We start from the raw sequence: 71,345 nt of genomic DNA, 5'->3' as shown, positions 1-71,345 counted from the left end.
ACAAGTGCCAAGGTAAGTTTTTTGTTCCACCGGCATCTTTGCTACCGGAAACCTTTTTTCCTTGTGATATTGACAATTTCTGTTCAACAGTGATCCCGGAAGCTTCCATCGATGCTCTCAAGGAGCAGCTCGCCGCGGCCCAACGTACTATTTTTTCCTTTCTCCTTTGAACTTGGTTTCTTTTCATTTTTACTAGTGTAACCTTGTTAACACTCTTTTTCCTAAGCATGGGAGAAGGACCAGCTCAACCGGCAAGACCAGGGAGGAGCTGAACGCCCTCAAGACCAGCTACCAGGAGCTCAAGTCTCAGCTGATTCAGCTGGGGCTTGACCACGCCAAGGCCCTCAAAGCCGCTGAAGTGACCGCAGCGGCCAAGTTGGACGAGGCTCTGGAGAATGCTTGCAATGCCACTGTGGTGTTGCGGGCAGAGCTGGAGGAGATGGCCAAGGCCCGGAAGGGTGCCGAGGAGAAGGCTGCGCGGCTGGAGGAGGAGCATAAGGAATGCGATCAGTTGATCCTGCAGACCGACACACTCGCCCACCGTAAGTTCTTTTCTTTTACACTTTGACTACTGCATACGAGCCTTTTTTCCTTCGACCCCATTCTCTTTCCGTTATCTTTCCATCCGGTCTCTTTTCTTCCGGATTCTTTTCTCTCCGGTCTCTTTTTCTTCCGGATTCTTTTCTCTCCGGTCTCTTTTTCTTCCGGACTCTTGTCCTTAACCTTTTTCTTTCTTTGCATAGGCCTCTTTCCGGACTCGCAGAGGTACGCTGTCAAGAAGGTCGATGCGCAACGCAAGGACAAAGGCCAAGCGGATCTTACCGTGCCATGGACGCCCAAGGACCATCTGGTCGCGCGCTTAACGCGCGGGTGTCCCATATGCGCTGCATAGACCGCAATCTTTCGGACATCCCTGATGTAGCTACCCAGCTATACAGGACTTTATGGCCTGGCGAGGAGGTGCCGGACACCTTCTCCCTCATCAGCGATCGCCTCAAGGGTGCCGGCAAGAGGATCCGCGAATGGCAGTGCTCTGCTGCCCGCGCTGGAGCGGACTCCGCCCTCCGCGTCGCCTGCTCTTGGTACCCGGAGCTCGATTTGGACGCCCTTACCGGCGTGCGTGAAGACGCAGAAACGGATCTGGACCCGATCCTCTCCGCCAAGCGGCAGGATCGCGCGTACCGCATCGCGGAGTATGCCGACATGCGCACCTTCATCCCTCCCCCTCCTGGCGTCAAGGACTATCTCGACGAGGAGGAGGATGAAGCCGAAGAAGAGCTCCTGGACGATGCTGATGCCGGCGCTGCTCCTCCGGAAGCCCCTGCTGCGTGATTACTCTCTTTGAAGTGTTTGCCTGCTATATGTGTTGGTCCTGCTTATCTTTGAAACAATGTTCGTTAAATTCTGCCCCGGTATGCCGGGGCTTATGATGTAAAACTTAAGTTTGCCTGTGGTTGTGGTACAACATTTCCTGCCGGTAAGTTATACCGGTAGCTAAGTATTTATGAGTTTGCCTTAGCATATTTTGCTTTTGGTTTTGATTTTATCCTGCACTGCAAAGATTTCCAAATTGTTCCCGCATCCAATTTGATGCATACTTGGTTCTTTTGCCTTGGCTCTGCCTGCCTTCTCTGGGCGTTCTTTGGCGTATGAGCACAAGGTTCTTTCACCAAACAAGCATCTTCTTGAACTTAGAAATAACTTTGAAATTTTGCAAAAAACCGGTTTAACCGGGGTTAGTTAAATTTTCCGGATTGTTCTTTCCTGCTCTCCCTTTTCGCAGTTCATGTGCTTATCCCCTACCGGTTTATCTTGCTTGCCATGAAGCCGGTTTGCAGACAGCAGCAGAGTCGAAGACTGCGGTAGGATTTAGCACACTACTAAACCGGAAAGAAAAAACATTCAATAAGCAACCGGTAGACTGAAAAAATAGACAAGTTACATGCAACTTAGGTTGGGGTAGTCCCCGAGATTCATTCAAGGTTCCGGCATCTTTTATTCATAGCATATAAGGTACAAAAAGGAACTTCTTACACCACCACTTCAAGAGTAGAAAGGACGCAACAGAGCTACGTTCCATGGACGCTTGCTCTCCTCTCCGGACCTGTCCGCCTTTCCTTTCTTCCACTCCTGTGCATCGATCAAGTAGTATGCATCATTGTGAAGCACCTTGCTTACAATGAAGGGACCTTCCCATGGTGGCAAGAGCTTATGCCGGCCTTCAGTGCGCTGCACCAGGCGAAGTACAAGATCTCCTTCCCGGAAAACTCTTGGGTTAACCTTCCGGTTATGATAGCGTCTTAGGTTTTGCTGGTAAATGGCTGTTCTTGCCAAAGCCAGCTCTCTTGCTTCCTCCAGCAAGTCGACATCATTTTCTCTGGCCTCTTTGACCTCTTGCTCAGTATAGAGCTGTACCCTTGGTGAATCATGAATGATATCGGTTGGTATCACCGCTTCTGCTCCATAAACCATGAAGAAAGGAGTGTATCCGGTAGACCGGTTTGGAGTTGTTCTTATACTCCACAGTACTGACGGTAGCTCATCGAGCCAACACCCTGGTGACTTTTCCACCGCATCAATGAGTCTAGGCTTGATACCGGAAAGCACCAAGGCATTCATTCTTTCCACTTGGCCATTGCCTTGTGGGTGTGCCACTGAGCACAAATCCAACCGGATGTTTTTTTCTTCACAGAACCTTTTGAACTCACCTTGAGCAAAGTTGGTTCCATTATCAGTGATGATGCTGTGCGGGTATCCATACCGCAAAATGACATCTTTCAAGAATTTCACAGCTGTATGCCCGTCACACTTTGCGATAGGTTTTACCTCTAGCCATTTGGTGAACTTATCCACCATGACCAAGATGTGAGTCATGCTGCTTCTTGCAGTTTTGAATGGTCCAACCATGTCAAGGCACCAAACGGCGAATGGCCATGTTAGCGGTATTGTCTTTAAACCGGATGTCAAGTATGGTTTTGCTTGGCGTACCTCTGGCAGCCGTTGCATTTTCTTACCAAATCCTCAGCGTCCTCCAAAGCAGTGGGCCAATAGAACCCATGCCGGAATACTTTTGCTACTAGCGCCCTTGACGAAGCATGATGCCCACATTCTCCTTGGTGAATTTCCTCAAGCATTTCTTTCCCTTCCTCCGGTTCCACACATCTTTGAAGGACACCGGTAACACTTCTCTTGTACACCTCACCATTGATGAACGTGTAAGCTTTGGACCTTCTTTGTATCCTCCTTGATTCATTTTCGTCAGCCGGCAAGATGCCGCTGATCAGGAATTCCTTAATAAGTTTAACCCATGATGGTATCTCTCGAACCAAAAACACCGGTGCATCTATCTCCATGCTATCCACCAGCATCATTTCTTCCGGTATGGGTACAGCAGTCCCCGAGCCTACCGGAGCAGTCCCCGAGCTTGCCGGAGCAGTCCCCGGGTTCCCTTCATCGATATCCATGGGTACTACGTGTGACTCCGGTACAAAAATTGATTCTGATTCCGGGCTCGGTTTGATTGATGGCACTCTTAGGTGAGCCAAAGCTATTCCGGGAGGAATTTCTTGCCTAGATGAGCCCAGCTTGGACAAAGCATCCGCGGCTTCATTTTCTGCGCGTGGCACATGGTGGAACTCACACCCTTCGAAGAATCCGGCAATCTTTTGCACGTGAAACCGGTACAAGGCCATGTTGGCATCTTTTGCATCCCAATCTCCGGAACACTGCTGTACCACAAGGTCTGAATCTCCATAGCAAATGATCCGGTGTGCACCGATTTCTTTTGCGACCTTAAGCCCATGGATCAAAGCCTCATATTCAGCGACATTGTTTGATGCCCTGAAATGCACTTGCAAAACATACCGGAGGTGATCTCCTTTTGGTGAAGTAAGCACCACACCGGCACCTAGACCCTCCTTGAGCTTGGATCCATCAAAGTGCATCTTCCAGTACTCTATCCTTTGATCTGGCGGTTTGTATTGCATCTCCGCCCAATCAACAAGGAAATCAGCCAAAGCCTGTGATTTTATGGCATCTCTTCTTTCATACACCGGCACGTACGGTGATATCTGGATTGCCCATTTTGCAATCCGGCCGCTGGCGTCTTTGTTGCACATGATGTCGGAGATTGGTGCTTCGCTTACCACTTTCATGGGGTGCTCCTCAAAGTAGTGCTTGAGCTTGGTGGCAGCCATGTACACGCCATAAGTCATTTTCTGGAAGTGAGGGTAGTTTTGTTTTGAGAGGGAGAGCACCTCGCTCAGGTAGTATACCGGCCTCTGGACGGTTTTTTCTTCCTCTTCTCTTTCAACTACAACCACTACACTCACAACCCGGTTTGTTGCTGCTATGTATAACAGCATAGGCTCCCTTTCTAGAGGTGAAGCCAGTATAGGTGCTGTGGCTAGCATTGTTTTTAGCTCTTTAAACGCTGCGTCTGCCTGAGGGGTCCAGACGAACGTGTCGGATTTTTTCATGAGAGCATAGAGTGGCAGAGCTTTTTCTCCCAACCTGCTTACAAACCGGCTTAGCGATGCCAAGCTTCCGGTAAACTTCTGCACATCTTTTAACTCTCGAGGGATAGCCATTCTTTCTATTGCCCGGATCTTTACCGGATTAACCTCTATGCCCCGGCTTGATACCAGGAAACCGAGCAACTTGCCGGCAGGGACACCAAAGGTGCATTTCGCCGGATTGAGTTTCATCCGGAACCGTCTTAGGTTATCGAATGTTTGCCGGATGTCATCGATTAAGGTGTTCTTTACCTTAGTTTTTATCACAATGTCATCCACATAGACTTGCACATTCTTTCCGATTTGATCAAACAAGCATTTTTGCATACAGCGCTGGTACGTTGCACCAGCGTTGCGCAAACCAAAAGGCATTGTGACATAGCAATAAGCCCCGTGCGGGGTAATGAACGCAGTTTTTATTTGATCTTCCTTTTTCAAGGGAATCTGGTGGAAACCGGAATAGGCATCCAGGAAGGACAACAACTCACACCCTGCAGTTGAATCAATCACTTGATCGATTCGTGGCAAAGGAAAAGGATCTCTTGGGCAAGCCTTGTTCAGGTTGGTGTAGTCGATGCACATGCGCCACACCTTCGGAGCTTTTGCCTCCAGGTTTTCATCTTTCTTCTTTTCAACCATTACCGGATTGGCCAGCCACTCTGTGTGCGTGACCTCCACAATGAATCCGGCAACAAGCAGCTTGGTTACCTCTTCTCCTATGATCTTTCTTCTGTTTTCAGCGAACCGGCGCAGTGGTTGCCGCACCGGCTTGGCATCTTTCCGGACGTTTCGAGAGTGCTCAGCCAGCTCCCTCGGAACACCTACCAAATCATTAGTTGACCAGGCAAAGATATTCCGATTCTCACGGAGGAAGCTGACGAGCGCGCTTTCCTATGCTTGGTCAAGGCCGGCACCGATGCGAACGGTGCGCTCTGGGTAAGCCGGATCCAGCACGATGTCCTTTGTTTCATTTGTTGGCTTGAATGCCGGCGAACCCATGTTTTCACTCATTGCCGCTAAGCTCATTTGTGAGGACTGAGCCAGCGCAACAGCTGTTTGCATTCTTTTCTTTTCCTCCGCGATCACCAGCGATTCCGCTAGGTTCGATCCGACAGATGCAGTTTCCAGTGAGATCTTATAGTTTCCCACCACAGTCAGTGGTCCACGAGGTGCCGGCATCTTCATCTTGAGGTAAGCCGTATGAGTTGTGGCCATGAAAGCAGCCAACGCCGGTCTCCCCAGCAGTGCATGGTAGGGACTGTCTAGATCCACCACCTCAAACTCCAGATTTTCCACCCGGCAATTGTCACGTCCTCCAAATGCCACGTCCACCCGAACTTTTCCTATCGGGGCACAGGACAAGCCAGGAACGATCCCGTGGAACGTTGTGCGTGTTGGCTGAAGCATGTTTTCTGTTATGCCCAGCGTATGCATGGTGTGCTTGTACATGATGTTGATGCTACTGCCATTGTCTATCAGCACCTTGCTGAACTTCACTCGAGTTTGCGGCCCTTTCATGATTGGGTCCACAACAAGAGCATATCCACCCGGATTCGGCATGATCTTAGGGTGATCCTTGGATGACCAGGTAATTTCCTGATTGGACCACATCATGTACTTGGGAACTGCCGGCATCACAAAGATTGACCTCCATGGAGCGCCGGTGTACACTTTGCCGGTCTGTTGGCTCAGTGACAAAGACAACACAGCACAGATGCGGATCTTCGTAAACATTCCGGCCTAAAGGTGCCGGTGGAGGTGGCTGGTTATCATTTTGCTCCACCCGGTTAACTTGCTGGTACTGCTGCCGGTTTGGCTGTACTGGTAAGGCGTTTGCCCCGGTAAGTGGCGGTGGTGGCGGTAGCTGTTGCTGCTGCTGCGGCATGTCTTGTGGTGGCCGCGCATCTTTCACTGTTCCTTTCTGCATCAAGTACTTGGTCCAGGTACAATCCTTCGTCAGATGGTTTGACGGGTGTGCCGGATTCGGTGTGTGCCACCGGCAAGGTTGGTCCATGGCAGCTTCCATGGTGTATTTTGTGGGTTCTTGCCAGTTTCTTTTCTGGACCCAGGGTTTCTTTTCCACCCATCGCTTCTTAGGACCCGCCCATGGCTGCGATCCGGTTTTTTGCCTCGGCTGTCGCTGGCCTCAAAGTTTTCTGCACAGCAGAACTTGCTGCGGACCTGACCTTCGATCCTGAAAATCTTCCCTTCTATTGTTATTCCCGTTGTCCCGGTGTTGTTCGTGGCGCAGCTGTTCCGGCCCGGTTGATCACGGCTGCGTTGGGTCTCCCAACGCATAGCTGTCAGCCACACGTATCATCTCTCGCTAACGTTGTCGGCATGTTGCGCTGCAACTTTTGCCACAACGGTGAACCTCTTCGCATCCATCGCTAAACCAAGCAATGGCTTGTGCCTCGATTACCCCTTCACAGGAGTTCCTTGTGGTGTTCCACCGGGCCAGATAATCCCGGTCTGTTTCATTCGGGCGCTGTACGCACAGAGCAAGTTGCTGCGGCCTGTTTGGCCTCTGATAAGTGCTGCTGAAATTGCTCACAAAGGCCTCCTCAAAATCCAGCCAGCCATTTATGCTTCCTGCCGGCAAGTTGTTTAGCCAAATTCTTGCCGGTCCAACCAAAAACGATGGTATGATCCTCACGGCCCAACGCCGGTTTCCTCCTCCTGCTACGGTTCCTCCACCGCCTGCAACGTATACCGCGGTCACGTAATCCGCGAGCCAATCTTCCGGCTTTGTGGTGCCATCGTACGTCTTTGTGTCACGGGGCAACATAAAGTTGCGAACTGGTGGTTTTTCTTTCATGATCCTTGGGCCAAAGCACTTTGGACCTGGAGGACCTTCCTCCTCGATCATTTCTGATAAGTACACTCTATCCAGACGGTGCCTCGCATCCCGTTCCGGTAAGTATCTCTCTCCCAGGCGTTCTCCCAATGGGTTCCGGTATGCTGCCGGTCTTGTAGAATCGGCTTCATCGTAACATTCCGGTACCGCGGCCCTCGCCCTGCCGCACCTTGGGGGATCTATCTCCTCCTCATCGTACGCTGCCCTTGCAGCTCGATAGTTTTGCCCGGTCTCATATCTACCGGCATGATTGTTTCCGGCATAGCCTCTGGCGTAGCCTCGCTCTGCCCCTTGGCTTTTTCTACCGGCATCATGTTGCCCGGCTTGTTGCTTTCCGGCAAGAACCGGATCGTACACAGTCATCTGCTGCGCATTCACATCTTTTTCTCTCCTTCTATCCGGATGGGGGGACGAAGCCTGCCCATGGGACTTGCTACCGGCATTCTTTGTTGAACGCGCGGATTTTGAGGCCGCGGCCTTGTTCAGCTTAGCCAGCTGCTCAGCATTTTGCTGCTCTATGGTTTCCAGCAGCTCTCTAACACGCTCTTGCTGCTTTACCAAAGCCTCTCCGGAAAGCGACTCGCATAGCTCTACTGCAGCCTTAGCAGCTTTTATAGTTTTATCCGGGCTGCTATACTTAGGCTTTTCCACGATGCTAACAGATGCAGAGGCGCTCTTGCCGGTAAGAATCTCTTTGCGCAAATCTTGATCTAGGTTGCGAGCCTTTAGCCGGTTTTCCAGCATCCTGGCAGCATGCGCGCTAACAGAAGCAAAGCCATGGGCAGCGTTATACTCACGTACGGTTAGGTTCAGCTCGCGCTGCGCCCTGACGATGTCCTTGCCGCTTTCCAGCATCTTCTGGCGCTGCGCCTCCAGCTCCGCCTGAGCCGCTGCCGGATCGATGTTCTGCGCGATGGGGGTGGCGAGGACGTTCATCGCCGCCTGGAGCGGTGTTTCCGGCGGCGCGGATGATGCTCCCGCTGCGCCTGTGCCGCGCTCCAGCGGTGGCTTAGCCGCACGGGTCGAAACCGCGCGACCGACACCTTCAGCCGCAACCTCCTTTCCTGCACCAGCCACACCGGTCATCATTACCTCGACGCTGCCGGCGGCGCGGCCAGCACAGAGCCATCTTGGCGGATCCGGTGCCACCAGCACCGGCGAGAGGCGTTGGCGCACGGGGACGGTGCCGAAGTAGATGCGGTGGCTGCCGAACTCGATGATGCGGCCGTTCTTGGGGAAGATGCCGCCGTTGGCGAAGCAGCCCGCGTTGTCGTTGATGAAGTCCATGGCGTAGATGCGCTGCACCAACGCGGACACCGTACGCTCGCCGGAGATCTCGAGGACGCCCGCCCGAATGTGAACTCCATCATGCGCCACTTCATGCCCCACGGTGGGCGCCAACTGTCGTCGTGGTGAACAGACAGATGCCATAGGATGGCTTAGATTGGGGCCGAATGGACGCAAGAGGATTCGGGGGAGGGTTTGCGATCAGGTGGGAAGAGATTCCGGATGGTTTCCTCAAGAACTTGGCCAAGGCCAGAGGTTGAAGAAGAAAGACACAAGGAAAAACTCCCTCTAGATCACCATGTTCATAGATTCACACAGGTTACAGGCTCTGCCTTCATACATACGCGCGTCTCGTAACGTGCCCGCAAGGAGGGCTGCCCCCTCTCCTTATATAGGGGAGAGGGTGGCTTACAGTGCAAGAAACCCTAATGGCATCTTTGACTGGACAAACTACTTTACAGAGTTACTGTACAAAGCTACTTTAATCATAGATGACACCGGGGCCTTCTTTTATCATAGAAGCTGACGTACTCCGGCTTCTTTCTCCGTCACCTCTCTCTTTGGCGCCAGGGCTCTGAATAAAGTTACTTTGCTTGGCTCATCCTTGTCTTCTTGCCCTGAAGAGAATCTTTGACCAGTCCTGCCGACGGGCTCTCCTTTCCGGTATCTTCTGTACCGGGTTCCGGCATACCCCTTTGGGGATACCGGCTTAGCTTTGCTTTCCCGGATTCCTACTAGGCTTCCGGTAAGAACATTAAACCGGTATCTTGATGGCTCAAACCACCCGGTTTGGCATGCCTTTGGCATACCGGGGGTTATCCCCCCAACAAACAGTGGGTTCCCCACTATGTATTTTATTTATTTTATATAAGAAAAAAAGAGTCCAAAAGGTCTAGAGTACATCTAAAAAAAAGGTGCTAGAGTAAAGCACCTTAGAACCAAAACTACAGAAAAAAGAAACTATCTGAACAAAAAAACCAGCAAAAAGCCTTAAGTGAAAAGTTTCACCCAATCTGCAAGCCCTGCATAGGATTTCCTTTTTGCCTTGAATACCAAGAGAGCCAACTCCTCCTTGAAAAATTTATTGCATCTGTATAAATTGGGAGTGATATCTTTGAAAAGGAAATCATTTCGAGTTCTCCAGATGGACCAACAGCCAAGGATAATAATGTCCAATGAGAATGACTTCTCAATAATAGCAGAGAGTGAGTCAATAATATCTGTATGATAAGAGGGTTGCCCTGAATTCAGAGGAATAGACCATCCTGGACAAATATATTGCCAGCACATGAGGGCAAAAGGATTCCAGCTGCAAAGACCCACACATAGCACAAGAATAGTCAGTCAGAAAAAAATTCTTTCTTTGTAACAGTTGCCTTGTATTTAGCCTATCTTGCAGTAGTAGCTAGAAGAAAACTTTGTGCTTAGAATGACAACACGTTTTCCAGAGCTTCTTGATCGCAGAACAAACCAAATGCCGACCAACAAAGTGTTTGTATGCCTTAGAGACTTTGAAATTTGTATTGCTCCCAAAAACCTTCCAAGAATCTGTTGGAGATATGCCCAAGAGGCAATAATAAAAGTGGTTATTATATATCTTTGTGTTTATGATAAATGTTTATATACCATGCTATAATTGTATTAACCGAAACATTGATACATGTGTGTTATGTAAACAACAATGAGTCCCTAGTAAGCCTCTTAACTAGCTTGTTGATTAATAGATGATTATAGTTTCATAATCATGAACATTGGATGTTATTAATAACAAGGTTATATCATTATATGAATGATGTAATGGACACACCCAATTAAGCGTAGCATAAGATCATGTCATTAAGTTATTTGCTATAAGCTTTCGATACATAGTTACCTAGTCCTTTCGACCATGAGATCATATAAATCACTTATACCGGAAAGGTACTTTGATTACATCAAACGCCACTGCGTAAATGGGTGGTTATAAAGGTGGGATTAAGTATCCGGAAAGTATGAGTTGAGGCATATGGATCAACAGTGGGATTTGTCCATCCCGATGACGGATAGATATACTCTGGGCCCTCTCGGTGGAATGTCGTCTATATTAGCTTGCAAGCATATGAATGGTTCATAAGAGACCACATACCACGGTACGAGTAAAGAGTACTTGTCAGGAGACGAGGTTGAACAAGGTATAGAGATACCGATGATCAAACCTCAGACAAGTAAAATATCGCGTGACAAAGGGAATCGGTATCGTATGTGAATGGTTCATTCGATCACTAAGTCATCGTTGAATATGTGGGAGCCATTATGGATCTCCAGATCCCGCTATTGGTTATTGGTCGGAGAGAGGTCTCAACCATGTCCACATAGTTCGCGAACCGTAGGGTGACACACTTAAGGTTTGATGTCGTATTAGTAGAACTTGAATATGGAATGGAGTTCGAAGTTTTGTTCGGAGTCTCGGATGGGATCCCAGACATCACGAGGAGTTCCAGAATGGTCTGGAGAATAAGATTCATATATAGGAAGTCATTTTATAAGTTTGAAAATGATCCGGTGCATTTATGGAAGGCTCTAGAAAAGTCCGGAAGAAATCACTTTGGAAGGCAGAGTCCCGAAGGGACTCCACCTCCCATCGCCGGCCAACCCTAGAGGGGTGGAGTCCCAGGTGGACTCCACCAAGGGTGGCCGGCCACCCCCCTCATGGAAGGGTGGGAGTCCCACTTGAGGTGGGAATCCCACCTTGGGTAGGTTTCCCTACACATGGAAGGTTTTGGGTTGGGGTCTTATTCGAAGACTTGTAGTCCAACACTTGGGGGTTCCACCTATATAATGAGGGGCAAGGGGAGGGGGCCGGCCACCACAAGCCCATAGCTTGGCCGCACCCCTAAGTGGCCGGCCACCCCCTCTCCCCAAACCCTAGCCGCCCCACTCCTCCACCTCTCCCGCAACATTTAGCGAAGCTCCGCCGGAGATCTCCATCGCCACCGCCACCACGCCGTCGTGCTGCCGGATTCAAGGAGGAGCTACTACTTCCGCTGCCCGCTGGAACGGGGAGAAGGACGTCGTCTTCATCAACACCGAACGTGTGACCGAGTACGGAGGTGCTGCCCAATTGTGGCACCGTCAAGATCTTCTACGCGCTTTTGAAAGCGGCAAGTGATCGTCTACCGCAGCAACAAGAGCCTCCTCTTGTAGGCTTTGGAAATCTTCAAGGGTTAGTCTCGTTCATCTCCTCGTTTCTCCCATCTTCTAGATTGCATCTTGGCTTGGATTGCGTTCTCGCGGTAGGAAATTTTTTGTTTTCTATGCTACGAACCCCATCAGTGGTATCAGAGCCGTGTCTATTCATAGATGGTTGCACGAGTAGAACACAATTTTTTTGTGGGTGTTGATGCTTTGTTGTCTTTAGTTTGAGTACTTTGCATCTTTGTGGCATAGTGGGATGAAGCGGCTCGGGCTAACTTTACATGACCGCGTTCATGAGATTTGCTCCACGCTCGACATGCAACTTGTATTGCATAAGTGGCTTTGCGGGTGTCTGTCTCTCCTACTATAGTGAAGATTCAATTTACTCTTCTATTGACAACACTAGTATCACCGTTGTGGTTCATGTTTGTAGGTAGATTAGATCTCACTCGAAAACCCTAAACCACGTAAAATATGCAAACCAAATTAGAGACGTCTAACTTGTTTTTGCAGGGTTTGGTGATGTGATATGACCATAATGTGATGATGAATATGTATGAGATGATCATTATTGTATTGTGGCAACCGGCAGGAGCCTTATGGTTGTCTTTAAATTTCATGTTGAGTAGTATTTCAAAGTAGTTGTAATAGTTGCTACATGAGGTGAACAACCATGAAGACGGCGCCATGGACCTTGACGCTACGTCGACGATGATGGAGATCATGCCCGTTGATGATGGAGATCATGTCCGTGCTTTGGAGATGAAGATCGAAGGCGCAAAGACTAAAGGGCCATATCATATCACATATGAATTGCATGTGATGTTAATCCTTTATGCATCTTATTTTTCTTAGAACGCGACGGTAGCATTATAAGATGATCCCTCACATTAATATCAAGATAATAAAGTGTTCTCCCCTTGTATGCACCGTTGCAACAGTTCGTCGTTTCGAAGCATCTCGTGATGATCGGATGTGATAGATTCTACGTTCATAAACAACGGGTGTAAGCCATGTTGCACACGCAGAATACTTGGGTTTGCTTGACGAGCCTAGCATGTACAGACATGGCTTCGGGACAACGGAAACCGAAAGGTTGAACACGAGTCATATGGATGATATGATCAACATGTTGATGTTCACTGATGTCTACGGGAGCTTCTATTCTTGTAGACAGTGTTGGGCCTCCAAGAGCAGAGGTTTATAGAACAGCAGCAAGTTTCCCTTAAGTGGATCACCCAAGGTTTATCGATCTCAGGGAGGAAGAGGTCAAAGATATCCCTCTCAAGCAACCCTGCAACCACAAAGCAAGAAGTCTCTTGTGTCCCCAACACACCTAATACAATAGGTGCACTAGTTCGGCGAAGAGATAGTGAGATACAAGTAATATGGATGAGTGTGAGTGGTAATAGCAATCTGAATGAAATATGGCAGCGAGCAAACATTCAACAAAACAGTAGACAAACGGAGATTCGATGCTTGGAAGCAAGGCCCAGGGATCCTGCTTTCACTAGTGGACACTCTCAACAATGATCACATAATAGGACTACTCTACACCCTCTTGTTGGATGATGAACATCATTGTGTAGGATTACACGAACCCTCAATGCCGGAGTTAACAAGCTCCACAATATTCAATGTTCATATTTAAATAACCTTAGAGTGCAAGATAGATCAACACAACCAAACCAAGTACTAACATAGCATGCACACCGTAACCTTCACACTATGAAAGGAGGAATAGATCGCATCAATACCATCATAGTAATAGTTAACTTCATAATCTACAAGAGATCACAATCATAGCATAAACCAAGTACTTCATGATGCACACACTGCCAACATTACATCATGGAGGAGGAGTAAACTACTTTAATAACATCACTAGAGTAGCACATAGATAATATTCAACTTGATCACAAAGAGAGAGAGATGAACCACATAGCTACAGCGGAGCCCTCAACCCCGGGGGTGAATTACTCCCTCCTCATCATGGAGGCAGCGATGGCGGTGAAGATGGCGGTGGAGACGGCGGTGGAGATGGCTCCGGGGGCAATTCCCCGTCCCGGCAGGGTGCCGGAACAGCGACTTCTGTCCCCCGAATTGGACTTTCGCGATGGCGGCGGCTCTGGATGGTTTTCTCTGTTTCTGTCGAACTGGTCGATGTTTTTAGGTCAGGGACGAATATATAGGCGGAGAGGCGGCGCAAGGAGGCGGCTGGGGCCCCCACACCATAGGCTGGCGTGGCCAGGGGGCCACCCGCGCCGCCTTATGGTGTGGGCCCCCTGCTGCCCGCCTCCGACTCTCCTTCGGTGTTCCGGAAGCTTCCGGGAATTCTAAGACTTTCGGTGTTGATTTCGTCCGATTCCGAAAATATTTCCTTACTAGGATTTCTGAAACCAAAAACAGCAGAAAACAGCAACTGGCCTTTCGGCATCTCGTCAATAGGTTAGTTCCGGAAAACGCATAAAAATGATATAAAGTGTGAACAAAACATGTTGGTATTGTCATAAAACAAGCATGGAACATCAGAAATTATAGATACGTTGGAGACGTATCAGCATCCCTGCTTAGTTCCTACTCGTCCTCGAGTAGGTAAACGATAAAAGATAATTTCTGAGGTGACATGCTACCAACATAATCTTAATCATACCATTGTAAAGCTTATGAGATGAATGCAGCGATTCGAAACAATGTAAATGCAATGAGTAAACAATTGAATCATATATCAAAGACTTTTCACGAATAGTACTTTCAAGACAAGCATCAATAAGTCTTGCATAAGAGTTACTCATAAAGCAATAAATTCTTAGTAAAAGGTATTGAAGCAACACAATGGAAGATTAAGTTTCAGCGGTTGCTTTCAACTTGTAACATGTATATCTTATGGATAGTTGTCAATGCAAAGCAATATAACAAGTGCAATAAGCAAGTATGTAAGAATCAATGCACAGTTAACACAAGTGTTTGCTTCTAAGATAGAGAGAAATGGGTAAACTGACTCAACATAAAAGTAAAAGAAAAGGCCCTTCGCAGAGGGAAGCATTGATTGCTATATTTGTGCTAGAGCTTTGGTTTTGAAAGCAAGAAACAATTTTGTCAACGGTAGTAATAAAGCATATGTATCATGTAAATTATATCCTACAAGTTGCAAGTCTCATGCATAGTATACTAATAGTGCCCGCACCTTGTCCTAATTAGCTTGGACTACCGGATCATCGCAATGCACATGTTTTAACCAAGTGTCACAAAGGGGTACCTCTATGCCGCCTGTACAAAGGTCTAAGGAGAAAGCTCGCATTGGATTTCTCGCTATTGATTATTCTCAACTTAGACATCCATACCGGGACAACATAGACAACAGATAATGGACTCCTCTTTTATGCATAAGCATGTAGCAACAATTAATTTTCTCATATGAGATTGAGGATATATGTCCAAAACTGAAACTTTCACCATGGATCATGGCTTTAGTTAGCGGCCCAATGTTCTTCTCTAACAATATGCACGCTCTAACCATAAGGTGGTAGATCGCTCTTACTTCAGACAAGACGAACATGCATAGCAACTCACATGATATTCAACAAAGGGTAGTTGATGGCGTCCCCAGGAACATGGTTATCGCACAACAAGCAACTTATAAGAAATAAAATGCATAAGTACATATTCAATACCACAATAGTTTTTAAGCTATTTGTCCCATGAGCTATATATTGCAAAGGTAGAGGATGGAAATTTAAAGGTAGCACTTCAAGCAATTTACTTTGGAATGGTGGAGAAATACCATGTAGTAGGTAGGTATGGTGGACTCGAATGGCATAGTGGTTGGCTCAAGGGTTTCGGATGCATGAGAAGTAATCCTTCTCGATACAAGGCTTAGGCTAGCAAGGTTGTTTGAAGCAAACACAAGCATAAACTAGTACATCGAAACTTACATAAAAGACATATTACAAGCATTATAAGACTATACATCGTCTTCCTTGTTGTTCAAACACCTCACTAGAAAATATCTAGACTCTAGAGAAACCACTCATGCTATCCAAATTTTAACAAGCTCTATGTATTTCTTCACTAATAGATGCAAAGTATATGATGCAAGAGCTTAAACAAGAGCACAACAATTGCCAAGTATCAAGTTATTCAAGACATCATACCAATTACTACATGTAGCATTTTCCGTTTTCAACCATATAACAATTAACGAAGCAGTTTCAACCTTCGCCATGAACATTAAAAGCTAAGAACACATGTGTTCATATGAACCAGCGGAGCGTGTCTCTCTCCCACACAAGCATTTATTCAAACAAAAACAAAAACAAAAACAAACAGACGCTCCAAGTAAAGTACATAAGATGTGACCGAATAAAAATATAGTTTCAAGGGAGGAACCTGATAAATTTGTCGATGAAGAAGGGGATGCCTTGGGCATCCCCAAGCTTAGATGCTTGAGTCTTCTTGAAGTATGCAGGGATGAACCACCGGGGCATCCCCAAGCTTAGAGCTTTCACTCTTCTTGATCATAGTATATCATCCTCCTCTCTTGACCCTTGAAAACTTCCTCCACACCAAACTCGAAACAAACTCATTAGAGGGTTAGTGCATAATCAAAAACTCACATGTTCAGAGATGACACAATCATTCTTAACACTTCTGGACATTGCTCAAAGCTACTGGAAGGTAATGGAACAAAGAAATCCACCCAACACAGCGAAAGAAGCAATGCGAAATAAAAGGCAGAATCTGTCAAAACAGAACAGTCCGTAAAGACGAATTTTAAAATGGCACCAGACTTGCTCAGATGAAAATGCTCAAATTGAATGAAAGTTGCGTACATATCTGAGGATCACTCACGTAAATTGGCATAATTTTCTGAGTTACCTACAGAGAATTAGGCCCAGATTCGTGACAGCAAAGAAATCTGTAACTGCGCAGTAATCCAAGTCTAGTATGAACTTTTCTATCAACGACTTTACTTGGCACAACAAAACACAAAACTAAGATAAGGAGAGGTTGCTACAGTAGTAAACAACTTCCAAGACACAAAATAAAAACAAAGTACTGTAGCAAAATAAACACATGGGTTATCTCCCAAGAAGTTCTTTCTTTATAGCCATTAAGATGGGCTCAGCAGTTTTAATGATGCACTCGCAAGAAATAGTATTTGAAGCAAAAGAGAGCATCAAGAGGCAAATTCAAAACACATTTAAGTCTAACATGCTTCCTATACATAGGAATCTTGTAAATAAACAAGTTCATGAAGAGCAAAGTAACGAGCATAGGAAGATAAAACAAGTGTAGCTTCAAAAATTTCAGCACATAGAGAGGTATTTTAGTAACATGAAAATTTCTATAACCATATTTTCCTCTCTCATAATAACTTTCAGTAGCATCATGAGCAAACTCAACAATATAACTATCACATAAAGCATTCTTATCATGAGTCTCATGCATAAAATTATTACTACCCACATAAGCATAATCAATTTTATTAGTAATAGCGGGAGCAAATTCAACAAAGTAGCTATCATTATTATTCTCATCATCAAATATAGGAGGCATATTGTAATCATAATCAAATTTATCCTCCATAACAGGCGGTAACAAAATACTACTATCATTATAATCATCATAAATAGGAGGCAAAGTATCATCAAAGTAAATTTCCTCCTCAATGCTTGGGGGACTAAAAAGATCATGCTCATCAAAACCAGCTTCCCCAAGCTTAGAATTTTCCATAGCATTGGCAACAATAGTGTTCAAAGTATTCATATTAATAACATTCCCATTAGCATGCATATAAAGTTCCATGGGTTTTTTAATTCTCTCTTCAAACACATCATGTCCTAATTCAAGATAAAGTTCATAAAGATCACTCATATTTTTGTTGTTTTCCATTATGCCTAACTAGTGTAAACAAGAAACAAAAAGTTGCAATTGCAGGATCTAAAGGAAATAGCTTCGAGTACTTACGGCGTCGGAAAATAGCTTAGTAGCCGAGATCCGGAGTGTGAGTACCTTTTACCTTTCCTCCCCGGCAACGGCGCCAGAAAATAGCTTGATGTCTACGGGAGCTTCTATTCTTGTAGACAGTGTTGGGCCTCCAAGAGCAGAGGTTTGTAGAACAGCAGCAAGTTTCCCTTAAGTGGATCACCCAAGGTTTATCGATCTCAGGGAGGAAGAGGTCAAAGATATCCCTCTCAAGCAACCCTGCAACCACAAAGCAAGAAGTCTCTTGTGTCCCCAACACACCTAATACAATAGGTGCACTAGTTCGGCGAAGAGATAGTGAGATACAAGTAATATGGATGAGTGTGAGTGGTAATAGCAATCTGAATGAAATATGGCAGCGAGCAAACATTCAACAAAACAGTAGACAAACGGAGATTCGATGCTTGGAAGCAAGGCCCAGGGATCCTGCTTTCACTAGTGGACACTCTCAACAATGATCACATAATAGGACTACTCTACACCCTCTTGTTGGATGATGAACATCATTGTGTAGGATTACACGAACCCTCAATGCCGGAGTTAACAAGCTCCACAATATTCAATGTTCATATTTAAATAACCTTAGAGTGCAAGATAGATCAACACAACCAAACCAAGTACTAACATAGCATGCACACCGTAACCTTCACACTATGAAAGGAGGAATAGATCGCATCAATACCATCATAGTAATAGTTAACTTCATAATCTACAAGAGATCACAATCATAGCATAAACCAAGTACTTCATGATGCACACACTGCCAACATTACATCATGGAGGAGGAGTAAACTACTTTAATAACATCACTAGAGTAGCACATAGATAATATTCAACTTGATCACAAAGAGAGAGAGATGAACCACATAGCTACAGCGGAGCCCTCAGCCCCGGGGGTGAATTACTCCCTCCTCATCATGGAGGCAGCGATGGCGGTGAAGATGGCGGTGGAGACGGCGGTGGAGATGGCTCCGGGGGCAATTCCCCGTCCCGGCAGGGTGCCGGAACAGCGACTTCTGTCCCCCGAATTGGACTTTCGCGATGGCGGCGGCTCTGGATGGTTTTCTCTGTTTCCGTCGAACTGGTCGATGTTTTTAGGTCAGGGACGAATATATAGGCGGAGAGGCGGCGCAAGGAGGCGGTTGGGGCCCCCACACCATAGGCTGGCGCGGCCAGGGGGCCACCCGCGCTGCCTTATGGTGTGGGCCCCCTGCTGCCCGCCTCCGACTCTCCTTCGGTGTTCCGGAAGCTTCCGGGAATTATAAGACTTTCGGTGTTGATTTCGTCCGATTCCGAAAATATTTCCTTACTAGGATTTCTGAAACCAAAAACAGCAGAAAACAAAGAATCGCCTTTCGGCATCTCGTCAATAGGTTAGTTCCGGAAAACGCATAAAAATGATATAAAGTGTGAACAAAACATGTTGGTATTGTCATAAAACAAGCATGGAACATCAGAAATTATAGATACGTTGGAGACGTATCATTCACCAATGAAGCTACATCATCTCACGTGATGATCGGTTTTGGTGTAGCGAATGTGGATCGTGTACCACTTAACAACTATGAGGGATGTTGTATTAAGTGGGAGTTCATTAGTAATTAGATTAAAACATGAACTAATTATCATAAACATAGTCTGAGTAGTATTTTGAATTAATTTGTAGTATTGGCATCCGTTTTCTACCAAGCGCTAGTCTTGTTATTGAGATAGAAATACTGTTAAAATCTGAAAATAAACTTTACGGACTGGTACCGTATTGTTAAAGGATCAAGAAATGATTAAGTCCTATTGCAAACTTTTAGTAAACCTCACATTGTTGATTCAAAGAGCTATGGTTTCAATTAGTACCTAAAGTTATCTTGTCTCCGTGAAACTTGAAGTTCAAATCTGTTTGAAAAGTAAGGAGCTGGAAATTTTGTTTTCAGAAATAATCAAGGTATGAGATATATGTGATATCTAAGACCTTATTGCAAGATGATAGAATATAATTTGGTGAGACTACATAAACTCATAAGTTTTATGGGAATGTAGGAAGGTTGAAGACGCAAGGCGTCCCAATCCTCCAACTATTGGGGCAGTAATGATATTCGCATATCCATGAAGTGATCGTCCTTAGTATGCACCGTTGCTAAGACTCGTCGTTTCGAAGCATCTCGTGATGATCGGATGTGATAGATTCTACGTGTGCATACAACAGGTGCAAGCCAGATTTGCACATGCGAATACTAAGGTTAAACTTTACGAGCCTAGCATGTATAGACATGGTCTCGGAAAGTCGTCATGATATGATGGATAAAATTATTAGTGAAATTGTTCATTATATTAAAAAGTTACTAATAGTGAAATCTGAAACACTTGTCATATGATGATCAACTTCAAAGTAAGAACCTCAAGGTTATTGGTATTTTACCAACAAACCTAGAAGTCATTGAAGGTGAAGTGTTTTCTGAATAATGAGGAAAGCTAAAAGAGAAACTAAAAAAGAAATTTTGGCAGAAAGAAAAGAAAAGACTAGAAAGTCTAGATCAGGTGTATATACATGATACACATGTTATGGTTGTATTCCTAGTTTGGTCACACAATGAAATTCTTGGGTATTAGTACCATATTGGTTGGTATGAAGTGCCATACAAAACAACGCAATACAAGAAAGAGAGTGGATTTGGTGTTCAGATGGGTACGTGCACACCCTCTCCCTACCGTTGGATTTGTTCCAAGATTGCGACTTCATAGACGGTAATGAAACGGCGTCTAATCTGCATCCACCCACGCGCCCACGCGGAGAGAAAGCGATGGAGGGCCCCACCTTAGCGTTTAGCTGCCCTCTTCTGCCCGAGGGTCTCCTCTGTTCAGAAAAAGCTCCAGGGTCTCGATCTCCTCGCTGCAGCCGGCGGGGTCGTTGATGGCCACCTCCTCACGGATGGCCTCCAACCGGCGAGTTCGTGCTGCAGCTCGCGCACCCGAGTTCACTTAGCCCACCGCCGTCGACCAGAGCTCGAACAGACGCTGGGACTTTCCAAATCGAGTCAACGGCGGACAACAGCGCTGCCGTTGTGCAGGCGCCTGAGGTCGAGCGGGCGAAGGGGCTGGCTCCACCGACGGTTCCGGAGCTAATCCTCTCCGGCCCGAGCCGCGAGATGGAGCGCTGGTGGCTCCCAATGGGTGTCGATGCCGAATGAATCGCGTGCTGTAGGCCGTGGAGCAGGCGGAGGGGAGAGATCGAACCAGCACGTGGTGCGGCGGGGCGCGGCGCGCGGCGGCCGGCCGGGAGCGGAGCTGGGTGGCGTCTGCGAGGATAGCGTGGGCGGTGGAGTGAGGCGCTGCAAGGTCCTGGCGGCGGCTCGCAGGTGCAGGGGCCGGTGCGGCGGCTCGCAGGTGCGAGTGCTTGGGCGGCGGGCTCTGCTTAATCGATTTGAGCTTGGTGCGCCCTGGGCCCAGGTCGCCGCCGCCGCTACGCACCTCAGGTGGCAGGCCCCCCAACGCCGCCACCGCACGGCCTCACCCCCCGATATCTGGTCGCCGCAGCTGCTTGTGTCCCTGTCATCCCATCCCCAACAACGATGCAACCTTCTTATGTTCTTCTCGGCGCCCTCCTGAGAGCGGCAACCAGAGGCGCTTGGCTCGATCCTGACTCCTCCGTACCCGCCCTTGCCACTCATGCGCCAGGACATCCTCCCAGCACAGCTACCCACATCTCCAAGCGCCCACAACTCGGACTGCAACTCTCCCCATCGTGGTCACGCCCAAAGCGATGAGGGATGCCGCATCTCCCGAACAACCCCCGACCCGCAGCTCCGCTGACTCGATTTGATGCCGTCGTGGACATCTGAGAGGGCCATGGTACAAGGGGACGCCGGAAGTTGCTGGCGGCCTCGTGCGGCTGCCGGCGGCGGAGTAGCGAGGAAGATGGGAGGCTCGAGGCGGCGCAGGGTTGGGCCTCGCGGGCGCACATGCGGCAGGGGCCGCAACATGGGCGGGCGTGGCCGGCCAGAGCTGCAATGGTCGAGCTTGTGAGAGCGGCGTCCATGGCATGAGGCATCGGGTACAGGATAAGGATCAAACAAACGATCGTGGGATGTAACTTTCCTTTTTTTAATACTACAACTATCAACCTCACGGAGCAGACTAACGTCGTTAGACACGTGTCGCTTTGCGGGTGCGTGCTCACGTACCCATGTGATTACCGAGCTTCTTTTGATACAAGAAAACAATGGCCTAAATGACTAACAAGGAATATGATAGGAATGCACGTCTGGAACAAAAATAAAGTGTTATTATGTTCGTCGTTGGCATTCTATCTAGCCCTTAGAATTTATAATAAAGAACTTAATAATTGTTATTTTGCTCTGGTCAAATAAAAACAATGAGTTGTTCAAATTATGACATTACTCCATGTACGATGGATAAGTTATTATAAATCTTAATGGTGAAACACACACACATAATACTGACGCTAAAAATGCCATAAGGCAAATGATTCGAATTACAATTATTTGTGGAACCGCCATTTAGGTCATGTTAGAAAGGAGCGCATGAAGAAACTCCATGCAAATGGATTTTTGGATTCATTTGATTTTTGAATCATTTGGCGCTTGCAAATCTTTTCTAAAGAGAATGACTAAAATACCGTTCATAGGCCAAGAGTTGAACGGATAACTAACTTAGTGGAAACATACATGATGATGTATGAGGTTCACTGGGCATAGTTGTGTGCGGGAGATTCTTCTACTTCATGAAAACTTCCAACAATGAATTGAGTATATATGTGGATATATTCGATAAGGAAGAAGTTTGAAACATTTGAATGGATTCAAATAAATTTCAGCATGAAGTGGAAATCATCGTAATAGAAAAGTCAAATATCTATGATTGTATCATGGGGGAAATATTTGAATTACGAGTTTTAGCGAACATCTAAGAGAGTTATGAAATTGTTCTACAACTCACGTTTCTTGGAGTATCATAGTGATGATGAAGTATCCGAGAGACGTATCCAAACCTTGTTGGATTAATAATGAGATAAAATGAAGCCATTATATTTTTGTGGATTATGCTTTAGAGACTACCACTTTTACACTGAATAGAGCATTGATACGCGTACAACACGCGTCCGTTGGGAACCCCAAGAGGAAGGTGTGATGCGTACAGCGGTAAGTTTTCCCTCAGTATGAAACCAAGGTTTATCGAACCAGTAGGAGCCAAGAAGCACATTGAAGGTTGATGGCGGCGGGATGTAGTGCGGCGCAACACCAGAGATTCCGGCGCCAACGTGGAACCTGCACAACTCAACCAAAGTACTTTGCCCCAACGAAACAGCGAGGTTGTCAATCTCACCGGCTTGCTGTAACAAAGGATTAGATGTATAGTGTGGATGATGATTGTTTGCAGAAAAACAGTAGAACAATATTGCAGTAGATTGTATTTCAGTATAGAGAATTGGACCGGGGTCCACAGTTCACTAGAGGTGTCTCTCCCATAAGATAAACAGCATGTTGGGTGAACAAATTACAGTTGGGCAATTGACAAATAAAGAGGGCATGACCATGCACATACATATTATGATGAGTATAGTGAGATTTAATTGGGCATTACGACAAAGTACATAGACCGCTATCTAGCATGCATCTATGCGTAAAAAGTCCACCTTCAGGTTATCATCCGAACCCCCTCCAGTATTAAGTTGCTAACAACAGACAATTGCATTAAGTATTGCGCGTAATGTAATCAGTGACTACATCCTTGAACATAGCACCAATGTTTTATCCCTAGTGGCAACAACACATCCATAATCTTAGAGATTTCTGTCACTTCCCCAGATTCACGGAGACATGAACCCACTATCGAGCATAAATACTCCCTCTTGGAGTTACAAGCATCTACTTGGCCAGAGCATCTACTAGTAACGGAGAGCATGCAAGATCATAAACAACACATAGACATAACTTTGATAATCAACATAACAAGTATTCTCTATTCATCGGATCCCAACAAACGCAACATATAGAATTACAGATAGATGATCTTGATCATGTTAGGCTGCTCACAAGATCCGACAATTAAACACAATGGGGAGAAGACAACCATCTAGCTACTGCTATGGACCCATAGTCCAGGGGTAGACTACTCACACATCACTCCGGAGGCGACCATGGCGGCGTAGAGTCCTCCGGGAGATGATTCCCCTCTCCGGCAGGGTGCCGGAGGCGATCTCCTGAATCCCCCGAGATGGGATTGGCGGCGGCGGCGTCTCAGTAAGGTTTTCCGTATCGTGGCTCTCGGTACTGGGGGTTTCGCGACGGAGGCTTTAAGTAGGCGGAAGGGCAGGTCAGGGGGCCACACGAGGGCCCCACACCACAGGTCTCCTCTTCGGTCTTCTGGAAGCTTCGTGGCAAAATAGGACCCTGGGCGTTGATTTCGTCCAATTTCGAGAATATTTCATTACTAGGATTTCTGAAACCAAAAACAGCAGAAACAAAGAATCGGCACTTCGGCATCTTGTTAATAGGTTAGTTCCAGAAAATGCACGAATATGACATAAAGTGTGCATAAAACATGTAGATATCATCAATAATGTGGCATGGAACACAAGAAATTATCGATACGTCGGAGACGTATCAAGCATCATCATGATCCGTTGAAATGACACCATACGAGTTATGGCATGGGTATGAACCCTAATAGTCCTTTCTTAAATTTTGGTATGCATAGCATAAGGTAAATAAGTTTACAACCAAAATCGGATGAATGTCTTTGTTGGTTATCCCAAAGAATTAATTGGGAACTCTTTCCACTATGAAGTAAAAGACAAAAGTGTTTGTTAATGTTACTTGCTTATTTCCAAGAAATTGTTTTCTAGCGAAGTATTTGAGTGGGAGGACAATAGAACTTGATAAGGTTTATGAACCTGAGCATAATGATCAGAGTAGCGCAGCATCGGAATTGGTTCCTGAAGCGGCCACGATGATCATAGCTCTCATGACTACAAAGTGTTTTAGTCATGGAGATCGAAGTACATATTGAACCTTGTAGGTATGGTTTACTTTGTGATCAAATAAATGATTTGTGAACAAAGGATTGATTTTGAACAATGATAAATCAACTACAAACAAAGAAGTTATGATGGGCCCTGACTCCGTTAAAATGGCTATACGCCATAAAATCCAAGATAGAAAAATACTTTTTGAAAGTAAATGGATCTATAAAATTGATGGACTTGGATGAAATATCATTGAAGAAGCTCGACTTGTCGAAAAATAGTTTACGACAAAGTTCAAAGAGTTGACTACGATAAGATTAGATCTTCTGTAGCAATGCTTAAAATCTATATGGATTATTCTAGTAATCGCTACATATTTCTTTTATGAGATATGCTAGTAGGATGGCAAAATACATTACTTAACAGAAGTGTGTATTAAAGGTGTATACAAGATACAAACCAAGAGTTTTGCTAGTCCGTGGAATACTAGATAAGTATACGAACTTCAATTGGATGAAGTGAGTATCGCGGAGTTGGAATCTTCACCGGATGAAATACTCAAAGAATTTTTGATTTCATCAGAAACGATGAAGATGCTTGCATTTGCAAGAAATTAAGTGGGAGCGCTGAGAAATATTTATAATACTTTATGTAGATACATATAGTTGGTTATAAATGATGTAATTATATACTTGATTATAAAAGGTTTCATTGAGAATTAACTTCAATGAAAGGATATGAACTGAAACATATTTAGTGTCAAGATCTATGAAGATAGATTGAGACACATAATAAGTTTAAGTCAAAGTACATAGAATGGATATTGAAGTAGTTCAATATAGAAATATTAAGAAAATGTTCTTGTCATGTGAAGGTTTAACAAGACTTGAGTGTATCTGACACTCAATGAGTAAAAACACATGAGTGATTATAGATCACGAATAATATGTACACAATCAGATGTCCTGTGTTCTAAAAAGTTAGGAGCATATACCAGAATGATACATGCGATGATCAATGGACAAACAGTAAGAATATCCCTGTGTGCTTTAGAAGAACCAAGGATATATATATATAGTTTTATATGGGGTAATGACAAACAAATCGCTGTAAGGTGTTGTACCGATATTTGTTTGGTCACATATAAAATTAATTTCAAATCTCAATTAGGCTAAGTGTTGATTAAAAGGTAGCACAATGCTAGATTTAGAAGAGTTCTAAAATATTGTGACGGATTCTACAAAAGAAGGCATAGTATGTCATTGTTTTGACAATGATTGAGGATGTTAAGTCAAGAAGTTCTTTGTGAACTTGGTGTAGTTCCGATAGTGTCAGAACTTTGAAGCTATATTGTGTATGACAATATTAGTGACATATTTCAGACCGCAGAATTAAGGTTCAACCAGAAGACCAAACATATTTAATGCCGACTCATTTGGAAAATGAGTGATGCGTGAAGACGCTAATGAATTGCAAAATACATACGTTTCTGAGTGTGTCAGAATCGTTGACTAAAACCTCTCCCGTGAGCAAAACATGATAAAGCACCAGAAGGCCAAGGTGTTATATCTTTACAAATGTAATCTAGATTATTGACTCTAGTGCAAGTGGGAGACTGTTGGAGATATGCCCAAGAGGCAATAATAAAAGTGGTTATTATATATCTTTGTGTTTATGATAAATGTTTATATACCATGCTATAGTTGTATTAACCGAAACATTGATACATGTGTGTTATGTAAACAACAATGAGTCCCTAGTAAGCCTCTTAACTAGCTTGTTGATTAATAGATGATTATAGTTTCATAATCATGAACATTGGATGTTATTAATAACAAGGTTATATCATTATATGAATGATGTAATGGACACACCCAATTAAGCGTAGCATAAGATCACGTCATTAAGTTATTTGCTATAAGCTTTCGATACATAGTTACCTAGTCCTTTCGACCATGAGATCATATAAATCACTTATACCGGAAAGGTACTTTGATTACATCAAACGCCACTGCGTAAATGGGTGGTTATAAAGGTGGGATTAAGTATCCGGAAAGTATGAGTTGAGGCATATGGATCAACAGTGGGATTTGTCCATCCCGATGACGGATAGATATACTCTGGACCCTCTCGGTGGAATGTCGTCTATATTAGCTTGCAAGCATATGAATGGTTCATAAGAGACCACATACCACGGTACGAGTAAAGAGTACTTGTCAGGAGACGAGGTTGAACAAGGTATAGAGATACCGATGATCAAACCTCGGACAAGTAAAATATCGCGTGACGAAGGGAATCGGTATCGTATGTGAATGGTTCATTCGATCACTAAGTCATCGTTGAATATGTGGGAGCCATTATGGATCTCCAGATCACGCTATTGGTTATTGGTCGGAGAGAGGTCTCAACCATGTCCACATAGTTCGCGAACCGTAGGGTGACACACTTAAGGTTTGATGTCGTATTAGTAGAACTTGAATATGGAATGGAGTTCGAAGTTTTGTTCAGAGTCTCGGATGGGATCCCAGACATCACGAGGAGTTCCGGAATGGTCCGGAGAATAAGATTCATATATAGGAAGTCATTTTATAAGTTTGAAAATGATCCGGTGCATTTATGGAAGGTTCTAGAAAAGTCCGGAAGAAATCACTTTGGAAGGCGGAGTCCCGAAGGGACTCCACCTCCCATGGCCGGCCAACCCTAGAGGGGTGGAGTCCCAGGTGGACTCCACCAAGGGTGGCCGGCCACCCCCCTCATGGAAGGGTGGGAGTCCCACTTGAGGTGGGAATCCCAACTTGGGTAGGTTCCCTACACATGGAAGGTTTTGGGTTGGGGTCTTATTCGAGGACTTGTAGTCCAACACTTGGGGGTTCCACCTATATAATGAGGGGCAAGGGGAGGGGGCCGGCCACCACAAGCCCATAGCTTGGCCGCACCCCTAAGTGGCCGGCCACCCCCTCTCCCCAAACCCTAGCCGCCGCACTCCTCCACCTCTCCCGCAACGCTTAGCGAAGCTCCACCGGAGATCTCCATCGCCACCGCCACCACGCCGTCGTGCTGCCGGATTCAAGGATGAGCTACTACTTCCGCTGCCCGCTGGAACGGGGAGAAGGACGTCGTCTTCATCAACACCGAACGTGTGACCGAGTACGGAGGTGCTGCCCGATTGTGGCACCGTCAAGATCTTCTACGCGCTTTTTAAAGCGGCAAGTGATCGTCTACCGCAGCAACAAGAGCCTCCTCTTGTAGGTTTTGGAAATCTTCAAGGGTTAGTCTCGTTCATCCCCTCGTTGCTCCCATCTTATAGATTGCATCTTGGCTTGGATTGCGTTCTCGCGGTAGGAAATTTTTTGTTTTCTATGCTACGAACCCCATCAGAATCAGAACTGTCAGGAAGATTGATCAACAAATCTTGAAGAGCTTGAAACTGAGCAAAAGCTTCATTGGACAAAGGTAGACAGAACAGAGCTGACAGTTGTTCTAAAGATTTTGCTTGATGAATGGAAACCACCTCATTAACTGTAAAGGAATACAGATGTGGAAGCTGCATATTTAGAGGCACATTAATCCAAGAATCTGTCCATAGCAGAACAGAAGATCCTGTTCCAACTGAACACTTAGCCAAACTTTTAAAATCCGATAAACTCTTCAAGCAATCTCTCCACCAAAAGGAAATATCTCTGGACCTAGATGGAGGCAAAGCATTGGCATAGTAGACTTCCCATAATAGCTTCACCCAAGGTAGATTGGCTTTATTATAAAATTTGTGCAGATGTTTCATAAGCAAACAATTATTCTGAGTGGATAAATTCACCACTCCTGGTCCTCCTTGGTCCTTAGGTTTACACACCATCTCCCATGCAGCCAAAGGCTGGCCATGTTCTTCTAAATCTTTCCTTCTCCAAAGACAATATCTTCTATACTTATCAAATTCCTTAATTACACATTGATATAATCTGAGGGTACTCATATAGAATGTTGGCAGAGAGGACAATCTCCATAGTTGAGGTACATTGAACAGACATAAAGTCTTCTCTGGGCACTCTGAAGGAGTCTTGTCAGCACTTTCTTCCGTTGCCTTTACCTTGAGCAGCCCTTTGTCTCTTTATCAGGCTCTCCACTCACATAGCTCCTTGTGCACCCGTTCCCCCTCCTCACCTATCTTCATAGCACATTCTTGATTCGCATCCCTCCACTCATCAAGCCAATATCCTTGCTCCTCTCGATTTTTGAGCTTTCTCTCGCGCCTCCTCTGCATGCTCCTCGACCAAGAAGTCAGCCCATGGACGACAATGCTTTTCCTCAATCTCACATGGAGCTCACTTCGGCTGGTCCGTGTCAATCCAATGGTACCACATATAGAGGGGTGGAGGCGACTGCAACACAAATAAGAAAGTTAGTACAAAAACAATAGTGACATAAACTATGTCTATTCATCTTGCTTAGAACATACCGGAGGCCTTGGGTACGACGAACTTGCGGTGCATCATGATCATAGTTGGCACACATGAACAACTTCATGCCGAACTTTCTGAAAAATCCTCCACCTCCTTCACCTCCGCATGATCACCGCACCAACACCGCTCTCTTACCCATGGGAGCAAGCATGCAAGCTTGCATCCTTTATCTTCATCGGCCTATGGTCTTGGTCCGAGCAAGGTGCACTCATGGTGGCAAATGGTTGGCGGGAGGAAGAATAGGGAGAGCGACACTAGTCCATCAAAACAAATTGGTGGGTCGATTTATAAAGAGGCGACAAGATGATGCGGTGGCAAATGGTGGCGGGAAAGGGTTGGCGGGAGAAAGGGGCAGGAAAAATAGGCGGGAATAAAAGGAGGTCAGCCAGGAGAGGGTAAACATATCAGTCGGGATATCAGTCGGGTTGGGCCAGCCCAACCAGCCCCACTCAGTGTTAGCGAGCCGATGAGGCCTGTCGTAGGGAGGAGCCCACGAAATCTAAGCTGATCGGGTTCTTCCAGCCCGAAAGTTGCTAGTCGGGTTAGGCCAGCCCGATGTATAACATATTTTAAAATATTCAAAAACGCGTAATATTTATGGAATTAAAGAAAACAAAATATTCTTAGAAAATTAGCCATTTACGTGCAAAAAACTGCACAAACCAGCACACAATCACTGTTAAGTACACGACCGTGTACTAAGACCGGGAGGTGCTCATAGGGGTAGGGTGTGCGTGTGTGCGTTCATAGGGGTGAGTGTATACGCGTGTATATGAGCGCCTGCGTTTGTAATGTGTTTCTCAAAAAAAAAAAGACCGGGAGTGCGATTGGGCTAACGCTGTTCATGTCCACCGGTGATCAGACGGGAGCAGAGGATGGAAATTACAATGAAGAAAGAAAGGGAGTAGACACGGTCCTTCCAATGGCCTTTGTGCTCTTTGTGGCGCGCCGGAAGACGCAAGTCACATTTTCTTCGCCTGCTCTCTGGCGACGTTTTCTTGGTCGGCCTTGCGCCAGTTGCTAGGGTGCAACTGGTGCCCGGCCAATTTTGCGCAGTTTCATGCTATCCTCTCTGGTTTTTCGGGTTACCCTAGGAGGTTGTTGTGGGTGTTTTTCTTATCTCAGTCTTGGGCTTTGTGGAATGTGCGCAACAAACTTGCGATTGAAAAGAAACTTATTTCTAACCCAGCTGACATTCTTTACAAAATCATCATCTTCTTGCAGCTGTGGAGCCTAAAGGCCAAGGCAAGAGAAAAGGAGGGGCTAAGCTGGATGGCACGCGAGCTAAGGGAGCTGTACGTGCAGCTCAAGCCGCCGGCGGTCTGAAGAAGTAGGGCGTGGCTCGGGACGGGTCCGGGCGTGCGAGAACCTTTCCATGTTATCATGCTATCATGCTATCTTATCTGTGTCAAGTCTACTGCTAGTGTTTCGCTGTTATTTCCTGAACTTGATGGCGGCCAAGCTGTAAAGCCCAGCAGTGTGTAATCATAACCTTGTTACCGTGTGGCTTTACTAAGTTAAAGTCGGGCAGTGTTGCCTGGTATCTAAAAAAAAGTAGACACGGATCAAAAACCAATCTTTGCGCAAACCGCTGTGCAATTACAGCCTGAAAACACAAAAAATCTGCGACAAACATCTACGACATGGCCAACTCCGCCGTTGCCCATGCCAAGGATGAAGCCCTGAGCGCGGTCGCCGTTGACATGTCGACGCCTTCCTCCAGGATGGCCGCGATCATGTTCATTGAGGGCCTCCGTGACGGCTCGGCGTCGATGCAAAGGTTCACCGCGTTGCAGATGATTCCCAGGTTGTCATCGTTCACGTTCTTCAGCTTCGGGTCCACGAGCTTGCTGAACTCCTCGGGCTGGTCCAAGTGCTTCCTCGCCTGAAAACACACATCGTCGATCATTCTCGGTGGTTGTCTGATAAAATTTCCATACTGGCGCGAAATAAGAGTATGGAGCTCATATGATTTATTGATTTAGTTCTCTGATGAACTTTCCATGCTACCAGCCTACCACTAGTACTGTATTTCAGACAAAAGAACACTTACCCAATCCACTAGGTCATCTGTGTCTTTGGAGAGTGAGGCTCTGCCGCTTATCAGCTCCAGCAGGATCACCCCGAAGGCGAATGTGTTGGCCTGGACGTCCATGAAACGCATTTGCCGGGCATCCACGACGCTGTTGAGAGGCCCGCCATTAACAATGACACCGGAGCTGAGAAACGGTTTGGCGACGAGAGCCCTCCACCTCTCAAAGTCAATTATCTGAAAAACCAAAACCCAGTTCAGCTGTTACACCATCAGAGAGATTTTGCCGTCAACTGCACTAGGACGTCATGTCACAAGCAGTTATGTTTACTGTGTAACAGACGAGACATACCGACCTTTGGTGAGAATTCTTCAGTTAGGTAGACTGAACTGGATGTGAGCGCGGCGACAGCGAACGGAGGCTGTAACTCGGTGTGCAAGTGCCTGAGAACGCGAGCGATGCTGAGCGCTATCTTCACCCTTCTTGGCCAAGAGAGCTGGCATCCTTCCCCATCTGAAGTTAAAAGATCACAAGCAAAGTTAATAAGTTTCACTGTTTCAGTCAAATGGCATCATACAGAGTAATCGCCAAGCTTACCATGAAGATGCTCGTAGAGAGTCCCATTTGCTGGGTACTCAAAGACAAGCATTCTCGAGAACGGATCAGACTCCTTGCAGTAACCCACCATCTTCGCCACGTTTTCGTGATCCAGTCTGGCCATTTCTACCACCTAAATGATCGAAAAGTACTGAGACATTTGATAAAAAAAAAAGACTTGTAAAATCCTAACATCTATCTCAATTCTCAAGATGGAGAGTAAAAACTTGCCTCCCTCTGGAAGTATAGCTCGACGTAGTTCGTCCAGTAGTGCACCGGAACAGACAGTGACACGACAGCGATCTCCCGGCCATCCTTCATAGTTCCTTTGTACACCACCGTCTCATGGGACGATCCAATTATGTTGCTGAAGTCTTCACAAGCTTCCGCGAGCTCTTGCCGGCTCATTTTCGGCACGTTTCCCAGCAGGTCATCATCTACACAAGCAAGAAAATCTGTAACTAGAACAGCGTAAACGCCACATATGTCAGTAGCTCGTATGGGAAGGCCAAGACTGACCGATTGAGATCACTGTGCTCTCCTTCCAGCTTATAGCTCTTGTCCATGGAATGCTGTCCCCAGAGGATCTATCTTTACATCTTCTGAGACCAGCGATGGCACAGAGTGTTAGTATGCTAAGCAGTGAGACTCCTGTGACGACCTCCACGATGAGAAGCCAAAGTGGTTGTGTCATGTTTTTCTCCCCACTCCCACCCGTAATGTGGTCTGTATCTGTACCGTTGATGTTTTCACCTGAAATTACGATGTGATGTACTTGCTTAATGTCCATAAAGTAAATTAACGAAGGAGGTAGAAGTAACTATAAGCATCCTAGTTTGTATGTAGTGCTGAAATGCAGAGAATCAGTTTGGGCTGTATCCTGCAGTGCTGATTTACAAATATCTGATAGAAAAACATGGACAAGGGGAAGAATGTGAGAGACAAAGTCCAAGAAGGAAGCAAACAAAGTTTCACATTTATGTTCTTTATTTTAGCAAAGCATAGCTGATTCCACTACACACTAGGTCCCATGATGTCATTCACAGCATAGGTAATAATTTGCTAATGCCACCAAATTTGAACAGGCAATATTTAACTTCCTAAAGTCACACCAACTATCTCCTCGAGCCAAGAAGAAGTATCACTTTTTATCTTTAGAGGATAAAGAAATGGGTGGGACTATTTTTCAATCTTCAGACTAGCCAATGGAGCAGTTCCTTTAATAAACATATTGAATTAGTAGTTGCTAAGATCGCTGCAGGAATATATTATGATGTAAATGCACAAGAATTTATGCAGTATTTATTTTGCCCCCAGCAACCGCTAGATCTATCTTGCAATAGGTAATGTCAATATGGTCTTGTAAAATTACTGAAAGACAGTAGCAAACAGCAAGAAAACCTAACAATATCATGGTGCTGAAAACAGAACTAAACTTCGTTAATGATTGAATATGTTAGGAATGAAACATCTATCATACATTGCTCGACCGGACGGTTCATTATGTCATTGTCCTGGAAGCAATTTCCCACCCTGCTTGATCTGTTCAAATACTGCAAAAAATGTAAGTTCAGATAGACTTACTAAAATCCAAGCCACAAAAGAAAGGTGTACGTACCCTTTCATTTGCTTCAAGCATGTAGGGATATCACCAACCAAAAAGTTATATGAGAGGTCTAAATCAGTTAGCTGGGCTAACTGACAGAAACCAATTTGATCTTCTCTGCTGGTGGTCACCCTGAAAGAACAATCACAATTGCTTATCCATTTGCTATATATATGTCATTAATGTCCAAAAAGAAGTACTCCTATATCTGTCTCTTGTCTCATTCAGCTTCTTTCCGGGCGATAAACCACATGTACATATTTCCTCAGTACGGCTCTAGGAACTGAATCAGTGATGGTTGATGCTGACCTCTTAAATGAATATCTCTATTACATCCATAGAAGCGACGTTCTTCAATGCATGCCTAAAGCAAATGTTTGTTTTTGAAGACTCTGAAAATAATTTACTTACATGACCGAATCATTGCTTCCAGGAATAGTCCCCGTGAGACTATTATTGCTCAGCCGTAGCTCCACGAGGTTTGTCAATTTGCCAAGCTCAGGGGGGATATCTCCATTCAACCGATTCGCGTGAAGGTCTCTAGGGCATAAGCCAACAGATGGGTTATGAACTTCGAAATTAAATGTTGACAGAAACAAAAGTTGGTCATAGCTTTTTGAGCAGTACATTGTTGAGATCTTCCGCATATCCCCGATCTCGCTCGGAATGGGCCCCATAAGCTGATTTGTACTGAGGTTCAGCACCGTAAGGTTCTGTAGCTTGCCGATTGCTCTTGGTATTGAGCCCATTAGTGTATTGTGATCCAGTATACTGCACAAATAAAAAAGCTCGCCAAGGCTATTATTCTCAGTTGCTTGCAGGTGGAGTATATGTTTGTAAGTATGAGGGTTGTAAGCACGTACAGTTTCTGCAAAGAACTGAGGGATCCAATCTCTGCTGCCAGGAACCCTCTGAGTGATGAATTTGATAACTCTCTGGACAGTGACACCCAAGAAGTAAAACATTAAACCATGAGAGAACGGCCAAACAAGCTTATAAATAAAATAACTAAAATGAAATAAATAATAACTGCAATGAGAGAACAACAGCAAGTCTATCAACATATAAATAAACGGAACTAACTTATTGCTCAGTCAAGTCTAAAACTGACAAATATGTATCTTGATTTCTGCATCTACGAGTTGCAAGTGAAGTTGCAATTGAGATTTTTTAGTTGCAACTAGAAATTTTAAATCGTGAGTGAGTTGTAACAAAAAAAAATTAAACAGAAAAATTCACACCATAAAAATATATCTTTTTTCGATAAAAATATATCTGTATAATACAAAATTGTGTATATGACATCCCAGTTGACCGAGAATTAGCCACGTCCGTAGACAAAATTCATATGAATCGCAATGCTGAACTTTTAGTTAGGGAGCGAGTATGTGTAAGTAAGGCCAACAAGTGGCTTATTTGGATTTGGACAAGTAACACTTTGTTTTTTAATTTTTTTTTTTGAAAAACTCTATTGCGTTGATTGTTTGCTGTTTTGTAAGGACCACAGATCCACCAGGTGAGTTTTTCGTGGGTGCCTCTGGGTCAACTGAAGATAAGAGAAAAACAGAGTAGAGGTAGGTAAAAAAGATCATGGTAGCTTTCAGCTGGACGTCTCATTGTGCTGTCAGAGACTTTGTCCACTTTTCTCTTGACAGAACATGCATCATTCTGCCCTGCTGTTGGCCCTGGGTGCCTTCTACCCCGGCTTCGGGCCACTGTTTATCTGTATTACTACTAGTAGAGGAGCCCTCTAGTAGAGAGGGTGCATGGAGAATTGTTGATGGTATGAATTTTTGATAAGCTCTGTAAGAGGTAACAGACGGCCGAACACTTCCATCCCGGCATGCAAAGGATTGCACACAGAAAATGCGCAGACATATGCTAGAGAAACGAACGGTGTGTTGAAACGAAGAGGGGAGAAGAAGAACGGATGAGACCGAATCGAAGAGGAGAGTTTCTTACAGAGTAACGACGCGGCCGTCGAGCGGCGAGCACGAGACGCCGGACCACTGGCATGGAACCGTGTCGCTGGAGTTCCAGTCCGACAGCATGGCGAGAGGGTCTTCGTAGATGTCTCTCTTGAAGGCAAGCAGCGCAGCAACTGCACGCCCAGGCACGATGGTAATCAGCAACAAGCAATCAACTCCTCAAGAATAAAACTACAGAGAAAAGAAACGGGCAGCACGCACCGTCGTCTGAGGCGGCGGCGGGTTCAGAAGCCGCGGCGAGGAGCACGCAGCCGAGCCCCACGACCAGGAGCAGACTCACCATCTCGTCGTCGGACCTTACCGGGGTGGCGGCGTATCGTAGTTGTCCTAAAGGCTAAAGCAGAGGAAGCTCGTTCACATGGTATAATCTCTGAGCTCCGCGTGCGTTCACTCGAGTTTGTGGTCGCGAGGTAGAAGAAGGAGCCGCGGAAGTTGCACTTAACGGCCACGGCAAGCAGTGATGATGTATCCATATCGCACTGCGCTCAAGGCCAACGAGACAACCAAACCACCGCCGATATTTAATTAACTCGCTCGTTGTACTACGCGAGAACTCGTAGTGTACATGTGACCGTGCAGAGCACAAACCAAGTTCAGTTTGTAACGCGCGGTGAAAGTTCGAAAAGTCGAAAGTACCAAATCAATCGAGACACGTGCACCAAATCAATCAGGTTCCAAACTGTCATCGTTACGCGACGCTGATGCATAAGTTAAGCTTACCAGAGCTCTGACGACCTGAATCTTTATCCATGTAAATTATATGATGCTGCTTAGAAACGATTCAAGCTTAGGTTGGCAGGCAGGGCAACGCTCCTGAGCAGACGCGCACCAAAAGCGACGTATTAGAAGACCACTATAAATTAACAAAGCTTTCCAGGGTCAGGACACTAAGATATAGTTTTGCTCGGTGTCATGGCCGGACTGCTTCTTTATGCCGTGGTTTGGGTTGTTTCCTTGCAACCAATTAGCTCCTTGAATCTTTGCCCCGTCATTGATTTTACTGAAGAGAATGACGCAATAATAATCTTCTAAGAGTTGGTGCAACCACTGTTCCGAAAGTTGCACAAATGCTAGAGTATTCAGAGGGGATTACACGTCACTATTTTTGCATAATTTTGACAAGTCAAGTCGTCAAGAACATGGCGCCATCAGGCCACAAGGCCCGTCACAAACCAAAACCAAAATGTTAGCTTTGAGAAGGAAAAGTACAATATAAATTGAGTTAGGACACATGCTTAGTTGATTTTTCGCAGAAAAAAAAGCGCAATCCTTCGGCTCTATCAATCTGGCACATCAATTCAGCTGAATCCTAAAGTTTGATGCAAATATGCACATGATATAAGACTAGAGGAACGGAGATTGTTTAGCTTAAAGATTGCCTGAAAGTGAGCCCGTGATGCTTCCAAGCAAATCAACGAGGTACAAAATGATGATTCATGTGGGTGCAGAAGATGGAATGGGGTAGAACAGGCTTCAGTCGCAAGCTTCTCTCTTACTCTGACATAGCCATTATTTCCATTTCACCTTTCTACATCATCCTTTCAAACAAAGTTGCACTTTCTGTCGTTTAATTGAGTCGTGCCGTGGTCTTCATTACCTCCAAAATAAATCTGTCCACAAAGTCAGGGATGAATGTTCGATGCATTCGCCCGGTAGGAAATACAATACTGAAGACAATATGACATTGGTACTAAATGTATGTCTCCGGGTCCAGTCTTCTAATTTCTATACATAATATGTCGTTGTTGGTCTCCACCTTCAGTCTCCTTACCGCTTTTCCATACGGCCCCCATTTGGGCCAGATTCTACTATCAACTGATGGCGGAATATACAGTCACCGAAGGCATCCATGTGAAGAACAGAAAAGAAAAAATAGAAAATTTATAGTGCCGCCTACTGCTAAGGGGTTTCTTTGTTATGTGTGTTCAACTATTCATTCAGGTGTTCACAACGTCAGAGATGAATGCTCGATAAATTAGCTCTGTTAGGAACTATAATCGTGAAGACTATGATATTGGTACTTGGTATGCCTCCAGGTTCAGTCTTCTAAACATAATGTGGTGTTGGTTGGTCTCCAGCTTCAGTCTTATTGAATTAAGTATGTGATGACCCTTTTCCATTCAGATAAGTATGCTTGGATTAACTTTTTTGATTGACTAATGTTAGAGAAAGAAGCATCCGTCAGATACGATTAGAATGGAAAAGTCTGCAAAAACTGTATCATCTCCTGAAATGGTAACACAACACTATGTGAAAGAAATCTAGAGCATGCTTCTACAGGTAAAAGAAACTGAATTCCTCTGTTACAGGGATTTTTGAAGTGCTGCCAAATTGATTTTTTTTTTTTCGAACAGAAGGCATAGAATCAATATATTTGTTGAGTCTAGAGGTGTACAATTGCATATAGCACCGTCCGTGGTAAAAGTGGAATAACTAAAAGCCCGTACAAAATAAAGAAGTAAATGTTTGATACAGTAGCACCTATATGGGAGATAGTATTCCATTTTATTCATATTTATTCATGTTTGATTTGGACCATTTATTTCATTTCAAACAATTCATTATTTGTTTACTTATTTAATTTAAACATTTATTGTAATTTAAGATTATTATTGTGTCGTGCCAGGTTGAAGCATTAATAATTTTGATTTATATTGCTGTTATATTGAGATTCTATTATTAAAATAATAAATATAGGCCAAATCTACAAAACTGATTTGTGATACCGCGCGGGTTAGGGGCGATCCCTTAAACTCATATCGTATTCTTTTTACGGTACGAGTTTAGGGAGTCTGTTAGGATGGAGCTCGCTACAACATCTAAAACCTATGATCGATGCAATGTATACCTGTCATTGGTATAGAAGGGCATCTCACTTCCAAGTCATGCATGGACAAAAATAGCAAAAGAAGAATCAGCCGAAGACTATAACTGGAGAAGCAGCTGAGGAAGAAGGAATCCCATTCATGATCTGCCTCAGCGCCTTGTCCTTCTCCTCGTCGGTCCATTCTGACTGTTGCTGCTGGGCCACCATCTCCCAGTCCCAGTGCCCCTTGTCCCGAGCATGCCCCTTCTTGTACATGGCGACATGGCGCAACGCTGTGCTGCATACTCCAATGACAAAGCTGACAAGGTAAACCTGCCTGTCCGTCCCTTCAAAACCAACCATGACAAACTCCTTGAGGTTATGGTGTCCAAGCATTGTGGGCTGCCACGGTATCTCATCACCCTTGGGTTCATCATCCTCTTTGGAACGGGGGCTAATGTGGATATGAAGGGTCTCGAGGGAAGGCGCTGTCTCAAGGAGGAGACGGGGCCATGAGATGTCCCAGGACCAAGGCACGTCTGCGATCAATAGCCGCCTGAGATTAGGTAGCAATGCCGGCGACATGGAGGAGCCAGATGGCACAATCCATCTGTCTGGTCCAGTGAACCGAATAACCAGGTCGGTTATGTCCGGGGTGCGCCCCAGAAACAAGCTAAGCTTCAACTTAATGGGTGGTGCAAAGTATTGGCGATCATCTTCGAGTCTGAAACCAAGGCACAGGGTGAGGTTATACTTCCTGAGACAGGGAAATGAAGTCGACTCGAAGCGCACTCTAGTTCCCAGGGAGGACAATCTCTCGAGTCTAGGAAGAGCCCTGAAGCATATCCGGGCGAATTCGCATTTCTCCACAACAAGCTCCATCATCTCTGAATTTGGGGAGTCGACGATTATGTCCCCGTTGCCTGAGCAGCGGCAGCTGATGAGGTGCAGCACCTGCAGCTGCGGGCAGGAGGCGAAGATGGCCTCATAAGCTGACTCAGGCGTCGAGCGCGGTGTGTCTTGCAGGACGAGCACGGTGAGTGCGCTGTGCTGGTGCAGTGGCGGGAGCGCGCAGCCTCCAAGCTTGAGGCTTCGCAGGCGTGACGCGTGGGGCTCTTGGCAGATGCCATGGCTGGGGAAGTCGTGGAAATTTCGGCATTGCCAGGAGATTGGCTTAGCAACGGCCACGAGATCATCGACCTCCCAGGCATCGATGGCCCTGGCGACGAGCCGGTTGATGCAGCCAGTGTTATGCGTGGCGAAGAACTCAATCCTCAGCCTGCTGACCCTCCTGCTCCGGCTCCGGCGGCCGACGTCCGCGTCCAAGAAGCTCTTGACGGACCTGGTCAAAGCGCGCATGGCGCGGCGCTCGTACCTCTTGATGTGAGGCATGACCTTCTCCACCTTGGCGGTGCCAAGTTGGTAGTAATCTAAATCAGTTACCTCGGTGTCGCGGTGGAGAAGCCACCGGTGGTAGCGCGGCGGGAGTATTTCGTCGACCCTGAAGTCGAGGGCGGGGAGCTCGCGGGGCAGGCAGGCCCAGCGTGTCGAGAGCATCCCGGCGCCGAGTGCCGAGCGGGTGTCAAGGCGGCGCAGGACATCGAGGAGGAGATCGTCGGAGAGGGCGCTAATCCGGTCATCGCTGTGGGACGCCTGTGGCTGCCGACGCCGCCGCAGGAATCGATCCCGCCCTCTCCTAGCCATGAGTGAGCTGCCTCCACGGCTCCACCTGCGCGACGAATCGTGGAGTAGCCAGCAGCAGATATATGTGATGGTTTGCCACCTCGGTAGAGAATAAACAGAGCTGTCGGCATCGACACTGAAATCTGCCCGGATAAGTTGAGAGAAGTTTGCGTGGATCAAGAACCCGATATCGGAGTAGAATAGGAATCGGAAACCGTTTGTCAGGGTTTGGAAATCCAAAGTACTACCTCCACACCCATTCCGACTTATAAGGCTTGCAGGCAGTTTTTTTTTTTTTTTTTTGAACTTCAAGCTTTATTAGCTAGACATGAAAGTTACAACATCCAAAAGGATTGAACTAAACATTAGGAGGGGTATCAAACCAAACACTCATAGGAGTAGTTAATTGACGATGTGCAACCTCGTTTGCTTCTCGAGGGGGTAGTGCTCGAAGGTGACATGAGCTTAAAAAGAGTTTAACCATTAACTTAGTTAATTAATATGAGATATATGTCAAAAAAGTATATTATTACATGAAAAATAAATTTCCAGTGGTACAATTATTATGATTATATATTCATATTTTGTTAAGAAAAATAATGATCAAAGTTGGAGTGAATTTCACTTTTTACCTCATAATTGTTCATTTGTGACACAAATAACCCATCTAGTAAGAGTTTTACTAACATGTCCCATTTACGAATAAAATGAACACAATTTGCCCAATTTTAGCATTCACCTTGTGTTGTTGGATAATGCCAACATGTTAAGTCGACAGGGCGCGGCAAAATTTATAAAGATCGAGGGGTATCGTCGCAACATGTTCTATTCATCCTCGTCATTTTGATAATTTCGATCCAAGGGACATGCATTAGAAAAAAAGGGTCTAAAGTTTCCGGAAGGGGTAATATAGACCAGTTTTCATTAGATGGTGTAATTACTGTCAGAAATTGACAACTAGAGGGTAAAAGGTGGAATACAGTACTTAAAGTTTTTCAAACTACGAGTTATAAAACCACAATAAGAAGGCTTGTGATTTTTTTGAAAAGACAAATGATGTAAAGTTAACCAAGTTATTTTGAAAAAAAAAATATCGATAGATACATCATGAATTCTGATTTCATATGATATCTATAAATAATATATTATAGTTGTTGATGGTTTTTTCTAAAATCAAAATTTACACTGTTTAACTTTTGAAAATAGCTATAAGCCTTCTGAAATGAATAGAGGAAGTAGTCCTAAAAGAGCACATATAAATTTACCCAACAGTCAATCCGTGCAGTTTGTTTTTTCCATGATTATGGGACCCTTTTCATTATTTACTGCATCTCTCAACAATCTCAGGCAGCAAGCAGGGAAACTGTCAAAAAAAGATGGATGATGGATAAAAATTAGATCTTCCGAATTAGTATAAATCCTCACTGCATGTCACAGCGGCTTTGCAAAGTAAAACTGATCCAGACCAAACAAAGTACAATTTTTTTAACAGGGATCGGCCTCAAGAGGCCTAGAAGCTGCAATTAAAACCGGCATGTACAGAATTACAAGAAGGCCTCTTGACTTCTACTGCCCTAAAAAATCTAGAAATTAAAGATAAGGCCTTCCGCTTTACAAAAACAACCCTAGCACACACATAAACTAAGCAATCCAGTGCCTGGGAATCTTCTCCGCTGCTCGCCGGCGACCTCCGAGCAGAAGCCGCGCAGAGGTCCAAGAGAGGGATGCTCGTTTTTCTCTTTTTGCCGACGATGAGCCAAAAACGCCGGCCTTCTTCACACCTCCGAGGACAAACCACTTGGAGATGAGTCGATGGCGAGCTCCAGCGCTTGACCCAGAAAAAGGGCCTCCAGATGGAGGTTGAACTCCTGGAAAGTGGCTGCCCTTCAGTCGTAAGATGCAGGGGCAAGGCAAGGACGCCAGCTTCGGTCCCCTGCTGATGAACTCTCTAGAGAGAAGTAGCAGCCACATATCTCCACCATGAACCTGCAACTCCAGAGAAGAAAACAGCAGGCCACCTCCTCCCCTCGCCACCAAGGTCGGCCAGAGGAGGCCACCGCACGCTAGATCTCCAGTACAGGACATGGCCCAGCACCACAACCTTATTGAGAGGAGCAGCGTCCATCTCTTCCACCTCCATCTTCAACCATAGAAGCCAGGATAGAAGAAGAAAGAACCCTAAAAAAGCCCAGATCCGGCCGCCAAGATCTGGGAATCTGCTCCTAGCTACCGGCATATAGCCATACTCCACATGGGAACATCTAGAGAATCTACTATGTACAAGGAGGAGCCGGCCTCCTCTCCCCCATTGCCTCCGGCCGGTGAGGCCGCCGGAGGGAAGGGGAAGAGGAGCCGGGGGTGGCAGAACGACTCTCAAGGAGCTGGGTTAGAGAGAGAGGGGGAGGAAAGAAAGAACGACCGAGACGACATTTTGGTTTTCCAAATAAAGTACATGAAGTAATGGTTTCAACTAAACACCCTTTTATACTCCGTGTGAGTGTAGCGCGATGATGCACACTGAAGATTGAACTCAATCAAGGATATATACTTGCTCTGTTCACTAATGTAATGTCTGTTAGGGCATCAACAATGGTTGATAAGACTGTCTTATCTTAACCCCGCCATGTAATCTAGATATAACAATATGGTGTGTCTATGTCTAAGTTGACTGAGATTTACTTAAGTCTCAGTCACCTCAGAAAAGTGCAATTGCAGTTAAAAAAAGTGCAACTCAAGTACAGTACTTTTTTGCAAGTGACTTAGACTTAAGAAAATCTCAGTTGACTGAGACATAGCAAAAACGATAACAATAAAACATGATGTACAATGGGCTATTTTTAATCTTATCTCTAGTAATGAGATATCCCTAAATATATGGTGAGAGGGATTATGCTAAGAGATCATCTCTTAGCTAAGAGAAGACAAACCTCTTTTTTCTATTTCTCTCTCCTCCACATCATCAATTATCCTAGGTGGCAATGCTAAGATATAACCATTGTACATGCACTTAGACATTTTGAAGTGGACTAAATAGGAACTAGAATGACTGAACCTGCACACTAAAATAAATCTAGATACATGCATTTACTTGAAAGGCTAAAATATCTTACATTAGTGAACGGAGGGAGTATTAGTTAACACCAGATTAACAACAATGTAGATTGTAGAAGATCTATCCTAAATAGCCAGCCAAATCTGTAATGTCCGCCTGTATACGGGGAAAAAGAAGAGGAGGGGGCTCAAAGCATGTTAAGCTGCCGAAGCTCTCCGCTCCCACATTTCAACCTGCCTAATTGTATTTTCTTTCCTCTGTTTTAGCACTTTGAGCTCCAGTGGGCTGAAGGGAGGAGGAAAATCACATGGACCTGAATCATGGGCAGACTTCACCATGGATTCAGTAAGAAACTTCTTCTCAATGTCTTCAGCTTGGCAGATCAAGGATTCAGGACAGACCTCAACAGCTTCGGGTGGCTTAGTTGGCCTGAACCTTAGAAGCTTTGCATATTCCGTTAAAAGGTGAAGCATGTAATCATACACAAGATCCATATTAACCTCTTCTTGAATGAAATTGCTTGCTTCTTTTCCTATGCGCTGTGCCTACAACAATTTTAGAAGTATGAGAAGAGTATTTTCTTGAAAAACAATGCAGTAGATGTTTCAAGAAGAATGTGACTTGTAGACTAAAGAACATCATGGTTAAAATTATCAATAACAGTTGGCTCTTAAGGAATTCAAATACTCTATAATAAGCTCCAAATGGTTACTAATAAGGAAAATTCAAGTGAAATGTATCATTAAACACTAGACATGTTTTCAGCTTGATCAATTTAAACCGAACAACACAACAGAGAGATTTGCAAGAAAATTTCCTGCTACCACTACCAGTGCAGTCCTAAAATATCAGCAAGTCAATACTTGCTCCCATTTAAAGTTCTGATTGTGGTTTACGGTTTACAACACAGCTAATATTGGACCTGTTTATTTTTAACAGGAGGTAAGAAAAAAAATCCATGAGCAGGAATTTTTCATTTCCATCAATTTTGTTTAGCAGTAAGTAACTTATTGCATTCATATGTAAATGCTGATAGACTGAAAGTACCGATTGCTTGTGAGAGTTGCCCCATTCAACAGCATATTTTATGGATGCACATTTATTGTCATCCCGAACTGGCCAATAATGCTGAATCGGCATAAGTGACCTTGAAAAGAAATCATAGTATTTTGGTGTGACCAATAGTGTCATTGAATCACATGCTAGAATATATTTCTGACTGATCGACCATGCTGATCCTTCTATATAGATCTTGTACCTGTTGAATGTTGACCAAGTATGAGAAACTTAGAACCACAAATAAAATCATATAAGTCCTTGCTCTCTATCACCAAAATTTAACATGAATACAAAGTAAACCTGTGTGTGCACTGATTGCCCAAATTTGAGTTTCTATACCCAGCTTTGCTCTCTTTGAACCAGTCCTACAACAGAAACAATAATGTTAACCACAAAACCTGTTAACATTTGCCTTTACTGAAGACAGCACCCATCATGGGCTATATGCTTCCTCTCAATGCAGAGGCCAGGAGATTAATAAAGTCTTCCTTCAAAATAACAAAAAAGAATTTGATGGCTTTGAGTATACCAAATTAAATCACGTAAGTCTGTGGATGGGGAGAAATGAGCCGCGCGCTGTACTTTTTTAAGGTTCACTAATTACATCGGTGACACCATTAGCATACAAATTACCTGAGTGTAAATCCTTGCGTTCCAATCCTGCGCACTGGAGATATTACACTTAACAAGTTCCTGTCGTGACACCGCAACTGCTGCATTCCCTTTCCAGTAAGCATAAGGTTCTCTATCGGACCATGTTACCCTACTATTGCTATTTTTCAAATCTTTCTGCAGGGCATCCCATGGTTTTATGTTTATCTCGGGCCTGCCAACAAGAAGAATTATTAGAGTGATCGAGCTTTATGTGCACAACTGAGCATGAAGGCCCCAAAACTTTGTTTTTTTTTTTTTTTGGAATTTCTCGGACATTTGAATATGCTATTAGCAATGCTAAAAAGTGTTCGCTAATAGTATTTCACAACTGTGTGGATATATGAATGGAAAATGCTTATCACAGTAGTAATGATGCGTTTACAAAATTATGACCCATGATTAAAAAACATCATAGGAAAACACATACATAATCAACTTTACTATCATCAAGGTTCTGTTACTCAGTTCTGCGGCAATGTTTTTATTTTCAGACCCAAATGTTACATATATATATACTGTACTTTTCTGTCATCAAAATTCTGTTATTCAATTCTCTATTAATCTTATCTTTATAATTATTTATCCAGAGGAAGCACACCTAATTCAGGCATCAGGTTAAAAGTATTTCATATATAGTATGCAGCGAGAAGAATGGGAGCAAGCATAATTACCAGCCCCAAAATGACCAATCGGGGAAGACGATATCCAGGGTCCTGTCGTCCCCGCAGTACCGGAACAGGGGCGGCATGAAGGGAGCGTGCTTCCCGCGGTAGAGGTGCGTGCGGACGACGGGCCAGTCGACGCAGTCGAACATGAGGTCGAGGTCCGGGACGCGGCCGGGGTAGCGGCGGAGCAGCTGGAGGATGCCCCAGATGGTGAAGAGGTCGCGCGTCTGGAACGCCGGGCGGAAGCGCTGCACGTAGGCGCGGCCGCGCAGCACGACGAGGCGGAAGCTGGCGGTCACGCCGGCGCGCGCGAGCATGGCGCGGGTGACGCCCCTCGCCGCGCGCCATGGGCGGAGGTCCTCGTGGATGAAGCGGAAGTAGGATGGGCACGAGGAGTTGGAGGATGAGGGGGCGGCGGTGGTGTTGGTGGCCGGTGGGGCGTCGGGGTAGGAGCGGCGGCAGGAGGACGAGGAGGAGAGGGCCAGGGCTAGGGTTTGGGAGGATTCGGGCGCTGTGGCGGCGCGGGAGATGTTGGGGCGGAGGGAAGGGGTCGGGCAAGAGATGGAGTAGGCGGCAGGTGGTGGTCGTGGTGCTCTGGAGGGCGACCGCGGTGATGGCTTGAGGGGCTGTGTTTGGTGGTGGAGAGCGGCGGCGGCGGGAATGGCCGCGGCGGCGGGGAGGCTTGCCTGCAACTGCAAAGACAAACGAAACGATAGTTTCAAATGTTTGTTCGGAAGTCAAAGTCAAACTAATAAATCATTAAATCGCACAAGGCAAAATATAATGAATCAAGATAACAATATTTCTAAGTTTAACCAGCCATATAGAATAAAATATTAGAAATGCGCATATGCTCATGTCACCGGAAAAATATTTTAAAATATCAAAAAATCCCGAATAAAAATTTGGCCCCTCTATATCGACGTTTTATGTGCATATGCCAAGTTTCGTGAAAAACTGACATTTCTTTTGTGTCATGTGTAGAAAATACAAGGAAATAACTCGTGGAGAGCTTATTTTTTGCACTAGATTTTGTCTTTTTACGCATGACACAAAAAGTAACAATATTTCGTGAAACAATTTTGGGGTCACATAGATCATCAAGATGTATGTGGGACATTTTTTAGCAGAATTGTTTAACATTTTATAATACATTTTAAAAACCAGAAGCATATGCTTTCGGGTGCAAAAACACCATGTCCAAAAAATATCAACAATTATATTATTAAATAAATACATTAAAAAATATTCCTCACAAAAGGTAGAGACAGACGACGAGCGCAACTAGACCTCGACGGCAATCGACGGCAAACACAAACCCTAGCGTAGGGTTTGGGTTTAATTAAATTAGTAATTAAACCTTGAAGTTAGAATATGGTCCTCCTCGTCCTATCCTCGCTCCGGTGGTATGTCTAGCGCCGAAGGAGACGCATGGAGTTGTGTGTCCGGCGAATCTGGTCGGTTTTCGTATCCGTTGGTGTAGTCTCATATCAGTCTCTTCTAATCTACATTTGTCATCATTACCAATGATTGTTAGGTTCTTTGAGCCTTAGCATGACGATTATCCGTGCGTGTACTACAACAAATTCTACTACGACAAGATTTGCCAGCCGAGGATGTAGGGGTAAGAACAGCGACAAGCCTTCCGCTCGCTCTATTGTCTATAGTTGTCGTTGCTAGGTGGGCCAGTCATCTATTTGTAATTTTTCTTAGTTTCAAAACTGTTTATACTACCATTGATGATTATTAATAGGTGGACGGAAATCTAGAAAACAACACTTGCAGACAAAGGGATGACAATTCGTTAGGGTCCGTGTGACAACCAAACGAAACTGGACACATTTTATATTCGGTCTCCAACCACACTGCACTCTCTCGTGAGCCCTACTCCTTTTCTTCTTGCCTTTTCCTTCCTTCTCTCTACCTTTGTAGGTGAAGTCGTGAACGTTCACGATCAACCCTCCGGGTTAGCATCTGTACACTATAGTGTAGTGCCCATAGTGCGTGCATGAGCACCGTGACGTGAAGGGCACAACCGCACAACACAAAGCAAGAACGGGGAAAACTTAATACGCCTTACCAACCGGCTTTCGGCGCCGTGGTCCAAGCCGGCGGCTAACGGACTGAAGCTGCGTTTCGAAACTCACGATGTCAGCATTCATGGCTAACTGGCTATCGCTGCAGTAGTGACTGTAATTCTTACGACAGCACTCCAGCGTAGTCGACAATCGACGGCGCGGCTCGTTCCTCAAGTCAACAGAAGCAACGGATCGGTCGTTTCGTGTCAATCATGCAGCAACAAAAGTTAGTTTAGGCATCTCTTTCTGTAGGGATAAGAACTCGATTCTCTGACCCGCCAAAAGAAGAACTCGATTCTTCGAGAACACGGAAATTCTAGCTGCTGGTTTTTGCATCAAGAAGCTAGCTGATGCTACTGGTCTCAGATGGGGATGGAGAATATGGCAAGCCGAGCACAAAATTAACTAAATTAAGAAGCTTCAAGTAGCAACTCACAGTGGTGGCGGTGGTGATCCAGCGAGCAGATGCGAAGACTACTCCGACGGCAACGACGGAGAAGAAGAGGAAGGCCGCGCTCGTTCTCGACAACGCCGCGGCGAGCTTCCTGGATCGCTGGCCGTCCCCAGCTGGTGTCACCGCCATCGCCATAGCATCCGGCCTGCGCCAGTAGTCAGTGAGCTTTATAGGTTCAGGTATGCGCAGCACTGTTTAATTGCTACTCGAAGCAGTCGAAGGGAAGACTATCAGGAGCTCATATTTCTAACAGTAAGCAGGAGCTCTTCTATACCCATGACGTGTTCCCAGCGCCAGCGGCACAAGGGCAGACAGTGACCCAAAAATTAGCCTGGACAGGCAAGCGCACCAGGCGCCACGTTGAATGGACGTTAACGGCTTTCCACGACGAGCAGATGGAAATGAGCTATAGCATGGTTGAGACTTGAGACACTTCGAAGCTCTTCAAATATGAAAGTAATTATAAATATAAAACATGGCATGACACACGACATGACAAGACAATCTGCAAGACTTCTGAAAAAATAAGATTTTTTTTTTGTTTCGCACAAAACGAAAATACTATGAGTATAAGAGTTCGTGTACATAAGTAGATTTTCGTATGTTACTAAAAATTATTACATCTACTTCACAATTATATTAGCTTCCATTTATCATTCAAATATATGGAAAGATGCAACCAAATAAGCATGCCTTGATAGACATCACTGAAGTTTAGTAAATTTTATTGGATGTACTCTGTACTGTTCCTGTTAATTGTTTTTCTCATAATAACACTACGGGAGAGCACAGATGTGCCGACGGCCAAATATCGGGGCCGTCGGCACAGAAGCCTCCGGACCGCGGCGATAAGGATGGCCGTCGGCGTTAAAATGGCCGTCGGTACAAGCCGGTTGTGCCGACGGTCACCGTCGGCACAGTTCTGGCCGTCGACATAGGACCAGTCTGGCCGTCGGCACAACATTTTTTTTTTACTACAGACCTGTGCCGACGGTTATACCGTCGGCATAACTTTTTTCTATTTTTGCACGACAGTCTTCAAAAAAGCATAACTAAATCATTCTAATTGAGAAAAATAAGTATAATATATCAAATTTTGCAGAAAAACAATATCTATTATAGAAAAATATAAAAATGTAATATTTCAAATACCTAAACAAATCTTTTTAGAAATGAGCTATAATGTTCGAGTTTTCATGACTTTCACACACGTCAAAAATGAAAAAATTGTCGCTCGTGGGTCGGATTAGAAATCCGCGTCCGGGTCTTGCTTCCCATCCTAGGGTCCACACACGTGCCAAATATGATCTCGTTTTGGCAAACTATGCCATGCCGAGGCTGTTTCCCACCTCATTTCCCCTGAAATCCATAGAACTCCGAACGTGATAGCCCTTTTCGTGAAGAGTTTTTCAAAATAATTGCCGTATCCCAGTTTTAACAAACAGAATAGTTACTATGAAATATAAAATGACGTCAGGCGGCTCCGTGGGATTTTTTGACTTCGTTCAAATTGCCTTCTGGCCAAAACAGGACCCCCGAGACATGCGGTATCGCCGTACCGGGCGTGCGGGTGCACCCATTCGCGAACAAACTAAACGGACAAAAATTAGCACATATAGTGATGCGTCGTTGAACTAAAAACAATTTTTTCGGAATTTCTGGAGCGACGGATAGTTCACCTCTAGTTCAAATCTGGTCAGTTTCCAGCGGATTCAGCGGGACACCGCCGGAAGCCGCATGGGTTCCCAAAAAGCTAACGCGTGCACATTTCATGTGATAGGTGGTGCGTAGGTGGTCTACTATCATCGCACGGAGGTTTCACGTCATACTAAAATGCGCCTCATGTAGCTGCTTCACAAATAAAAACCGTTTGGGCGCGCTAAAAATGAAAAGATGGCCGTCTGTGGGTTGGATTAGAAATCCGCGTCCGGGGTCTTGCTTCCCATCCTAGGGTCCACACACGTGTCAAATATGATCTCGTTTCAGCAAACTATGCCATGCAGAGGCCGTTTCCCACCTCATTTCCCTTGAAATCCATAGAACTCCGGACGTGATAGCCCTTTTCGTGAAGGGTTTTTCAAAATAATTGCCGTATCCCAGTTTTAACAAACGGAATAGTTACTATGACATATAAAATGACGTCACGCGGCTCCGTGGGATTTTTTGACTTCGTTCAAATTGTCATCTGGCCAAAACAGGACCCCCGAGACATGCGGTATCGCCGTACCGTGCGTGGGGGTGCACCCATTCGCGAACAAAATAAACGGACAAAAATTAGCACATATAGTGATGCGTCGTTGAACTAAAAACAATTTTTTCGGAATTTCTGGAAAGCGGATAATTCACCCCTAGTTCAAATCCGGCCAGTTTCCAGCGGATTAGGCGGGACACCGCCGGAAGCCGCATGGGTTCCGAAAAAACTAACGCGTGCACAGTTCATGTGATAGGTGGTGCGTAGGTGGTCTACTATCATCGCACGGAGGTTTCACGTTATACTAAAATGCGCCCCATGTAGCTGCTTCACAAATAAAAACCGTTTGGGCACGCTAAAAATGAAAATATGGCTGTCCGTGGGTCGGATTAGAAATCCGCGTCCGGAGTCTTGCTTCCCATCCTAGGGTCCACACACGTGCCAAATATGACCTTGTTTCGGCAAACTATGCCATGCCGAGGCCGTTTCCCACCTCATTTTCGATAAAGTCAGTCAAATTTAAACTAGAGGTACTTGATCTAATGCTCATGATTTTTGGGTAAGTTAACTTTGTAGGTTCAAAAGATGATATGGATGTCATATTTGTATTCCTCTCATTTTTTTGATCAATTTAGACATATTATTTGCCGAATTCGCATTTACTAATATTGATTATTCCATATTAAATAAAAAGACAAAAAAATCATTTAATTGTTTTTTCAAATTCTATATTATTATTATTTATATATATTCATTGTTGTTTACTTAAGTAATTGTTTAGAATTCAAAAATATAGAGGTGTGACATCACAGTCAAAGAGTTAATACGATAGATATGGTAATATTAACATCAAGGTGTCATTTCTTTCATGCAAGCTCATCCGAAGAGAACCAAGAAGTTAAGCGTGCCGGGGCGGGAGTAGTGTGAGGATGGGTGACCAATTGGGAAGTTTGACCACAAGTACAATTTGAGCTAAGATTAAGTGTACTAAGTGTGATTGTGAAAGGTTAACTAGTAAAAAAGTAGAAGAAGAAAAGTGACAAAAATATATTTATTTTTTTTTAAAAAAAATTTGAATTTTTTTTCGAAAATAAATTTGAAAATTTTGAAATACTATGCCGATGGTAAAACCGTCGGCACAACAATCTGTACCGACGGCCAGTCTGTGCCGATGGTGATTGGGCAGACCCCGACCAGAACTGTGCCGACGATGCTACGCCGACGGTCACCGTCGGCACAGCCTGTGCCGACGGCCTTCTGGGCTGTGCCGACGGCTGGCGGCCGTCGGCATACTTCATCTCTCCCGTAGTGTAAAAAATCCCAAGACATTGTGTTGCATGGTATGTGGCCTACCATGTAAAACCATATTTTCTCTTATTTTTAAGAACTTTCTTTAGCCAGTTCATCTCATCCCTCAATGTCTATCCTTTCAACACTATTTTTAATTTTTTTTAATACATACATAATTTATCATACATGACTCCCATCGTAAGTCCCCTTTTTTTTTGTCTTCCTCGACCAGCCTCATCACTAGTCGTACCACATTTATGTAATTAAATTAGTTAATATCCATTGTAACATTATTTTGGAATTCTACTAAAAGACACCAAAGGTGACCTATCAACTCATTTAATCATTTTCTATTCTGATTTCGTGTTTTCAGATAGTCTTGTCTCGTTTGTATTTTTAATTTTCAATAGGAAATTAGAGACCAAAGGAATAACATGTTGGCATAACTGTTCATTTATTTTGGAAAATAGATAAAAATTAAGATAACCATTTGAGGCTCATATATAAACCTTATCACAGCACTACTTTTCTATTGCATTACTTGGTTACTGCAATATCATGCATCTAGATGCTTCACACAAACACTCATCGTAGCTTGTCTTCTTTTATGAAGTCCATATTTTTTGCCGACTCTTATTTTTTTAAAGTAAAATTACAGTTGATTTCCATATATTTTAAATGATGTGTTTTTTCGTGGAAGTCTTTTTGGCTCCCGAGTTCCGGTGATCCCTTTATTATAAAACTTTAAAAAGATATTTAAGTTTGAAATAAATCTTAAAATAAATGTGGATGTAGTCGATGATATATCCTTCAAGCATGTAAAACTAAATGATGTAGATGAGAAATGATTTGTATTATGGGCTACAAAAAATCAAAATACATACTTTTTAGAGATTTGAAAATGTGCTGCACAGATCCACGCTCTAATTATTTTTTTACCCAAAATACAAATTATTTAAAATTAGTATTCTGTACGTTTGTGAAATACATCATTGTCTACATCAGATTTTTTTTGAAACACAAAAGTATGATATTTGATTTTTATTAAATAACAGGTACACCGGTGGTGAGTTGCCAAAAGTCTACACTTAGTTATTTTTAGTCTTTATTCTTGCCACATGTCCCCTCCCTTTTGTCACAATTCATATTCCACATACAATGAAAACATTGTCAACTAATAAATAACATGACTAATTATGTGAAAATGGTCTCATATGTTCCGGGTTATAATTAAACATGCTGCATGTGGTGTCTCTTGCTTCATGGTTGCATGCAACATTTGCATTAATGAGCATCATTCTATGAGATAGAAATCTAATCAACTTATCTGATTAGTGTTAGTGACCTTTTTTTCTTTTTCGAAACGGCCTTACCACGTGCATTTTTGATAGTGGCCTTAGCACATGCGCATCAATCTACTGATTCTTCTTGCGTTTTGCAATGTATCTTATTCACTCATTGTTCTATGCGGTGCAATATTTTGAGCAAAAGACACCAGAGAAGTAAACTTTGGATGATTGTTCGACAGTTAAGTAGTGCAAGTGAGATCAAAAGAAATCTCACGCTGCAACTTATAATTAGACATCGTGAGGCTGAAACGCACTCGCACTCTCCAACCCTACATATATATCGATCCAGAATCAATTGTCCCCTCGCGCCATCTTCCACCGTTTTTCCTCTTTTCCCGTGTCAACCCGACGTGGCATCGCATTCGCATCGTAAGAGCATCCCCACTCGTTGGCGCTCCCCACGCCCAAATCCGGCGAAATTTTCGTCCGGATTGGAGGAAGATTTGGCGTGGGGAGGAGTAGTTTCCCAGTCGTGTGCTCTCCAAGCGGCGTTTCTCGGGGAAAAAGAGGATGGCTCGAGGAATCCGGACGAAAGAGGAGACACGTGGGCGTGGGCGGTTGGTTTAGCTTCATCCGGAGTCCCCGGGAGACCGTCGGGAAACCGAGGATGGCATGGGGAGTCCGGACGAAAATAGGCTCAAATCCGGACCAAAACGAGGAACCGGGGGCTTGAGAGCATCCCCACTCGTTGGCGCTCCCCCACGCCCAAATCCGGCGAAATTTTCGTCCGGATTGGAGGAAGATTTGGCGTGGGGAGCGCCGAAGTTCCAGCCGTCCCCCCGGCAGGAACCCCCAACCTCGACCATTTGACATATTTCAAACAAATTTAACATAAAATTTAACAAGTTCGGCGACCAAAAGTACGAAAATTGCTGAAACAAATTCGGCGATAATCAGTACAATGTTTAACAAGTGCTGAAACAAATGAAGCACACAATTTCACAATTTTTCAAACAAATTAAGACAAACTAGTTGGCGTCGGCGTTGGCGTTGCCTCGGAGCCTCCATATGTGCTCCACCAGATCATCTTGCAGTAGCTGATGCATTGTAGAGTCTCGAATCTCCTGGCGCATAGCAATGAAGGCGGCCCATGATGGAGGCACCTGGTGATTAGGCTGTGCAAGAGGACCCTCTCTCTCATATGTTGCTTCTTGCTCAGCCAGAGGAACCGGATGCTTTCGCTCATCTTCAATAATCATATTGTGTAGGCACACACAACAGTTCATCACCTCCCACATCTGATCTTTGGACCAAGTCATAGCGGGGAACCGGACGACAGCAAATCTCTGCTGGAGGACACCAAATGCACGCTCGACGTCTTTTCGGCAAGCTTCTTGTTTCTTGACAAACTCGCAAAGTTTGGGGGTGCTAGGGTTGGAGATAGTCTTCACAAATGTTGCCCACTTTGGATAGATACCGTCTGCAAGGTAGTATCCTTTGTTGTAGTGCCGACCATTGATCACATAGTCCACCGGGGGAGCATGACCCTCAACAAGCTTGGAAAAGACCGGGGAGCAGTTTAGGACGTTGATGTCATTGTTGGATCCAGGCATACCAAAGAAAGAGTGCCAAATCCAGAGATCATGGGTAGCCACTGCTTCAAGTATCACAGTGCAGCCTTTTTTGTGACCCTTGTACATTCTCTGCCACGCAAACGGACAGTTCTTCCATTGCCAATGCATGCAGTCAATGCTTCCAAGCATCCCTGGAAAACCCCTAGCTTCATTTGTTGCAAGGATCCTCTGAGTGTCTTCGACAGTGGGTGATCTCAAGAAATAGTCCCCGAACACTGCTATGACGGCCCTGCAGAACCGGTAGAAACAATCAAGAGCGGTGGACTCCGCCATCCGAAGATAGTCATCTGCAGTATCACCGGGAGCTCCATACGCCAGCATCCTCATAGCCACTGTGCACTTCTGCAGTGACGAAAATCCAACCAAACCAGTGCAATCCGCCTTACATCTGAAGTAGGGATCAAAGTGGCGGATGACATACACAATTTGCAGAAATAGCTTTCTGCTCATCCTGAAACGACGCCGGAAAACACTCTCACCGTGCAATGGATTGTCGGCGAAGTAGTCGGCGTACAACATGCAGTAGCCCTCCATTCGCTGTCTCGGCTTGCACTTCCGGCGACCTCGTGCCGACCCACCACGTCGACCAGTTGCCAGTCCGGCGTACATGCTTGCCAAGCAACCGAGAATCATCATGTGCTCGTCGTCTTGGGCGGCTGCTGCCATCTCTTCTTGCATAAGCTCGACGAACATCTGCTCCTCCTCTTCGTCCGAGTCCATGGCCGGCGAGGCAAATGGACGAATACCTGACGGGCGTGGTCGAGGCAACCCGAGCCGCGAGCGACGAGGAGCAAGCAGGCTGGAAAACAGACCGGCGGAAGAGCAGCCAGATAGGCCGTCGTCCAAAGACGGCGGAATATAGGCAGGTGGGGAAGGAGGGGCGGCGGAATATAGGCAGGTGGGGAAGGAGGGGCGGCGGAATCTGGGCAACAAGCCGGCGGGGTGGTGCCGGCGGCGAGAGAGATACGAGGGGTGGGGGAGATTTTGAGCGACATGGCGGTGGGGTTCGTGCGTCGAGTCACCGACAGATCGGGCCCTTTCCCGCTTTTCACTCGTCCGGAGTCCCCGAGCGCTCCCCGGGGGGCCGGGGGTGGCGTGGGCTCGCCGGATGGATGAAGGGCCAAATCCGGACGAAAACGAGGAACCGGGGGCGCGACTGGGCCGAATTTCGCCGTCCGGATGGGAAAAACGTCGCTCGGGGGCCTCGTCGGGGGCACGAGTGGAGATGCTCTGACTGGGCCGTTTTTCGCCGTCCGGATGAAAAAAAGTGGCCGTGGGGGGCTCTGTGGGAAGATGAGTGGAGATGCTCTAAGTCTGCCGTTGCCACATGGGAAGAGAAGCAGAGTGTTTTCAGCACTAGCACAATCCGTTGCTAGCACGTTCACGGTGAACGGTGAAGCCTGCTGCTGTAGCAGATCGCTGGTGCATTGTGCACTCTGCATTTCCCTGTTACGGTCCTCATCGTGTTTCCCTGCCATCATCACTCCGATGTCAGAAAGTTCGATCCAGTGCGCATGCCAAAACCCGTCCTTTCTCCTTTCTTCAGTTCGTCACCGCCTCCTCCCACGTCTCCACCTGCCTCACCGCGTCGGCTTTCCTCCTCCTCAGCGTCTCCAGCTCGTCGGCACTGAAGGGCGATGGCAGCTCGCAAGGGGCTGCACTGCCCGGCACGTTCACCATCGTATCCACCATGAATTCCCTCTCCAGTCCTCGCCTTCCATGAGTCATGGACTCCACGGTGACCTCGACGGCCCCGTCGGGTACCGATGGCTTGTATCGCAGTAGTTTAGCGTATTCGCTTAGAAGATGAAACATGTAGTCATAGACATGGTCCATCGTCAGCTCCTCCTGCATGAACTTGCTCGCGTTTCCTCCTATTTCCTGCGCCTGCAGAAGCACCGATCGACGAAACACTTCAGAATTTCTGGTGGTGCGACGGTGGTACAGTTCAGAAGAGTTTGCGACTGTGTACCTTGTCCGGGTGAGAGTTGCCCCAGTCGACGGCGAACTCGATGGACCGGCACTGGCCGCGGTCGCGGACGGGCCAGTAGTGCAGCAGCGGCAGGAGGCCCCTGGAGAAGAAGTCGTGGAACCTCGGCCGCACCACCAGCGCCACGGAGTCGCACGCCAGAATGTACTTCTCGCTCACCGACCACCCGCGTCCTTCCGCGTAGATCTTGTACCTTCCCGTTGCAAGAATGTCCCTGACTGTCAGCTACTACACGTCGCATGAATGTGAATATGAGTGTGATGAACGGAGTTTAATTACCTTACCTGTGTGTGCATTGCTTGGCCAAGTCCGATTCCCTGAACCCGTCTCGTACCTGCTCCCTCCAGTCCTGGAAAAAATGCAGTAAGCGTTCATAAGCCAGGCTACTGGTACTGAACTACGGTATCGATGTGGCGTTGTGGACGTGCCTGCGCATAGATCCGCGCCTTCCAGTCGCGCTCGCGGGACACATTGCATTTGAGGAGCTCCCAGCGCACCGTGCCCACCGTCGGGTTACCCTTCCAGAACGCGTACGGCGCTCTGCGCGTCCAGTGCAGAGCGGCATTCCCTTCACCGATCTCCCGACTCAGTGCGTCCCATGGCTTTATGTTAAGCTCCGGCCTTCGTAGATTAAAACAGAACCGATCAGCAATTATCACTCGGTAGCTCGACGCACCATGAATCTTATGATACGTGCGGATTTGATAGAATGTGTGTATTTACCAGCCCCAGAAGGACCAGTCAGGGAAGGCGATGTCCAGCGTGGGCTCGCTGCCGCAGTACCGGAACAGCGGCGGCGGCGCGTGGTCGCCGGCGTTCACGACCGGCAGGTCCTGGCAGTCGAACATGAGGTCGAGGTCGGGGACGCGGCCGACGTGGCGGCGGAGCAGCTGCAGGATGCCCCACTGCGTGAACACGGCGCGCGTCTGGAAGCACCGGCCGTAGCGCGCCACGTAGAGGCGCCCGGCGATCACCGTGACCCGGAACTTGGGCCCGTATCGGTGGGCGCCGTCCAACGTCTCGCGCGTGATCCCCGTAGCTCGCCATGGCCGTAGGTCCTCGTGGATCCACCGGAAGTAGGCCGGGCAGGCCGGAGCTGGTGGCTGTCTCCGAGGAAGAGGCGCCAAACCGGCAGGTTCGGACGCTGTCCGGTTTGCGCCTAGACTGGTGAAGCGTGCCGAACTCGGCGCCGGCTCCGGACTCCTTGCAGCGTTCTGATCGACGGCTCTAGTGGCGCTAGGAATGATTGGAACAACCTGTAGTTTGCATAATGCTTTTTTAGTAAGTTCGTCATATGCTCGAAACAACGGATGCAATCTATAGCTTTCTAAGAAGGCATACATTTCGAATCGGAGGTAGTAAATGACTTGTTAAACACGATTTTTTTTTTTTTGTAAAGTTTTCTGAAGATCAGTGGATGGTTCGGTTGCAAGGCAGAAATGTCGGCAATCGTGATACTGTTCTAAATCCAGATGCATTGGTCGGCCAGTACCAAGTACAGTCGTAACTTGCAGGTGATCCTGAGTTCCTGACCTACCAAGAATCTACCCAGCTGACGGATGAACAAACTCAACTACTGCTAGTGCTTTGCAATATCACATGATGCATCTGGAATTATGTCACGGCATGTCATGAAACAAGACAGAGATGCTGCAAAGGCACTTCATGAACTTTACTCTGGTGCTGGCAGATATCCAGTAGGCGGAGACGAGAGCGCCGGCGACAATCGCGGCGACGAAGACGAACACGCCGCGGTTCACAGCCAGGAAGGGAGCCGCCAGGCTCCGAGTCAGCCGATCAGCCTTTGCCGCGGTCTGCATCTCTCAACCTGATACCGTGGCTTCTTCCCTCCTCGGACAAGCCGACGCTAGTACAGGCGATGAGCTCGTCATCTCTTCCTCCTTTCACTGGTTTTTCTTTTAATATCTTAGACTCACGCCTGTGTTTTTCCTATCCGGCCTCTACTAATGCTAGCTAGCTTGGTTATGGAGTAGTATTCAAGATCCATATGATGAACTTGCCCAGATCATCTGATATAGACTGGCTACCCATTCTGCTCCTATCATCCAGTTCTCTGTATCAGATACAACTTTCTCGACCAAAGTGGTCAACCACCGACGGGTTTGTTTTCACATTTATTGGCGTGCTAAAATGCTAGTGCACTAGGGACGGGGCTTGCCTGTAGCGCAGGCGTGCGACCATCGGTGCTACCCGGCGTCAAAAATCTATCGAGCGGCTATTATTCCCACCCCCTCGTGCTGGCTTTTCTCCAAAAAAAAAAAATCAACCGGAAATACAGAACCGTGCGTACCAATTCCTTCCCTTTCCCCTTCTGTATCCATCCCCTTTGAAGTGAGCTCAAGCTGGAACAAGAACTCAAGCGGCAGAAGCTGGGCGGAGACCTCTGGCCGTGCTGCTGTGCTCCCGTTCTTCGGCTTCCGATCTCCAGCCGCAATTTTGGAGGATAATTTTTATGTGCGGATCACTGTGTTTCAACCTTTCCTGTTTATTTACAGTACCGACAAATCAGAATACAGATTTTGGCACGCAGCTATGTATTTCTTGGTTGTGTTCCCGCGCGATGAGTCATCTCCTCTTGTGTTTTTTTTTATGTTATGCATGGATGACGGAAGGTAATCTGTACTCAGCGGAAGGGATATGCACGGTTCATGTATTTCCGGTTGGTTTTTCTTTCAATATCTTAGACTCACGCCTGTGTTTTTCCTATCCGGCCTCTACTAATGCTAGCTTGGTTATGGAGTAGTATTCAAGATCCATATGATGAACTTGCCCAGATCATCTGATATAGACTGGCTACCCATTCTGCTCCTATCATCCAGTTCTCTGTATCAGATACAACTTTCTCGACCAAAGTGGTCATCCACCGACGGGTTGTTTTCACATTTATTGGCGTGCTAAAATGCTAGTGCACTAGTGCCTAGCGGTTGCATGGAGCTTCCTCCAGGCAGAATGGCCATATCGTGCGTGTACTATTTCTTCTTTGGGTCTCTATCCTGGACTTACTCAGCTGAGGTTTTGCTGCACACTGGCAGGCTTTAGGATCTTGATCAAACGAGCGGTAAGTACATAGTCAATACAAATAGTTTCCCGGATCGTGCCTAATTTCTTGTTTGAGGGAGATCGCTCAACGTGTATGCCCATGATGTTGGATAATTAGGCACAATTTTCATGATTAATTTCAGAATATAAAACATGATGGCAGCAACTAGTAACATGTGAAACTCAAACATACTAGATGCATTAATCAACATGAGTAGCAGCAGCGCAAACGGTACAGCATCCATCGCTAAGCAGATCGAGATATGTCGCACGTACCGATCTGGTGAAGGTGGCGGTGGAGGTGTAGCAGATGATGTTGCAGCAGTAACGTTGTTGATGACAACGTTGTTGACGACGGGGACGACGGGTCGAAGTAGACGGCGTTGAAGACGACGGTAGGCAGCACCGCCCGACTTGGACGGAAGGCGACCCGTGATGAAGAGCTTGAGCAGTCGCGCAGAGCGCTTCCCAAAAACCTAATTCGCCCTCTCCCGTACAGGATCGCAAGGACGAGTGGTTTCGGAGACCTGCTCTCCCGTTCGCCGATGCACGTCGGCGAGCGGGATGGAGTAGGCTACGATGGCGGCGCAAGCAGAGAGAGGTGGAAACCCTAACTCGTGTATTCAGTATATTTCTGCGGTAGCCGGGCAAGAGATTATATAGGCTCGGGAAACCCTAGACAACGTGGGCCACGCCCACGTCGCACGAACGTTTCGAGTCGGTTACAGATAGCCCACGATCCGGGAGCGACCCGAACTGACTAACTGCGACGCGTCCGTCTAGGACTCTGTTCGTTTTCCTGAGCTGCAAAAAGTAAGGAAAGTCTCGGCTCGAGGCTCAATCCACTCACCACGAGCGCGGCGCGCGCGTCGTGACATGTCGAGACGAGACGAGCGAGGAGGAGGAGGAGGAGAGCGCGCGTGTAGCACTCCTATTCTCACTCACTTACTAGTGGTGGAACAACCCACCTTATAAGGTGGTCTAACTTCCTCCCAACTTTCCATGTGGGACTAAACTTCCCACCTCTTGCCACTCCCTAGTGAGCTGCCACCAACTTGGGCTCAAACTCACAAGGCTTCCACTATGTGGGCTTTGAGATTTATAGGAAAATCTGAAATCTAGTATGGGCCACTAAGTGTAGGCCCAATATTTCAACAATCCCCCACCAGATCTCAAATCCCCATTTAGAGATTTACCAATACTCGCTGCTTGTTTATATACCAGTGTTTCAGCGGAGACCGTTAAGTTGAACTTCCGCCTAGAACCTTAAGCTACATCCATTCACACTTGAACAATGGACTAAGCCTTGAATTGCAAGTTTTGCGTGAACAGGGTTTCACTCAAAGTCATGACCAGTACATGGCTGCCAGTAGCCTACCCCGCGGGTGAAGCATATGCGTCATACTTCGTGGTCTCTTCATGAGTTTACTAGAGATCACCCAAAATCTCATAGATTGCGACGTTTAACAATCGGACTCATATAGGTGTGTTATTTCAAGAATGCTCTGTAGGACAGCATCTTTGCTAATATAGCCAACATAAACACATTAAGGCTTGTTGCCAACCTGCCTTACAGCAATTGAGAGTTGTGCATCTTCACATAGAGAGGGTTACATAATACTCTCCTCAATTAAACCACTAGTTTGTTCTTCCCAGTTCCTAATTCACGGGATCTCCGATCACAAAGGTTGGGTTACCACTATGGTGTAACATCAACGGGTCTCAAACCCATGTCCCTCGATGCACTTTCTATCACATTACGTGATAGTCCCTTTGTAAAGGGATCTGCCAGGTTTTTGTCTGTTTGAATATATGTAACAGTTATTACTCCGGAGTTTCGCAATTTCCTGACAGACTTCAAACGTCTCTTGACGTGTCTTGATGACTTCGCGTTATCCTTAGAATTGTTCACTTTGACAATTACAGTTTGATTGTCACAATTCAAAAGGATTGCCGGAACAGGTTTTTCAACCACAGACAAGTCCATCAAGAGCTCACGCAACCATTCTGATTCAACAGTGGTTGTGTCTAAAGCAGTAAGTTCTGCTTCCATAGTTGACCTCGTCAATATGGTTTGCTTGCAAGATCTCCATGATACTGCGCCACCTCCAAAGGTAAATACATACTCACTTGTGGCATACAGATCAGCTACATCTGAGATCCAATTCGAATCACTATATCCTTCAAGCACAGCTGGGTGCCCTGAATAGTAAATCCCATAACTCATTGTACCACATAGGTAGCGCATGACCCTATCAAGTGCATGCCAATGATCAGTACCCGGGTTTGACATGAACCTACTCAACTTGCTAACAGCAAAAGAGATGTCGGGTCTAGTCGCGCTCGCTAAGTACATGAGTGAGCCAACGATCTGAGAATATCTCAATTGATCTATGGCAATCCTCCGGTTCTTGCGTAGTGTCACACTGGGATCATAAGGTGTTGGAGAAGACTTGCTATCAATATAGCCGAACCGGCTCAAAATCTTCTCAACATAATGGGATTGCGTTAGAGTAATCCCACTCTCGTTCTTAATGAGCTTGATGTTCAGAATCACATCAGCTTCTCCCAGATCTTTCATATCAAAACTCTTTGACAAGAAAGACTTGACCTCGTGTATTACTCTCATGTTTGTACCAAAGATCAGAATATCATCCACATACAAACATATTATAACACCTTCGCCCCCACCATGGTGATAGTAAACGCACTTGTCAGCCTCATTGACAACAAAGCCTACAGAAGTTAAAGTTCTGTCAAACTTCTCATGCCATTGCTTAGGTGCTTGTTTCAGGCCATATAAAGATTTCAGCAACTTGCACACCTTTCTTTCTTCACCTTTTACTACAAACCCATCAGGCTGATCCATATAGATTTCCTCTTCCAACTCTCCATTAAGGAAAGCTGTCTTTACGTCCATTTGATGAACGATAAGACCATAGGAGGCAGCCATGGATAGTAGTACTCGAATGGTGGTAAGTCTAGCGACAGGTGAATAGGTGTCGAAGTAATCTTCGCCTTCTCTCTGTGTGTAGCCTTTCGCTACAAGCCGCGCCTTGTACTTTTCAATAGTACCATCAGGTCTTAGCTTCTTCTTGAACACCCATTTGCAGCCCACAGGCTTGCATCCATGGGGTCGTTCTGATGGCTCCCAAGTTCCATTAGAAAGGATCGAGTCCATCTCGTTATGGACAGCTTCTTTCCAGTCATCTGCATCTGGAGATGCATATGCCTCTGCAATGGACGTGGGAGTATCATCCACAAGCACTACAAGAAAAGTTGCCATGGCCGACGAAGTTGAAGTCGCGCCGTGGTTGCTGGTGTACCATGGCCGACGATTTTGGGTCTGTCCGTTGTGCATGTCAAAACGTTTTTTTTCTCGTTTTTGAGGCCACCTAGCCCGACGAAACCGGCCAAAACGTTGCGTATGGTGGCCCGGGACGTGGTGCATCTCGAATTCTCGGGTTCGCCGGCCGAGTCAACGCAAATCCGCACCGCCGAGGGATGTAGGGCCCAGATGGCAGCCTCTCTGGCATTGTTTTTTTTCTCGATCGCGCCATCTCGTTCAACGCTCTCCGATCGAACCGTTTATGATGCAGGATCATGGGTCCCGCATGTCATCCTCTATGAACCAAAATTCTTTCTATTCTTGGATTTTTTTGACACCCTGATTTCTGGCTACTTCCTTTTTCTTTTGATCCCTTGCCGCCTTGGAAACGTTGATAACGCTGCTGCTAAATGGGACCCGCATGTCATCCTCTATGTACTATAAAACTTTCTTTTCTTGGATTTTTTTGGCACCTCATATTTGGTCACTTACCTTTTTCTTTCGATCCCCTGCCGCCTCTCAAACGGTGATACCGCTGCTGCTAAATGGGACCCGCATGTCATCCTCTATGTACTATAAAACTTTCTTTTCTTGGATTTTTTTTGGCACCTCATATTTGGTCACTTGCCTTTTTCTTTCGATCCCCTGCCGCCTCTCAAACGGTGATACCGCTGCTGCTAAATGGGACCCGCATGTCATCATCTATGTACTATAAAACTTTCTTTTCTTGGATTTTTTTTGAAACCTCATATTTGGTCACTTGCCTTTTTCTTTCGATCCCGTGCAGCCTCTCAAACGGTGATACCGCTGCTGCTAAATGGGGCCTGCATGTCATCCTCTATGTACAATCAAGTTTCTTTTCTTGAATTATTGTTGGCTCTTGATATTTGGTCACTTGCATTTTTCTTTCGATCTCCAGCCACGTTGAGGAACCTGCAGGCTCATGGGACCCGCATGTCATCCTCTATGTACTATAAAACTTTCTTTTCTTGGATTTTTTTGGCACCTCATATTTGGTCACTTGCCTTTTTCTTTCGATCCCCTGCCGCTTCTCAAACGGTGATACCGCTGCTGCTAAATGGGACCCGCATGTCATCCTCTATGTACACTCAATTTTCTTTTCTTGAATTATTTTTGGCTCCTGATATTTGGTCACTTGCATTTTTCTTTCGATCTCATGCCACGTTTGAAACGTTGAGGAACCTGCTGGCTCATGGGACCCGCATGTCATCCTCTATGTGCTATAAAAGTTTATTTTCTTGGGTTTTTTTCACCCTCTGATTTTTGGCTATTTCCTTTTCCTTTTGATCCCCTGCCGCCTTGGAAACGTTGAGTAAGCTGCTGACTCATGGGACCCGCATGTCATCCTCTATGTACAATCAACTTTCTTTTTCTTTTGATCTCAAGCAGCATTTGAAACGTTGAGACCGCTGCTGCTAATTGGGACCCGCATGTCATCCTCTATGTACAATAAAGTTTTTTTTCTTGGATTATCTTTGGCTCCTGATATTTTGTCACTTGCCTTTTTCTTTCGATCTCATGCCGCATTTGAAATGTTGAGTAAGCTGCTGGCTCATGGGTCCCGCATGTCATCCTCTACGAATAATAAAAGTTTCCTTTCTTGGAGTTTTTTTGACCCCTAATTTCTGGCTATTTGCCTTTTTCTTTTGATCTCCTGCCCCCTTTGAAACGATGAGGACGCTGTTGGCAGGTCGGTCCCACATGTCATCCTCTGTGAACAATAAAAGTTTTCTTTGATGGATTTATTTTGAACCCCTAATTAATTTCGGGATATTTCCTTTTTTTTTCCTTTGATCCCCTGCCGCCTTGGAATCGTTGAGGATGCTGCTGCCTCATGGGTCCCGCATGTCATCCTCTCAGAACGGTAAATTTTTTTTTCTTGGATTTTGTTTACCAAATGATTTTTGGCTAATTTTTCTTTCGATCTCCTGCCGCCTTTAAAACGTTGAGGACGCTGCTGGCTCACGGGACCCACATGTCAGCCTCTATGAACAATAAACGCTGAGGATGCTGCTGCCTCATGGGTCCCGCATGTCATCCTCTTAGAACGAAAATGTTTCTTTTCTTGGATTTTGTACCAACATATTTTTGGTTTATTTTTTCTTTCCATCCCCTGCCGCCTTTAAAACGTTGACGACGCTGCTGGCTCATGGGTCCCCGATGTCAGCCTCCCCGTACAAGAAACATATGATATCTTGATTATTTTGCAGACAATAAACAGTGTATTGCGCTCTGAGCTATTTTAAACGGAAAATTAAATCTTTATTTTTACATAAACAAACTTATATGTTGAATCTCCTTGTTTTTTTGTCTTTGCGAAGCATAGGACTTTCCTGTTTTTTTAGAAAATTGAACTTTCCTGTTTTGGAGTGGGCTGAAATTGTACGAGTCAAAAGGCCAAGCAGGATAGTTCGAAGGCCCAGATGTCCAGATGCAGCCCAATTGAAATCTTTCTTCTTCGATTTTTTTCACCCCCTGATTTCTGGCTACTTCATTTTTCTTTTGGTTCTGTGCCGCCTTGGAAACGTTGAGACTGCTGTTGCAAAATGGGACCCGCATGTCATCCTCTACGTACTATAAAACTTTCTTTTCTTGGATTTTTTTGGCACCTCATATTTGGTCACTTGCCTTTTTCTTTCGATCCCCTGCCGCCTCTCAAACGGTGATACCGCTGCTGCTAAATGGGACCCGCATGTCATCCTCTATGTACAATCAAGTTTCTTTTCTTGAATTATTTTTGGCTCCTGATATTTGGTCACTTGCCTTTTTCTTTCGATCTCATGCCACGTTTGAAACGTTGAGGAACCTGCAGGATCATGGGACCCGCATGTCATCCTCTATGTACTATAAAACTTTCTTTTCTTGAATTATTTTTGGCTCCTCATATTTGGTCACTTGCCTTTTTCTTTCGATCTCATGCCACGTTTGAAACGTTGAGGAACCTGCTGGCTCATGGGACCCGCATGTCATCCTCTATGTACTATAAAAGTTCATTTTCTTTATTTTTTTTTCACCCTCTGATTTTTGGCTATTTCCTTTTTCTTTTGATCCCCTGCCGCCTTGGAAACGTTGAGTAAGCTGCTAGCTCATGGGACACGCAAGTCAGCCTCTATGTCCATCAACTTTATTTTCTTGGATTTTTTTGACCCCTAATTTCTCGGCTACTTTTTTTCTTTTGATCTCAAGCCGCATTTGAAACGTTGGGACCGGCTTTGCCAAAATGGGACCCGCATGTCATCCTCTATGTAAATAAAGTTTCTTTTCTTAGATTATCTTTGGCTCCTGATATTTTGTCACTTGCCTTTTTCTTTCGATCTCATGCCGCCTTTGAAACTTTAAGTAAGCTGCTGGCTCATGGGTCCCGCATGTCACCCTCTACGAACAATAAAAGTTTCCTTTCTTGGAGTTATTTTTTACCCCTAATTTCTGGCTACTTGCCTTTTTCTTTTGATCTCATGCCCCCTTTGAAACGATGAGAACGCTGTTGCCAGGTCGATCCCACATGTCATCCTCTATGAACAATAAAACTTTCCTTTGATGGATTTATTTTGAACCCCTAATTAATTTCTGGATATTTCCTTTTTTTTTCGTTTGATCCCCTGCAGCCTTGGAATCGTTGAGGATGCTGCTGCCTCATGGGTCCCACATGTCATCCTCTCAGAACGGTAAATGTTTATTTTCTTGGATTTTGAATAGCAAATGATTTTTGGCTTATTTTTTCTTTCGATCTCCTGCCGCATTTACAACGTTGAGGACGCTGCTGGCTCACAGGTCCGACATGTCAGCCTCTAATATTAAACGCTGAGGATGGTGCTGCCTCATGGGTCCCGCATGTTATCCTCTCAGAACGAAAATGTTTCTTTTCTTGGATTTTGTACCAACAGATTTTTGGTTTATTTTTTCTTTCCATCCCTGCCGCCTTTAAAACGTTGACGACGCTGCTGGCGCATGGGTCCCCGATGTCAGCCTCCCCATATTAAGAAACATGTGATATCTTGATTATTTTGCAGACAATAAACAGTGTATTTTGCTCTGAGCTATTGCAAAGGGATAAATTAAATCTTTATTTTTACATAAACAAACTTATATGTTGAATCTCCTTGTTTTTTTTTGTTTTTGCGAGGCATAGGACTTTCCTGTTTTGGAATGGGCTGAAATTGTACGAATCAAAAGGCGTCCAAAGGATAGTTTGAAGGCCCGGATGGCCGAAACAGCCCAATTGAAATATTCCTTTTCTTGGATTTTTTCACACCCTTATTTCTGGCTACTTCCTTTTTCTTTTGGTCATGTGCCGCCTTGGAAACATTGAGACCGCGGCTGCAAAATGGGACCCGCATGTCATCCTCTATGTACAATAGAAGTTTCTTTTCTTGGATTATTTTTGGCTCCTGATATTTGGCACTTGTCTTTTTGTTTCGATCTAATGCCGACTTTGAAACCTTCGTGACCGGTCTTTGCAAAATGGGACCCGCATGTCATTCTCTATGCACAATAAAGTTTCTTTCCTTAGATTATTTTTGGCTCTGATATTTGATCACTTTCCTTTTCCTTTCGATCTCATGCTGCCTTAGAAACGTTGAGGAAGTTGCTGGCTCATGGGTCCCGCATGTCATACTCTCTGAACAATAAAAGTGTCCTAAATTGGATTTATTTTTTACACCTAATTTCTGGCTATTTGCCGTTTTCTTTTGATCCCCGACCCCTTTGAAACGATGAGGACGCCTGCGGCAGGTCGGTCCCACATCCTCTATGAACAATAAAAGTTTCCTATGATAGATTTATTTTTGACCCCTTTTGATCCCCTCGCCTTGGAATCGTTGAGGATGTCTTTGCCTCATGGGTCCCGCATGTCAGCCTCTCGTAACGGTACATGTTTCTTTTCTTGGATTTTTTACCAACTGATTTTTGGCCTTTGTCTTTCGATCTCCCGCCGCCTTTAACACGTTGGGGACGCCTGCTGGCTCGGGGTCCCACATGTCGGCCTCTATGAACAATAAACCTTTACTTTGTTTGATTTATTATTGACCCATAATTTCTTGGTATTTGCCTTTTTCTTTCGATCTCATGCCGCCTCGAAACGTTGAGACGCTGCTGGCTCTTGGGTCCCCTGTCAGCCTCTATGAACAGTAAAAGTTTCCTTTGTTTGATTTATTTTTGACCCTAATTACTGGCTATTTGCCTTTTTTATCCCCTGCCGTCTTTGAAACTAAGAGGACGCTGCTGGCCCATGGGTCCCACATCTCAGCCTCTCTGAACGATAAACCTTTCCTTTCTTTTTTTCGATCCAGTGCCGCCTTGGAAACGGTGAGACCGCTCCTGCAAAACGGGACCCATATGTCATCCTCTATGTACAATAAAAGTTTCTTTCCTTGGATTATTTTTGGCACCTGATATATGGTCACTTGCCTTTTTTTCCGATCCCCTGCCGCCTTTGAAACGTTGAGGACGCTGCTGGCTCGTGGGTCCCACATGTCAGCCTCTATGAACAATAAACATTTCATTTCTTGGATTTATTTTTGACCGCTGATTTCTGGCAACTTTGCTTTTTCTTTCGATCCCCTGCCGCCTTTGTTAAAGTTGAGGACGCTGCTGCAAAATGCGTCCCACATGTCAGCCTTCTCTCGTACGATAATTGCTTCCTTTCTTGGATTTTTTTTACACGGCTGGTCGATGGGTCCACGATGTCAGCCTCTATGTACAAGAAATATGTGATTTCTCGATATGTTTTAACCCGAGATATGTAGGATACTTGCTTTTTTTCGATCCCTTCTATTTGTCTTTACCTTCAAATGTTGAGGGACGCTACTGGCAAATGGGTCCTGCTCTAGCATTCTCAACTGAAGGAAAAACTGAAATATTGCCTATTCATTTGTTTTTCGTACTCCATGCACCTAATCCATACTAACTGTTGATCCAGGTTTTAATTCAACTTAATTAGTTCAAATTTGATCTACGAGGAAGTATGTAATATATTTTGGGTTCACAACACTACACTTGTTAACAACAATCTGATGAAGAGGTTTGTCATTTTTTTAAATTACAAATACACTCAAAGATCTTGCAAACTGATAGAATAAATCTTGGAACTTTAAATAATTTATGAAAATTTTGAAATCGACTATATGAATATATCAAAATATAGATCCCATGTAGATGCGCATACTGGCTATGCGCATTTAAAAAGAATCATAATCATAATTGATACGAAATAAAAATAACTTTATATGTAGAATCTCGGTTTCTTGAGGGCCAATCATAGGATCTCCGTGTTTAAATTAGGAAGGGCCCCGATGGCATGAGTCGGAGGCCCATTAAATGTTTTTGGATTGTTATCAGCGAAGTAAGCAGGCTGACAGCAATCACCATGTACATGGCTGGCGGCAGCCCAGAAGTACAAACAATTGGCCCATGCAGGGAAGGTAGTACTTTTTTTTATTGGGAAAAGGTTGTCTGGGCTAACCACAAAAAAAAAGTGGTGCTACATGGGGTAGCACTTGAACCCGGAATGAGACCATGAACAGTACATATGCTACATGCTACAGTACTTAGTTCTTAGCTATGTATTTTCGATCCAACGTCTAAATCTACAAGTCAACCAACTGTTCATCTGTGCTTGCTGATGTCAAGGCACTGGATCCTGGACGCTTGAACCCATGATCGTTACTGAGGGTTGCCTATTTGCACATAATATGTTTTGTCAGCGGGCACTTCACTAGTTTGTGCAAAACATATCCAGCGCAGGATTCGAAAAAACATCACGTTTTTTTCTTTATGGAAACAACAGAACATCTCATGTTCATCACAATCCAGCCAACATAAGAACATAACAATTAATAGTACAACTAGAGAGCTGTACATATAAATAAGGTTTGTCAAGCTTCATGCACTAGCCAACGCAACCAAAAGTCAGAACTGATGGAAAGGGCTAGGCAATCCACTTATACATCTCAACACCCCTCCTCACGTGTGACCGGAAGAAGGGAAGAGGTCAACAGAAGGAGACTCTCAAGAGGCATATACGTGGACTCCGAGGAGGGCAACGGAGGGTAGCACCAATTTTTAGGATAAATTACGAAAGCCAGGTCTCGAACTCGAGACCCTGGGCTCTGATACCATGCCAAGCTTCATACACAATCCAACACAACCAAAAGTCCGAACTAATGGAAAGGGCTAGGCAATCCACCAATCCAGTAATGGTACCATCATGTTCACCACAATGCATCATTATACTATTATAGACCAGCTCTCTACGTAACATTTGTAAGACAACTTAATACAGCTGTGATTCATTTTGTTGCCCCAGCGATGGGTGATAACCTGAACACCATATAACCTTCTCACAAAGCAATTGTAACAAAATATGAGCACCGCAATGATTTGGTGTCAATCTTCTTGAAGGTCGGAGGTATCCTACCTTCAAGTCATGTGCTTTGACAAACTCGCCATCCTGCGTCCATTAAAACATTGCCATCTTGTTGCTTCAGTCCACAATCCAGGTGCATGCAGTGGACATCTTCAGGTTGATGGACTCGGACACCCACCGTAAAACCAGGGTAGAACACGACTGGGGATGGTAATCACCTCTAACTCCGATGTACATAGTACCTTGCGTAAGGCTGTCACGGTATTCTCCTCATCGATGCGCCTAAACACCTTGCACACTGGGGCTGGCTCTACAGATGTCTCCTTCCATGATAAGCTCTCTCCAAGCTTGAGCTTCTTGTTTGAACACTGCAAAAAAGAGGCCTCAATTAGATAATGCCTCTAGCTTCTGACCGTAATTCCAAGCAAATGCATAATCAAAGGCACCTAGCAAAGTCAGCGGATCATTGTTCTTATCGAACACACAGTCTGAACAATAAGCTTCTGAATCTAGCTAGGATGATATGTACAACCTTGTATCATCAAATTATTTAGCATAGTGTATCATTGTATCGCAGAAGCCAAATCGATATAAATACTAGGTATGAGAATAGAAATCAAGCTAGCATGAGCCATGCATGCTTGCTGGCTAGGTCTAGCATCAGAGTAATGCATCTGCAGTTCATCATCCGCCAGTACAGATCGACCAAGCAAACAAAAAAAAAATCAGCGTCGACCTAAAGAGTCCATAAGCCAGACATGCATGCTCGGTGTCCTCATATGTGATTATCGGCGGTGGATTGACCAATATCATATTTGAACGATTATTATTGCACACATTAGATCCAGTCCCAACCTAGCTAGCATGCGTGCATGTGTAGCCCGAGTCTTTACCAGAGGATTAATATATACACTGGATGAGAGAAATAGTCTATATCAAACAATGCTAAGCAACCGGCAATACAACTTAGATATAATAAAGATGTGACCGGCAACGCTAGTGATTCGGGGGAAACATACCGCCATTGCAGCCATGGACCGAGAGAATCGGGGATGCCGCGCCGCCTTAGTGGAGTTTTTAGGTGCGACGTCGCCGCATCCGTAGAGGACGGAGTCCAAGCCGCGTAGTCCGAGCGGTGGTGGACGCCGATGGTGTAGGGAGAGGACTCGGGGAGATTTACGGCGAGGGATCCTGGGAGATCTGAACATGAGGGGGCTGTGAGAAACCGAGAATGATACATCAGCAAGG

At 45.3% G+C, this 71,345-nt stretch overlaps 4 protein-coding genes across 4 annotated transcripts; all 4 read right to left on the bottom strand.

Annotated features, from left to right (window-relative positions):
- Window positions 1–30,811: 30,811 nt before the first annotated feature.
- LOC127335739 (probable LRR receptor-like serine/threonine-protein kinase At1g63430) lies at window positions 30,812–35,956 on the bottom strand. The gene is made up of 13 exons (XM_051362466.2): window positions 35,682–35,956; window positions 35,455–35,593; window positions 34,356–34,427; window positions 34,120–34,263; window positions 33,904–34,032; window positions 33,505–33,624; window positions 33,367–33,428; window positions 32,406–32,639; window positions 32,118–32,323; window positions 31,887–32,019; window positions 31,645–31,802; window positions 31,310–31,525; window positions 30,812–31,141 (listed from the first exon to the last, which is right to left on the bottom strand). The coding sequence occupies exons 1-13, from the start codon at window positions 35,761–35,763 to the stop codon at window positions 30,893–30,895; spliced, it is 1,944 nt and encodes a 647-aa protein (XP_051218426.1). The 5' UTR covers window positions 35,764–35,956; the 3' UTR covers window positions 30,812–30,892.
- A 2,438-nt stretch (window positions 35,957–38,394) lies between these two features.
- Window positions 38,395–39,990, bottom strand: LOC127329323 (uncharacterized). The gene has a single exon (XM_051355852.1). The coding sequence runs from the start codon at window positions 39,988–39,990 to the stop codon at window positions 38,395–38,397; it is 1,596 nt and encodes a 531-aa protein (XP_051211812.1).
- A 3,039-nt stretch (window positions 39,991–43,029) lies between these two features.
- On the bottom strand, window positions 43,030–48,174 carry LOC127335738 (uncharacterized). The gene is made up of 6 exons (XM_051362464.2): window positions 47,914–48,174; window positions 45,406–46,091; window positions 44,714–44,906; window positions 44,381–44,445; window positions 44,069–44,279; window positions 43,030–43,566 (listed from the first exon to the last, which is right to left on the bottom strand). The coding sequence occupies exons 1-6, from the start codon at window positions 48,064–48,066 to the stop codon at window positions 43,219–43,221; spliced, it is 1,656 nt and encodes a 551-aa protein (XP_051218424.1). The 5' UTR covers window positions 48,067–48,174; the 3' UTR covers window positions 43,030–43,218.
- Window positions 48,175–52,909: 4,735 nt separating this feature from the next.
- Window positions 52,910–58,401, bottom strand: LOC127335737 (uncharacterized). Its single transcript, XM_051362463.2, has 6 exons — window positions 58,002–58,401; window positions 57,049–57,581; window positions 56,754–56,946; window positions 56,610–56,674; window positions 56,308–56,518; window positions 52,910–56,222 (listed from the first exon to the last, which is right to left on the bottom strand). Exons 1-6 carry the CDS (start codon window positions 58,143–58,145, stop codon window positions 55,878–55,880), a joined length of 1,491 nt encoding a protein of 496 aa, XP_051218423.1. The 5' UTR covers window positions 58,146–58,401; the 3' UTR covers window positions 52,910–55,877.
- Window positions 58,402–71,345: the final 12,944 nt, after the last annotated feature.

Source organism: Lolium perenne, chromosome 2 (assembly GCF_019359855.2).
Source record: "Lolium perenne isolate Kyuss_39 chromosome 2, Kyuss_2.0, whole genome shotgun sequence".
Taxonomy (NCBI): Eukaryota; Viridiplantae; Streptophyta; class Magnoliopsida; order Poales; family Poaceae; genus Lolium; species Lolium perenne.
This window is presented reverse-complemented; position numbering and strand designations above follow the sequence as displayed.

What these genes read in the sequence shown, in the direction of transcription:
- LOC127329323 (XM_051355852.1), bottom strand. Translation starts at nt 39,990, where the DNA reads ATGGCTAGGAGAGGGCGGGATCGATTCCTGCGGCGGCGTCGGCAGCCA.
- LOC127335737 (XM_051362463.2), bottom strand. Translation starts at nt 58,145, where the DNA reads ATGCAGACCGCGGCAAAGGCTGATCGGCTGACTCGGAGCCTGGCGGCT. An exon ending in GGATATCTGCCAGCACCAGA is followed by an intron (nt 57,582 to 58,001) that starts GTAAAGTTCATG and finishes TGCAAACTACAG; the next exon opens with GTTGTTCCAATCATTCCTAG. An exon ending in GACTGGTCCTTCTGGGGCTG is followed by an intron (nt 56,947 to 57,048) that starts GTAAATACACAC and finishes TAATCTACGAAG; the next exon opens with GCCGGAGCTTAACATAAAGC.
- LOC127335739 (XM_051362466.2), bottom strand. Translation starts at nt 35,763, where the DNA reads ATGGTGAGTCTGCTCCTGGTCGTGGGGCTCGGCTGCGTGCTCCTCGCC. An exon ending in GAGCACAGTGATCTCAATCG is followed by an intron (nt 32,324 to 32,405) that starts GTCAGTCTTGGC and finishes TTGCTTGTGTAG; the next exon opens with ATGATGACCTGCTGGGAAAC. An exon ending in TCTCTACGAGCATCTTCATG is followed by an intron (nt 31,803 to 31,886) that starts GTAAGCTTGGCG and finishes TTTTAACTTCAG; the next exon opens with ATGGGGAAGGATGCCAGCTC.
- LOC127335738 (XM_051362464.2), bottom strand. Translation starts at nt 48,066, where the DNA reads ATGGCGATGGCGGTGACACCAGCTGGGGACGGCCAGCGATCCAGGAAG. An exon ending in GGATCACCACCGCCACCACT is followed by an intron (nt 46,092 to 47,913) that starts GTGAGTTGCTAC and finishes TTGTCTTTGCAG; the next exon opens with TTGCAGGCAAGCCTCCCCGC. An exon ending in GGCAATCAGTGCACACACAG is followed by an intron (nt 44,280 to 44,380) that starts GTTTACTTTGTA and finishes AACATTCAACAG; the next exon opens with GTACAAGATCTATATAGAAG.